This window comes from Schistocerca piceifrons, chromosome X, assembly GCF_021461385.2.
Source record: "Schistocerca piceifrons isolate TAMUIC-IGC-003096 chromosome X, iqSchPice1.1, whole genome shotgun sequence".
Classification (NCBI taxonomy): Eukaryota; Metazoa; Arthropoda; class Insecta; order Orthoptera; family Acrididae; genus Schistocerca; species Schistocerca piceifrons.
In genome coordinates, this window is record NC_060149.1 from 256051758 (window position 1) to 256123846 (window position 72089).

At 37.4% G+C, this 72089-nt stretch overlaps 1 protein-coding gene across 3 annotated transcripts; it reads right to left on the reverse strand.

Moving 5' to 3' along the window:
* Positions 1 to 3925: 3925 nt before the first annotated feature.
* On the reverse strand, positions 3926 to 39970 carry LOC124721777 (BET1 homolog). Of its 3 annotated transcripts, none has more exons than XM_047246891.1 (5): positions 39822 to 39970; positions 23856 to 23921; positions 12762 to 12871; positions 6638 to 6694; positions 3926 to 4320 (listed from the first exon to the last, which is right to left on the reverse strand). In XM_047246891.1, the coding sequence occupies exons 2-5, from the start codon at positions 23872 to 23874 to the stop codon at positions 4165 to 4167; spliced, it is 342 nt and encodes a 113-aa protein (XP_047102847.1). In that variant the 5' UTR covers positions 23875 to 23921; positions 39822 to 39970; the 3' UTR covers positions 3926 to 4164. The 3 variants fall into 3 exon arrangements, with proteins under 3 accessions (XP_047102847.1, XP_047102846.1, XP_047102848.1); XM_047246890.1 differs by lacking the exon at positions 39822 to 39970 and adding an exon at positions 39637 to 39815; XM_047246892.1 differs by lacking the exon at positions 39822 to 39970 and adding an exon at positions 39261 to 39482.
* Between the last annotated feature and the right edge of the window lie 32119 nt (positions 39971 to 72089).

The window sequence follows — 72089 nt, forward strand, 5'->3', positions numbered from 1 at the left end:
CCACAGGTAGATCTGACTCTACACTTACCCAAAGCGACTTCCCGGTGCCACTAGACACACACTCATGCAAATTAAGCCTTAATGCTAATGTACGCGGTTCAGTTGGTTTGTTCATCATGTTGAACGCCTCTCGCAACAGCTCTGCATTGACAACAGTTTCCCCTAGCTGAATTAACATTCCACCAAGTTCCACAGTTCGTTGTCCAAGGTTAATTTTGGCATGATGTTGATGCAAGAAATCTACTCCTAGGATCATGTCGTAGCCCTCGCTTACCCATGGTACTACCTCCATGCATGCATCAAATCACTCTCCCTATGTGAAAGTCAACTGTCACTGACCCCAAAGGTGTGACCTCTTTATCCCCCACTCCACGCAGCCTTATAACATGATGAGTCTAACTTCTTTCGTCCCATTAAACTCTTAGTAGTCACTGACACTTGCACCCCTGTGTCCAACAAAATCTTAAACTTTTTAGTTCATATGGCTCCTACCACTGAACATTCCACCTCTGCATATGTATTTGTAGCATTGAAATTAAACAGGAGCTCCCTTAGGTGGGTCTTGGGCACCCTTGCCATTTAACACTTGTTCACCTCTTACTAACTCCACTTCTCCGTCCTCCATGCTGTTGATTTCCACCCCTTCCTCTATTCCTCGGCGACTGGGTGCATTGCCTCTGCACATGTCCCATACGACCACACCTATAACATTTTATACCCGCTGTAAACACTGCTTGTTTATCACTTACCCCTGTTGCCATGTCTATTTCCTCATGTTGAATTGCCAGCTGAAGGGCCGAATACAAATCTTTCGGAGCCGCTTCACTCACTTTCCACGACATATGTGCCAGTAACCCCATCAAAAATACATCAAGTGCCCTTTGCTCGGCCTCCTGCAACAGAACACCGTTTGCTTCACCGCTCTGACCCAACTCGTAAGTATACTCATTAATTTCTCTCACCCTGTCTGCAAATTTCTTTACTTTCTGCCCCCGCCTCTTCGTCATTGTACTCAACCTCTCCCTGAAGTACTGATCACTATTCTGTTTCTTGTACCTCTGTAAAAGCCCCTCCTTCAACTGCTTAAACTGTCCTGCCTTTCTTAAAGCCTGAGAACACCTTATGTCTTCACTTCACCCATTAATCTAATCTTGGCTACATGTAACAACTGTTCATCAGACCAACCAGTCATCACAGCTGAAGTTTCCAAGTCCTCCACAAATGAAGGCACATCCTCAGGTGTCTTGCCAGAAAACGGAATAACCAAACTCGTGGCAGCTGGATCAATCTCCTGCTGCAGCACTCTAGGCAAAAACGACTGATCCAATGTGGTTACCCACTCACTTCTAGATGTTCATTCACTCCTCAACTGCGTATTGTCCGCTGTCAATTGTGCTACCTTTTTCAACAAAATCCGTGTCCACTTCTGGTTCCGACACACCTTCTGTCCCTAACTCTGCCATTGTGTTGCTTTTGTTCCCATTTAGTCCCAAAACAAAACATTTAAATACAAGAATAACCTGACTTCCTACAGCTCTGTATCATCATACTCAGTATCACCATACATCAATACAAAAGTAATCAAATGCCATGAAAAACAACATCTTACTGCCCCAAACACACTAACTCTTATGCTGGAAAAAAAAAAAAAAAAAAAAAATTGCCTACACACAACATCTAAAATGGCCTGCCAGGAACCATACTCAAAACACAAACAAAAAATGAAAGAAAACATCCAACACTCAAAAAGAAAAATTGGTCAACACTCACCACATTTTGTGAATGTAATGCAGGTGGTGGGCTCGAATGTCGTACTGTACAGATGACACCCGCTACTCTGACACCCAGTGTAGATGGATGTTGGATGTGGATGGAAACTGTCAGGATGCGCCATATTAAAACTTGTCCGAGTTTCCCCAGTGATTTATTATTTCCAGTTACAGTCCCCTCGTTCCTCTCGGTCTCCGTCACTGGGTCCCGCAATGCTGAGGACACCACTTTGCTGTCTGTGAAACTGCTTGGCACGGAATGGCTGCCTCAGCGACCCATGCAACGCCCTGCTGTGCATCGGCCTTGTACGGCCGCGGAGTTGTGATGATGTCAGGATGCGCCAGCAGCCGACTCACCGACGTCCGTCCCCATTGCCTCAGCGCCGCTTGCTGCGTGCTTCTTCGCTGTCGTGGTTAGGATCGCGGCAACAAGTGCCTGCAATCTGACAGCCAAATCTGCAGCCCTCACCTCGAGATGCCTCTGGCATGTGTTAGAAGCCAACAAGACAGCCCGTGGTAGCAAGCTGTGGTGTGGCCCGCCGGTGGCTGGTTGCACCCCCGCGTTGGCCTCAGAGGGTCAAACCAGCAACCTACCGTGACTAGAACACTGGCGCCCTATCTGCTGATGCGTGTAGCCGGTGGTGTGACACGCCCTGCCGTCCAGAAGAGCTGTCACACTTGAATGCCTTGTTAGTGAATCAGCACATATTTATACGTGGCTGTGTGCCTCTGGTTTGCTAATGCTCATAGGTGTTGGGCCAGTGGCCCCCTTCTGCCTGCTTTTGCGCCATGCACACCGCTGCGTTTACTCTTTTCAGCGGATCTATGGCTCTGTGGCCGCCATTCTACTTCACAACTGCTGGTAGCGTAACTTACAGTAAACAGGCCCGCACCTGGCTGTAACTTGTGTGCTCAGAAATATTTCACCGAAGCTAACCTTTCCCCCATCTTAAACAGTGGTGCTGCTACATAAAAAAATCCTTGGGTAATTAGAGTATTGAACTTCAAACCTTTGGATTCGTATTCTAGTGTTTACCCATGAGCCACCGAGATTACAGCAGAAAAATCGGAAGCCACATTCCATCCTGTGTAAACAACCTCCACACAAAAATACTTTCACCATGTGTCAGAACAGCCACTGTTGCCTTCAGGTATGCATTGTCACTCATGTGGTTCTTGACTTACTTGTGCCCTGCCATTGGTGTGTGCCAATGTGTACCATGACTCCATTAGTCCAGGCAACCATTTCCCATACTTTGAGCATCTAAAGGTGCTATTCCTGGACCAATGCTAATCACAGCCCTGTGACAAGTGGTAAGTAGACACACACATGTGGTGTAGTGGCTTCTGCACTCCATATTAAGGTAATGTTTGGGATGGAGGGGCTTCTCACTGCTCCTCATTGTTTAACACTGGACTGTCAACTGATCTGCAATGCCGTGACCCCATTATCCACTGTCACAATGCACGACAGTCAACAGTGACCACTATCATCAACATGACATTGTCCATGGCAGTTGGCTCTAGTGACAACATTTTTCCCTCAAGTGAGGTACTCACAATACTCCCTTGACATCTTGGAAGGAAAAAACCTGAGATGGAATGTCCATTGAACCAGGCACCTAAAATTTGGCATGATTGAATGCACTGATACTGTGTGTCTCACAAGAACCATGCCACTGACCAGTGTTAAGGTTTGATGACATCCTAGTCACACATCTCATTACTTGTTAATAATAAACATTTTTACAGATGTAGCAATCACCTGCTGTATGGAGGTAAGTTTTCCAGTAAAAAAAGAAAAAAAAAGAAAAAGTCTTCTGGCAGCTTACTTGTAGCAGATGTATGGCTCACCAGTCGAGCTCTTTCTAATTCATTTCTTACTATGCTGTTTACATTAATTACACTTTACATATTTTTTAGAGCATATCTAGTTTGAATTCTTTATTATTACTGGGCAGATTGTTCACTACATAAATTCTTTAAACAATCTCCTAACTTTAAAATTTGTGAAAAAGCATATAAAAATAGATTTGGCTCCAAAGGAGAATAACTGAATTAAAGATTCTCAAAATGAAGAATGACTGAATTTTTTGCAGGTTTCTAGTAAAAGATTTCACAAAAATCTCATATAATGAATTACTGAAAGACAGACATTGTTTCCAACATAATTTTTATATTTTGAAACATATACAGTATACACATTCATAATACAATACGAATTCACACAGTATGGTATTAGTACAGTTTACACACACTCCGTGCATACCATAGCCAACAACCACCTTCCACATGAGAACAAAAACATGTATATCACAGTTTAAACCAAAATACTAGCCATATTTTTGTTTCCTTTAGTAATATTTGTACAGCTTTCCATTTTAAAACACAATCCTCATCTCATCTTTAGAACTAACCAAAGCGTAAAAAAGACTGAAAATGAAAAAATGAACAGATACAATATGTAATGGTTATGGCTTCCTTTTCCGAGACGAACGACGCGATTCATTGTGTTCTTCAAGAAGCCACCTGTTCTGTCAAAATCATCTGCCTAAAACAAAGAAAGGAAAAATATGAAAAACGCTGCAGTCATTGAATTCACATAGTTGCTTTAGTGATGACGTATACTCTTCCCCAAGTACTGTGTGTTATTAAGCCTCTGCTTTTTCAAAAATGAGACGTGATAGCAAATACATTTTCTGATATGGCATTACCAGTGAAACAAAAACTTTTTTTTTAAATTTTGCTTACTAAATGGAACATTTAATGTTACATTTTCATAAAAGCAAATTACCTTTTAAGTATCTAATATTGAAATGACTGCTGCACTTTGGCTAATAAATATTCACTCTTATTATCTCTGTTCTGTACTGTATTGTGAAAGTTCCAAGAGCAATATTAAGTAATTATTCATAAGTGTAACTTTTGATTATGATTTAGTGTAGACACCACATTTGGTATTTTCATAAATAGCTTTGTATTTTTGGTGTTTATTCAGAAGCCATATCACTTACTTGTTATAAGCTCAGTGTTAGTTGCAGCTGAAGACATGCCATAGTTGCTCTGAGAAATAAATGGCCCAAAGTACTTTAGAGAATAATTTTAATGTCATAAGAGTGTTTGTCAAAACCTTTCATCCATCCCTGTCAAAGATACACAATGTGTTGCCTAATGGATGCCCATCTATTTTTTTAGCCGTGTAATTCTGCATTAAATATTTTTCTTCAAATTCAGAGGTGCCACAAAAAGATAACATTATACTGGAGCAACCTCAGTAGTGCCATCCATGTCCTGCATGTCTTAAAGTGAATGAGATTCCATACTGCTCTGGGACCAACATGTTCCACTCTGCCATAATCATCCCCCGCTTTCCATCAATAGACATCAGATGTCAATATGAAATTCAGGGAATGGGAATGACTAACAGGGGTACGAGGCACCCTCTGCGATGCACTAATCTGTGGCTTGTGGAGTACATATGCAAATGAAGATGTTGAAGCTATCTGTATTTTTTAGAAACTGCGATGCATCTAATAACTCTACCGTGCCTACCAAATTAACAGCCAAATGACAAACAAAGTTTATACAGGCAAACAGTTGATGGTGCTATCCCATAACATTGTATGTTAAGAGCTGGATAAGCTCTAACAAAAGAGCTATGACATTTTCTCTGGTGCAAGAAATAGAATAGAAAAGGTGTACACAACCTAGTTACAGATGCCGGTCCAACCAATATGTAATATACCATGAATTTGGAAATATTTTGTTAATGTACATTTTGAGGTGAAAGTAAATTCATAGCCTGAACTTTCTACTAGTTACTGAAATCTGTAGCACCACAAAAGATTTCAACCTGTTAGGAAACTGTCCTTTAGTGCATATCAGCAATGGTTTAGAAGCAAAAGCTCTCAATGTAACACTTAAAACTTACCAAAGTGTTTCAATAATATTTGAGTCAATACATTAACCTCCTCATCTAACATACTATAGCTGGTCTTAATGTCTTCCAAATGTAATGTAATGTTCTAGTAATAATGTGATGTCATCTTTAAGGACTGTACACAAGCCTGGGAATAGGGCCTGTGTCATATGATGAATCTGCTTATCTGAAAAGCACACAACAGTCACTTGAAGTAACATCATGTTTGAATAAGAATGTGGTCAGTATGCTGGTTTCAGTCAAATCATTAAAAAATAGGGCTTTTGGACTGTGTGTGAGTAAATCCACAACACTTATGAAAAAGATGACACCTTACAATGTTCTACTTTTCTTCCAGTAACTGGATGTAACTTATGTACTCACTGCACCAGGATGGTTCCATAATCAAAGCCACACTCAATTTCACTCTCCATCCTTAGTCCAGCAAATCTTGATACTCTGTTATGAACTCAACAGCAAAGGGATGTTAAATTCTTATTCTTTCTTGGCATTTAACTTTTTCTTATAAAACAAGAAGCTTCCACTTGTACAAGAATTCTGTTGCCACCTACAACTGGGACTTTTATAGGCTCCTGAAACAATCATTTTAATGTTTGGCAGAGCCCCCAATTGAGAACTGTTTCTTATTACTCTTCCTCTTATAGCATATTGATGTTAGATAAATTTTTTTCCTCTTATAGCATATTGGTTTTAGATTTATTTTTTTTCACAATACATTAAACGAACAGGTGGTATCCACTAAAGATGCTCCAAATACATATTTCAAATTGTGAAAGATGATCAACAATGTCATGGTAGTGCACTGATTGTGAAAACTGGTTTGTGCGGTAAAAATAGAGTAGATGCAAGTATTATTTTAATGTCAGAATACCCCAGATATTAAAGACATCAGAAAAGTTTAAAAAATTAAAAATAATGTCACACATACCATGTGGTTTAGAAGTTTCTCCTGATATTTCACTTCATTTCCAATTTCAAGTGTAACCTAAAGAAATAGACACACAAAATCTACATAAGTATATAATGGATAAGTACATCAGTTTATAACTTCTTGTAAATACAGAATTATCTGACAGTTAAGTAAAGGAATCCCGACATTTAGCATATTTTATATTGAAATTATGACAAATTTTGCACTTACATGAACAGAATTTTCCATCTGTGCTTGACAAAATATGACATCAATAGGAAATAATTCCCTTATGTTCTGCAACATATTATTTACTTGGTCATGAACTGGCCTTCGGTTTCTTACATCATCAGGTGACAACTGCATGTCACAGGCACAGACAAAAAATATTTTGCAGAACATCAGGAAAGTGATTCCTATTTAATATTACACACATTCTGTTGAAAATCTATTACAGACTACCATCTTTTTCACCTTCTGTAATACCAACTGATGATGACATTTTGCATATGAAATATAAGACATATTTTACAAATGAAATGTGAAAGTTCTTGGGCTGACACAAGTATGGTGGTAATATGACACAAATATGGTGGTAATATCAATGCTACCCTGTTTTGTGATGATTTTGTTGTATGTTGTAAATTAATGTAAGTCAACATGATCAGCAAATTAGTTCTGTTTGCATGGTTTTCTAAAGTAGTCTACAGGTGTTGTGTGATTTCCATTCAAAAAGATGAATTAGAATATTGTTCATGAAGGTGTATTCCATCTTTGCAACTAAATGAAAGACAAATTTTTTTCCCCAAATGTGTCTGATGATAGAATACTGTGTTACCACAAATTTATTTGTTTTGGTTGTCTTACAAGAAACAGAAAATCATCCAAAATTGGTGAAGTTTTGTAAGGAGTCTGCTCATTCATTTTCATTTAAGAAATGAGTAGCTGCATTCAAACATGTTGCACAGATCTTGAAGATGATTCCCATGAAGGATATTCAAAAAGTATACATCACAGATGATCGAAATATTGATAACAGTGTAGGTGAAACTATTATTTTAAAAGTTTTTCACTACTGTTGTATGAATATTTACAGTTGCTACTGCTGGTTGATGCTGTTGAGTTTTTCAGATTACTAAGGCACAATATGAATTACTTTCTCAATTAAACATTTACATTTGACTGCTATTTAAAACTTAACTTAATAAATATGTTAATGCCTCCCATTGAGGTGCTGCAAATTTCTGCTACCAAGAGACTTGCAAATTCGAGAGATACATTTAACTTCTATAAGAATTACTGGTGCCCAAAAATCCAAGCACAACAGCCAGTATGATTTTAATTGATGTACAGTGAGAGGAGGGGATGTGAACACTGTGTCTCTGATTGCATTCATGCGTTCAATTGTACCAATTGTATCACAGTGTCATACCCATTCCAAAATAATTCAAGCTTGTGGTAGAGGTGCATGAAGGAAGGCATATTTAAGGTGAACATCTAAAATTCCATTAAATGCCATTTCTTGATACAGAAACTTGGCAAAACTAAACCACATTTTGCTTTTTTTTTTTTTTAATTTTTAGATACTACGCACAAAATATTTTCCTCAAACATAACTCGTATAATCTATCAAACAGAACACTATGGTGCCCCGATTTATGCATCCCAGTCATACTGAAATTTGCTCATAATTTTTTGCCACTAGAGGACAACCTTCAGACTTCTACTTCCTCTTTACTAGATGTGAAATGAAATATTGCTGAGCTTTTCCCAAATTCTGCTATGTTCCAACTTATGCAATAGTTTAACATGATCCACACAATCAAATACTTTCATTAAATCAAAAGTGATATCTAACTGCACTCAACATTTCATTCAGTCCTTCAGGTCTCTTGTACACAAAAGAATTAATTACATTTTCTATTCACACTCCTCTCCTGGAAACAAACTGTGAGCTTGGCAATAAACAGTGTGTACAGAGATATGTTACTAGTTTTTTTCTAAACGACCTACCGTATTTACTCGAATCTAAGGCGCACCTGAAAAATGATACTCGAAATCAAGGAAAAAAAATTCCCGAATCTAAGCCGCACCTGAAATTTGAGACTCGAAATTCAAGGGGAGAAAAAAGTTTTAGGCCGCACCTCCAAATCGAAACAAAGTTGGACCATTGTAATATGAGACACAATTTAGGTCGAATGAATGACGATACAGCTACAGTAGTTTGGTTCGAGTCGTAAGCTTAGCAGTTAAGCTTTACCAGGTAGCCATTGCTATGCATCAGGCGCTCTGTCCATATTTATACGGGTACCCTTCCTTTTTCACGTGCTTCGTCTGGTTTGAATCGATTGCTTATTTTTCTTTGATCTGATAAGTGTCGTTCTCCTTGTTGTAGGTGTTTACGTCACTCTAGGCTGAAAATGCATTATTGTACTGTGTCATGCATTGTTTGTCGCATTCTGATAATGTGTGTTTACGACCTGTCGCCGCTTGTGGCATGGCCTGCTTTTGTGCGTGCTACCGCCGCTTACAATAAAAAAGAGGAATTGTCACATTAGCGAAAAAATTGAAATTAGAGTCATCTTAGATTTAAAAATCTAGTCAATTGTCGTTCTTCATTTCTGACTGTGTCACTATTAGGCATAAGAATAATACGAATATACACATGACATGATATGTAATTCTTCCGCGTTTGCTGTTGTCTCACACTAGTTTCGTAGTTTATTAGGCAGACAGGATTTAAATGAGATAGCAGTAAACACAAAAGAACACATGGCAAAATGTTTATATTCGTATTATTCTTATGGCGAAGAGAATACTGCATGTGATTCACAATTCATAAAAGTTCCTATTAGCAACCATCTCTTCTCACAGGTAGGAAAAAATTCAGAACGTAGAGTTGGCCATATTGACAAACATTCCAAACAGTCTTGCCAGTCAGATTTTCGTAGTACATTGAAATACTGCTACATTCGAAGATGAACAATACGGAATTTGTATTTACTTCGTTGGATAATGTATGAAAATACAGTGGTCGAAACTCGGGGCGGAGAAAAAAAGCTCGTCTTACACCTTTTTTAAAAATTTATTTACTGACGCAGAGGTTTTGGCGCCAGTATTTATCTTTGTGCCTGCAAAGCATGCCTGTGTAGCGCTACATATATTCGAAGGCTGAAGTTGTGGTGGCACCTACAAACATTTTTCAGAACTTCCGCTTGCTTTGCACTCGATTCTAAGCCACAGGCAGTTTTTTGGATTACAAAAACCGGAAAAAAAGTGCGGCTTAGATTCGAGTAAATATGGTACTCAAATGGTTCAAATGGCTCTGAGCACTATGGGACTCAACTGCTGAGGTCATTAGTCCCCTAGAACTTAGAACTAGTTAAACCTAACTAACCTAAGGACATCACAAACATCCATGCCCGAGGCAGGATTCGAACCTGCGACCGTAGCGGTCTTGCGATTCCAAACTGCAGCGCCTTGAACCGCACGGCCACTTCAGCCGGCTAAATATGGTACTCAAAAACTTTTAAAAACAATGATAGTAAGGAAATCAACCTACAATTCCCTACATTCTCTCTTTTTCCCATTTTGTAAAGTGGCCACACCTAAAAGATGCATTGCACAGGTACGTAAGTATGTGTTTCATCTCATCTGTGTTTGTTACATGTAGCTGTCAGTCAAAGTAGATGTCTTGAAGTTAAGGTTCTGTGTATGTTCCTGGCCAATAAAACTTGGATATAACAGTTGACAGAAAGTGATTAATAAATATTTCACACCCAACTTCTGCTTTGATATGCTTCTCACAACTGAGGATACAGTTTCAAGTTTGTTGGAGTGGTCATTTTCCACATAACCTATATAACCATTTGTTTATAAAAATTGTACATTTTTCATGCTGCAGTATTTTCCCAGTAGTGTTTTGCCTGTTATGTGATGAAGACCTTCGCATAAAAGGTGAAATCTGTCTGACAAAGTAAATATCAACACTGCAGGAAAAAGTACTTTGTTTATAAACTAGTACTGATATTGTAATGGAAAGCACTGGAGGAATGTAAATAATTTAAGAAAAATAAAGCTAACAGCTCAGTGAAGTCAGTCAATCCCCCCCCCCCACTCTCTCTCTCTCTCTCTCTCTCTCTCTCTCTCTCTCTCTCTCTCTCTCTCCCCCCCCCCCTCCCATGAAGAAAAGCATTTGTTTGAAAGCTAGCAAAGTTCTCAGTCTTGTTTCTGTATCTGACAACAACTCAGCACGTCTACTATTCAGCAACCTTTGTTCCTTAAATTATTTAAACTGAATTGATATAGTTTCAGTTTTGTTGTGAAAGATCAATAGTTGGCATAATGTGTGGTTCTAGTCTGTTGAATTAAATTCTCGAGTACTTCTCAGTGTTGTATGTGGTGAAATTTAGTAACTGGGCTACATTTAATTTCTTCCAAATGCTATTTTAATAGCATTAGCCATTGAAATGGCTCCTTATCACAAGTACACTTTGGTTATATTGTAATTGATGAGAAACTATCAAAGAAAGTGATTCAAGTTGTGAGCAATGTGAACTTTTTGGCAAGAATAGCTTTCAAGACTGTCTTTGAAAGTTTGCATTAAAGTAGACCCACGCCACTAAATCCCTTGTTGATCACCTTTGGATATAATTCTACTGTACTGCCTCCCAGTATTACTATTTGTCCATCATGATCTGATAGACTATCACTCACCCCCAGCCTCCCCCTCAACCAAAAGAAGAACCTATGGTGGTAGTTAGGACAGTAACAAGTTGATAATTAATGGAAATTTTGAGAGATGGATGAGGGTTCATAGCAACTGCCTTCAGAACAAGAGGGTTGAGGGTGATAGGAGGAAACTATAGGGTCCTGGAAAGAGTACGACCTGTGATAACTGAAACCGTAGGATATGTAGCTTTGGGAGTTATCCTTTGACACACACACACACACACACACACACACACACACACACACACACACACACACAACACACACACACACACACACAAACCCCCCCCCCCCCCCTGCCTCGGCTCCTACATTCCTACATGGTGGACTAACAGTACACTGTGTATGTTTCCTGTATGCATTACTCTAGCTCGCTTTCTTTCATGTGTGCCTATCAACAACTCAATGCTTCTGCTTTTTGGTGAGTGGTCTCCTTTAATCCAAAAGTATTTGCACTGAACAAGAACTTTCGTACAACATCAATACATATAATTATTTTACTGCTTTTTTTGAGAATGTACTGCAATGACAATGTCAGTTTCAGTGTCAATGTGACCTCATGAGGACTGCCTTCCTCTTCCTCTTCCTCCTCCTCCTCCTCCTCCTCCTCAAGTACTTTTTGCGAAGATGATACACTGTAGCAACAAAGACTAGTAACCCAATAAAGATAGGCTATAAACAGTAATCACCAACCACAAGTCAGTGCATGGTGATATGGAAGAAAATTTTACTACATATAAAGGCAAATCACCTCTGGCACGTTTTCATGTTACAAGAACTGATGTCTATTTGTAGGTGGCATTCTAAGAGTGGTTGGGCTTTCAACTCATATTAATCAAATACCAGATACATTTGGCTGTAACAACATGGGTTTTATTTGGAATAATATCGGAATTTTGCTTTCAGTTGCCCATCTGGGACTGGCACATGATAGAAATTATATAACAAAACTTCAACACCAATTCCAAATGAAAATTGTATTCCATCAGATAAGATTCTGGACATGAACAATGAACACCAAGAACAAGTATTTAATGTTATAATTGATGAAATGATCCAGAAAAGTCAGCATGGCAGCTTATAGCCCAATTGATATAATAATTTAATTTGGAGTTTTTTTAAATTTTTTTTTATTAAGATTCTTCCAATAAATTCACCACTGTCATTATAACTGATAACTAGACACAAAATACATGCATTCTGCTTTTAATTGGGAAAAGAATGTTTCCTGGGCCCTTTTAAACATGCTTTACAGGAGTCCAGTAAAATAGCTATCAACCTCACATACATTTCAATATTCACTATATGGTGATAATGTTTCCAAATATATTACATGCTTTAAAAAATATTTAAAAAATGAGGATTTCTGTGCTCTTATAGAAAATAAAACCATTATTCAAAGTATACGTACAGCTTTCAAATCATGAATCTTGTCTCTTAACAGTGCAGTCATCTTTTCATTTTCTTCTTCCAGAATATCTCCATGGTCTACGTTTGTAGGAACTGGTTCGTAAAACTGTCCTGTTAAAACAACATTTACAGTACTATGAATTTTGTGAAGTACAGGCAAATATCTTAAGTAAAATGTTTACTAAATTAAATACAAATTTCTGGATGAAAACAAATTTGTTGAAAATGAAGAACAGACTGCTTCAGAGTTTCACATCAGTAAGTGTGTTGCAGTATCTAATTAGTAATTACAGATAAAATATATGGCAGGCAGAAAACTGAAATTCCTTTTTTTCTACACAGATAGATTTTTAATTAAAATATAGTACATATAAACTGACAGGAAAAAGAAATCACAACACCAAAGAGTAATTAAAGTACAGGTATGAAATTTTAGGAGTACATTTGTCAAGGTATCATATTTAAGTGATTAACATTACAAGATCACAGGTTAATGTAAGTGAGAGATAAGCCATAAATGTGAAATGCTGGCACATTAATAACCAGTGTAATGGCCAGAATGTTGAATGCAAGCATGCATGTATTGTGTTGTACAAGTGCCGAATGTCAGTTTGTGGGATGGAGTTCCACGCCTGTTGCACTTGGTCAGTAAATACAGGGATGGTTAATGATGTTTGTGGATGATGCTGAAGTTGTTGTCTGCTGATGTCCCGTATGTGCTCGACTGGAGACAGATCTGGCGATCGAGCAGGCCAAGGCAACATGTCAACACCCTGTAGCACATGTTGTGTTACAACAACGGTATGTAGGTGAGTGTTATCCTCTTGGAAAACCATTCCTAGAATGCTATTCATGAATGGCAGCACAACAGTTTGAATCACCAGATTGACATAGATTTGTAGTCAGCATGTGTGGGATATCCGCTAGAGTGCTGCTGCTGTCATACAAAATCGCACCCCAGACCATAGCTCCATGTATAGGTCCAATGTGTATAGCACATAGACAGGTTGGTTGCAGGCAAACAACTGGCCTCCTCTTAACCGACACAGGGCCATCACTGGCACCAAGGCAGAACCAGCTCTCTTCAGAAAACACAAAGAAACCTCCAACAACCTGCCCTCCAATGAGCTCTCGCTTGACACTACAGAAGCTGCAAATGGTAGTGGTTTGGGGTCACTGGAATGCAGGTTACAGGGGGCCTGGCTCGGAGCTGTCCTTTAAGTAACCAGTTTGTAACAGTTCGAGGTATCACTGTGGTGCCAACTGCTGCTCAAATTGCTGCTGCAGATGCAGTACAATGTGCCAGAGCCATATGTCAAACACGATGGTGTTTTCTCTCAGTAGTGCCATGTGGCTATCCAGAGCTTGGTCTTCTTGCAACCGTACATTCTCGCAGCCACTGCTGCCAGCAATCAATATTCCTGCCAAGTCTTTCTGCAATATTGCAGAAGGAACATTCAGCTTCTCATAGCCCATTCACACTCAGTGAGGTACTGATAATGGTGTCTTTGTCACATTAAAGACATTTTTGACTAGCGTGAACGACCATGCCCAACCTCAAAAGAAGCTACCACTTACGACCATTACAGTGTGTATTTAAAGCAAACCTGATTTGCATCCTCATAGTGGTGCTACTAGTGCCACTCTTATGTGACTGGTGCAAAATTTGAACAGACATCCTCTTTCAAATGTAGAAACATGCCTACCAACTTTCATCTATTTCAGACAACTCCTTCTTGATATTGTGATTTTTTTTTCTTTTTTCAGTGTGTACTGTAAAAGTCAGTTGTTTTATCAATGAATTTAATGCACTATGTTATGACAGTAATCAGTACATGGTCTGCACAGAGCCATGTGTGTTTATTTCTCAATATAGTCATCTTTTAGATCAATTCACTCTGTCCAATATTTTTGCAATGAATAGTTTCTATAATGTCTGTGTAGTACTTCTTTAGATGCAAAACAAGGTCTGAGTCAGAGGGTACCAAGTCTGGTACCCAACAAGTTTTACTTCAACAAGTTTTACTTCAAACTAACCCCAGCTTTGCCATTACTGAAGTACCTAAGTGGACTGTTGCATTTTCCTGGTGAAAGATTTTTTTTTCCTTTCTATTGCAATCATAGTCTCTTTCCTCATACGTTTCCATTAAGACCTTTCTGAAAAATGATTTCAAGCTCATCTTTTTTGGCACAAAGCCACCAGTTTTCATTCACTGCTTTGACAGTTGTTCACTTTTGCACACAGTAATCAAGTCGTGTCTCATACACAATAACAAATTAGGGCACAAAATTAATAACATTCTTTTTACAACAGTTTAAACATTTCTGACATTTTTTTCTCATTTTCTTTTGACTAGCATTCAAGATTTCTTACATTTAATTCATACAAAATAGACCATACTTTCCCTTCTGGTATGAATACAATGTCAGCTCCTTCATAAACATTTAACTGCTGATTACACAATGTCATAGTGTGCTATTTTTTTATATTTACATCAGTGACTGCAGAGTGGCAAGTCCTTAATGTGGATCATCTTCAAGGGAAGTAAGGACATATTTGAATACAGCTGTTCACTCTTTTAGTGTTGAAAATGAAGCAGTAGGCTCTTCATAAATGAAACTCCATTGGTGATAAACAGTCCAAAACAAAGATTTTAGTACAATATTTTACTTAATACATTTGAACAATAAAGCTCAATAAACAATACTATTCTGTAGATGACACTTGCCTAACAGTATTATGCAACATGCACCAACACAAAAATAACATTTTTTTTCCCTACTTGCTCAATGATCTCTGGAACAAAGGATGAACTTACTACCACTCTCAAGCCAATTCCAATCAACTGAAGAGCTTGGTCCAGACATATTGACCCACAATACCACAGAAACACAAAATACACTTATCTGAAGCTGACAAGGGAACCTCCCCATCGCACCCCCCTCAGATTTAGTTATAAGTTGGCACAGTGGATAGGCCTTGAAAAACTGAACACAGATCTGGCACAGTGGATAGGCCTTGAAAAACTGAACACAGATCTGTGTTCAGTTTTTCAAGGCCTATCCACTGTGCCAACTTATAACTAAATTTAAGGGGGGTGCGATGGGGAGGTTCCCTTGTGAGAGTAACTTCTCAAAACAGACACTTTCTGGCACAACCATTGTATTAGTCACCTACTGCCATCATTTGATTGTGTCAGCATCAGTCATGTGTGGTACATACTTAAATGGTTTTAGAAAAGTCCTCCTTGCCAATGTCATTGTTTTATGTAGTAATTTATTATGACTAATTTATTAAAAACTTTTGTATTATATTCTCACCAATGCAGAAATTGTTACTCCATAATATTTAAAATATTTTGGGTGTAAGGATGATATCCAAATGGTATACCTGCTGTCAAGTGATATTTTTCCAGACCTGGTTATAGAAACGACACAGTAATGGCACACGCCTCCCTAACTCTGAATAAAGCTGAAACTATTCAGTAGTGGAGAAAGAATACTGGCTATTATTTAGGTCATCAATAACCTATAACACCATATTTTTTAGTTGTCATTATAGAGCACCATTTACTTTATTTGTCATTTAAAGCATAATCCTGACCACCTTGAAAGAGGGGCTTGAAATCTCCAGGGGCATGGCATTATTGTGGTGCACATGAGTGGATGAAATCATAACTGGATGACTACACCTTTCTGAGAAATCTAGAAAAAGATTATCAAGAAATTCTGCAGCACTGAATGGGAAACTGAACAACAGAATGCAGATTCAAAGCTGCCACCATGCCTCAAATAGTACTTTATATGGTATAATAAGAAAAAAAAGGTGGGGTGCTTTGTTAAGAAGTATGTTAGAGACAACTGCTTGACATCTGTAAACCCAAAAACTTAAAGTTGAACAGTATCTCAATAACACCAACAGCTGGTCATCTAGGGCCTCTTAAGATTTACGGCACAATCAATAAATGATTTTACTGGCCACATCTATTCAGAGGTGTTCACCGTGTATAAAATGGTTGACAATGTCAGACATGGAATGCCTTAGGAAGGAATAACATGCAACAGACGAAACTGAATATTTGTTAGCAATTGTAAGTGGGCGTACTTTATAATTAATAAATAAATAACGCGTTGGGGAATTTCTTCCGTTTAGTTGGCCGACTGGGAGTGTCATACCAATATCGAAAGGCACAATGCATTTGATAGAACTATAAATGTGCTCTTTGGATGATTCCCAATTATGTCATGAGAAATTATTATTAGTTACTGAAGTAGATATACTACCAACAACACTCTGCTCAGAAATAGTCATAAGAAGCCCAACTGATTGTGGCAGCTGACATACTGAAGTGCAAGTTCTCAATTTATTTGCTACTGCAGCAAGGTAAAATTTTTCAGTACAAGCCTTTATCAGAAATTATTCATGCTGTCGAATGTCATACCCAGTGACTATCTATTACTCCCAAACAAATTTTGTAACCAAATGTTGCAACATAAGCCATTGGGCATGCTGAACATGCACATTACTGATAAGTAGAATAAGTAGGATACAGTACTGTCATTCATGAGATTTCCCAAAACAAAAGCCAAACAAGATACCTTAACAATTTACATCCCTTCTCTTACTGCATGGCTGTAAGGTACAGCTGATGTACACACTTGTTCCATTTGTTCTTTAACATCTGACTTAATGATACATGATAAAAGATAAGGTTGATAACTGACATCAATATCATGCAAGATATTCTACACTTACATACAATACTGATAATCTCAGGAGGTCTTGAGTCTAGGTATTAAGGTCTTCACATCAAAGAAGGTTCTGAAATAATATTTTGGATTGGGGTTTGGTGACGACTGGGTGTGAACATTTTGACAGCCTGTAGAACTGAGCAAAGAGCAGAACACTGTCAACAATTTTTATGCTAGCCTTTACAATGACCCTAAACTTAGGATGTTCGTGGATTCTAACACCACCTAAGTTACTACTGACAAGAGGATAAGTTCCAGCCTATTGATACCACTGGATGGTAAGAATAATTACCTGAAAACAAGACCACTGATATGTCACCAAAAAAATCAGAAGACACAAATATCAGAAGAAAGTCCATAACTTGCTCACACACTATGTTGGCAAAACAAGAGGGCACCATTATTTTTCTACACAGGAAGTAATGCCATAGTTTTGAGGCTACGACTATAACATGTGAACTATGCCTCCAGCTAATGGACCTAACTTGTCAACTTCATGCCTGTTGCCATACTATTTAATTTTATGTTAGATGCTCAGACTCTGTGAGGTCACTGTTGTGAATTTCAGTCAATACAAGAATAAATACAACCTCTGTGAGGAGCAAGAATGTGTAGTTAGCATCTCTGGGCTAAGCAAAGAGTTTTATGGTTGCTCGATTTTGAGCATGTGCCAGCCTTTAAAGAGGAGTTTACAGATACAGTTGGTGGTTAACAGTTGGTCAGAGGAAGTACAAATTTTCTGGCTGCATGTCAGAAGGAAATTGAACAATAACTTGCACGTACGGAATTTCACCCAGGATTGGAGCATTCATGATGTTACTATAGCACAGTAATAGTTTTTGAGAAAGAATATATTAAACTAAACCCATCAATCCATTGTGCTTGATGAACTCCCACCAAGCACTTACTATTAATTATGAAACATTCCATATCTGGCAAGGAGAGGAGTAACTATTGACGAAGTGAGCAAGTAAGAAGGGATCGTCACAAATTCTAGAAAGAACAAGATTTAGTGTGTTGCGCATCTCTGTACTCATATAATTTTTCAACAGATTGCTTCAGATATGCTCTCCACCAGCTCCAAGCAGTTGTGAATCTCAATCAATCAACTTTGCTTTCTGTATTTTACTGATGCCATGGTTTTGCATATATTCAGAACACAGCATCCCAACATTTCGCCAGAAGATGATGGGTATGAAACTCATCGAAACATTGCGACAATATGATGCCACCACTCAGCTGATAACCTGAGAAGAATTCATCAATCAATTTCTTGGTTCAATGTTTGATTGCCATACAGATTCACAAATGAATGAACTTGATACTGGTACCCCTCTCCCTCCCCCAGTATTAAGAAACAATTAAAATTACTTAAAACAAACATAGCATCAGTCACTGATGGAATACCAGTTAGATTTTACATTGAATTAGCCCTTTCCTCGATCATATTTATGGACAATCGCTTGTGCAGCAAATAGTCCCGTGTCACTGGAAAACAGCACAGGTCACATTATTTTCAAAAAAGGTAACAGATAAACCAATATTGCTAATGACAATTTCTTGCAGGATCCTAGAGCATATTCTAAGCTAAAGAATTATGATGTTCCCAGAGGAAAATTAGCTTCTCTCAAAGAATCAGCAGGTATTAAAAAATAACTGCTCATCTGAAACACAGCAGTCTTTATTCATAAATGACACCTTGCAATCAATAGATGCAAGTGAATAACCCATGTTCCTAGATTTCAGTAAGGCATTTGACACTACTACATTGTCAACTACTAACTGAGATACGATCATATGAAATATCTTCACAAATATATGATTGGCTTGAGGAATATTTGACTAACAGAAAACAGAATAGTCTTTTACATTATGACACAGTAAAATACTCAGAAAAAAATTTATATCAAGAAACCGGTGTTATACTGGATGGCGAATGTTCCACAGAAATGAACGTAACATTAGGTATGCCATGAGGAAGCATGATAGGACCTCCATAATATTTTCCAAGAACATAAACAATTAACCAGAGAGGATTAGCAGTACTGTAAGATTGTTCACTGATGATACAGATGTGTATATGAAAAGTTGGACAGTCTTAATGAATTACAGAAAGATTTAAACAAAATTTCCACTTTGTGTAATGAATGATAGCTCTCCTTAAATGTGAATAAATGTAGATGATTATAAGATTGGTGGTGTTTGTCTTCAGAAAGTCAAATTGTATGAATATTTAGGGGTAATACCAGAAAGGAATATGAAAATGGGATGATCACCTACAATCAGTATTAGGCAATGTGAAAGACTTAAATCTGTTGGAAGGATTCTGAGAAAGTGCAGTGCATCTGTACAATAAATTGCAAGCAAGATGCTAGTGCAACCAACTCTAGAATGTTGTTCCAGTGTTTGGAGCCGTTATCAAGTAGACACAAGAGCAGACACTGAATGAATTTAGACACATGCTGCTAGTATCATAACAGGTTGGTATAGGCCACACAAAAATGTAAAAGATATGCCTGGAGAACTTAAATAGGAGCAAAGTGATGGCTACTAGGAAATAGAATGCTGATACTGTCTTCTCTCCAATGAAAGAAGTACAGAACACAAGAGTAATATAATCAGAACTCTGTAAACTGTACTGTGGGAGGACTATGACTGTATCTTGCACACACATGCCATAATCAATTGGTCACATAACCAAATAAACTGAGATATGGCTTAGAAAAGTTTGATCTTATCTTTTTTAATGCCATGTGCTGCTTTTCAGAAGCAGGTGAGAATTTTTAAGTGCCAACAAAATTAATGATAACAATGTAACCAAATATTATGGTTTATCAGGAGAAGGCAGTTCATCACAGGAAGAACTGCAAACTTGCTCAATGCAAAAAAGTGTATGAGGAAACTTAATCATCAGGAAGGCGTTACGTGTGCTTCGACAACTGGTAAGCGTGTTCCAGCTAACGACAACTGGTAAGCGTGTTCCAGCTAAGTTGTGTTTGAGTGAAACCTTGTATTGCCCTAAGAGATGCAAGGATAAGATAGCTCAAGAAAGAAAAGAGCAGACATCTGCTGCCTATTTTAAGGCAGATTATGTAATGAAAGATATATCTATTAAAGACCAAACAAATGTCAGAGACAAAAAGAAACTGAAGTACACGCAATCTATTTCATATGCCAAGAACTAAAGTAAAAACTGAAAATGGAGCTGGCAACATTGTGAAAACATAGTACTTTCATGACACAGGATACATTCGCAATGGAACTAAAACCCTAAGATAAAAAAAAAGTAGTTAACCGAGTAACCTCTGCTATGCGTTTAGAGTTCCTAGTCAAAGGTATGACTTGACTACCATTAAAACTGTGTACTTTGCATTAGGTAACACAGTAATCTCATAATGGCATTCCTTTCTGGGGGTCAATGCACAAGCAAATATTTGTTATGCAAAAATTAATTGTCAAGATCATGACACGAGTACCACCACAAACACCTATCAAGCCAATCTTTAAAGAACTGGGAATATTACCTGTCCCATGCATATACATCTTAGAAACTGTTTCATTTATAAATAAGAATCTCACATCTCTCTAAAACAACTCATGATGCGAATGATAATCACACCTGTGATTGTGGTAACATTCATCTGAGAAATCATTCTGATGCCTAACTTATGGAGACTAAACTATGTCTTCTAAAACTTTAATTTTGTCCAAAATGTATTAACCATTAATGTGAAATAATGTTCAATAATAATAATTTCCATGTTGGCTTTGTATTGTAAAAAGAAGAACACTGCTTAGAAACTAATGTAATGAAAATGTATGTATATTCTGTCCTTTGAAGTGCATATATATTTAGGAAGCTACATCGCAAAAAGGTTTATGCTCATTCAGCTATGTACTGTTGTGTCTTTTATCTCACACCATGGACATGATTTCATGGATAAATAAATACATACATACCAAGGCATTTTTGGGGTATTTATTTATTCTAATCTTCTACTGATTTTCTTCTATTAGAAAATATCTTGACAAACAGGGTTAGCATATCTCCTATTGAGGCAAATCCTAAACAAGAAGTCATTTCCTAAAGAAACTTCCTGCATAAAAGTCACAATAATGCCATGGAGACCCTGTAGTACCATATTAGTGAAACTAAATGTAAGGTTACGGAATCTATACGAATTCCAGCAAACTTTTAATCAATCTAATCTATATTCTTAAAACCTAATGAACAATACTAGTTATAAAAGTGATAAACTGAAAAGTCAACACAATTCCTTGGTACAATGTTCTAGAAGAAACAAGAGAGAATGGAGCATCACATTCACTTGCAGCAAGCAGATGTGAAGAAGGCAAACCCAGGAACCATTAAGGAAGCACAATTAAGTATCATATTCAATAAGTACTGCTGTTCAATTTGCAGGAAAATTAACTGTCAAAATGTTAATAACTGGAGTGAGTAGCGTATCATAAGCGATTTTTCTGTATGTATAATCTTGTTATTAGCGATGATTATTCAAGTGTGAAGTACATGAATGTCCAAGTGAAAATGTGTCATCTAGGAATGGCTGAAAAATTGCATCATGTTTTCAGAAACAAATAAACCCAAGATTTTATCACCAAATAAGACTTGTTGCTGCTATTACAAAAATTCCTAATTTGTTCAGTGATTCCTGTACAATGCAAAACATGTTATATTTTCGTTTGGCTCAACAAATAAAGGTAATTAAAGATAACTTTTTAAAAATTCCTTGCCATAGTTTTTCTACCTGGACCAGTTTTTGAATGACGAAAAAAAGAAAAATCTCATCATCAATACACATTATACACTGATAATCTGTGACATAGTCACAAAAGAATAACATACTCTCTTGTTAACAAAATTACTACACAGGACATTCTCATCCTCAGTTTCAAGAGCCTATATCAAAAATTAAAAAAAGAAAAATGCAGATGAGCAAAAGGTAAACTGTTCTGACATTTACCAGCTATCACTGCAGTAAATTGAAACAGCAAACTTTTCATTAAATATAATTTAAAACAAGTGAATTTGTAAAAGTTAGGCCATGAAAATTATTGACTCATTGATCCACCCAATGTGTTTCATAAATTTTGTCATGAAGGAGAGTCTTCAGGAGTGTGGAAGGAATCAGTTATACATGAACAGCCAGAAGCTGAAGAGTGGTATTTACAGTTCTGAGCCCAAATATTCCGATAAATTGCAGCAAGAGTGGCTAATGAGGTATTCTCTTACTTTGTGAATTTTAAAATGTATTCTAAGAAATTTGGGGCTCTCAGACGGTCATCGTCAACTTTATACTGCACGAGATTTCGACTGGGCATCTGCCAGTCATCTGCAATTTAGCCATCAGTCTTCGGTGGTTCAGCTGAGGATGACTGGCAGGTGGCCAGTTGAAACATATGGAGTGTAGCTGATGACGACTGGCTGCAAGCTTGAAATTTCTTCAGGCATTCTTCTACTTTGTTTTTGAATATCTGGGATTTTCAATTTTCTTCCTAATTTCTTCCAGTAAGTTGTTGTTAATTTTTGTACCAGAATGTAACACTACATTCAGAAACCTAGACAGAGACACAATGTCCATGTGGAAATTGTTTTTATTTCTAGTATTGTGGCAGTGAACTGTACAGTTCTGCCTTAATTTGTCCTTGTTACTAATCCCAATGTATTGACTTCTGTACAAGAATCCCCAGGAACCTGTAAAGTTTCAACAATATGTTCCATTGTATTTACACAACATCCTTATATGCATGTTTCTGTGGAATACATAATCTGTTGACTTAACTGTATTGTCCTAGAAGATTATGCCACAGAAATGTATTGGGTGAAAGTGTGTAACATATGCTAGCAATCCCATCTGCATATAAACATGGAGAGATTACTAAGTGCAAAGCACCACAATTTTCATAAGAAATTTATCACTGAACATATCACCAATGCTTATCTATGACAACCATAGTAATGGTTCTCAATTAAGTGTCCCCCCCTTTTTTTTATAAACGATGTTGTGGCTAACATAGCACAAATGGGCAATCCAAGATGTCCTTCATACAAGTCAGTCATTTTGAAAGTACAGTATTATTACAAATTTCTTTATTAAATGGTGCTGTTATACTTATATTTTATTAAATGGTTTGTAATTCTTTTGTAGCCACAATACAAGAAAGATATGTTCATTATATTGTATGCTGACTTTTCAGTAATGCTGAACCCTGAAACTAAATATTTCATTTCCATGAAAATGTAGGTTAGGCACCAACAACTCAAAGCATACAAAAAAATGCTTTCGACTTTAGTATTGTGATTTGAAACAAAATACTGTACCAGCATGTGCCCTCCTCATGTTTGGTGTTTTTTTGCCAGAAAATGTTGGCGCCAGTTTGTCCAAATCTGCAAATTGAAATTTATTAATTAATTATTAAACACGTAATCTGTGAATAACTGCATAAATAAATAAATAGATTTCTTTGCAAAACATTAGTCTTCTGTATGCAACTTGCTTTATAAATGATATTGGACAGTCTCTAAAATATGACAAAGGAGGAGGAAGAGGATGAGGAATGAAAACAAATTACAGTGTGACATGTCATCAAGGTCGTTAGAGACAAGACACGTGTTCTTTTGGAATGACAAAGTGAAAAGAATAGGCTGTTGTATTTTCAAAGGATTCTAATATAATCTATATGACTACACAGAGATTTGAACCCCACTTTCCATGAATATGAGACCAGAGTCTTAACCATTGTACTAAATCACTCGGTTAGGGGTGAGAGGAAGATAGACAGAAAAACAAGAAAGAAAGAAAAGACGGAAAGGGAGAAAAGTACGAATAAGCCAGGTAGTGATGCTCTAGCTCTAAAGATTTAGAACTGTTGCTTACAGAATCACAATTTGGCAATAGGAAGTTGGTGGAATACTTTAACGATAAAAGCTCTTGATTCCTAAATATTTCAAGAGAGTTGCCTGAAGGTTCTATGCTTGTTCCTTTATTGTTTACACTTTATGTGTTTGACCTGCACAGTATCATACCATGCATGTCTGTTCCTTACACAAATGATACCACATTCATTACTCCTGGAAGCAACAGAGGATCTAAAAGAACAGAGCAAAGCCAACCTTATAGTTTTCAGTATCTGATTTAACTTTAGAACACTAATACTATGTAATATGCATGTATAGTGGTACACTACAAGTTATAGTTCCATAATAACCATCATCTGCAATATATGTCTGTGTCACATTAAGTGCTTCAAGCATGCAGTAAGGAAATGAAATCCAGTAGGAGCAGACATGACTAATAGTTGAAATGTCAAAAGGCCTTACAGCATTCTGAATATTGCATCAATAAATTTGTATATCCTATATGCCCATCAACACTTCAAAAAGGCTTGAAGCAAAAGGCAAATTCACTACATCAAATTTACGTACAGAGTTTATAGAAAATCTGTCTATGTAAAGAATATGTGCCATTAGTGTCAACGGTTGTTAGAAGTTATGTGCGATGCTTGGGAGTTTTAGCACTTGTGTGTACTATATAAATCTGTGAAACAACATTTCAGTTTAAATGTTTACTCTATGAAGGTGGCATACAATATTTGTAAGCACTGAGCATCAGTGGGCTAAATATTACTGTGTTTTCAGTGTAATGGAGAGGGTCCTAAGCAATGATGAAGAAGACAGAATGTGTTAGATTGTCAATGCAGTCATGAGGATCCTGACTTTTTTCCCCAGATGAGGAAGAAAATGATGAAGATGAAAATCCATTATATAGAGTCCAAGAGACTGAAAGAGGGAAAAACATAACAAAGAGAGATTTGTCTGCACCTACAAATAAAAAAAGAAAGAGAAGTAGCTCGAGAAGTAACTTTCTTATATCTTATAATGAAGAACAAGCTGTGGCTACTACTCTTTTAGTAACTGAGAATAACAAATTCACTGGGAAAGCAAGTTACTACTGGAAAACACAACCAATTAGGCAAGGTGGGAAAATACCAATTAAAAATATATTACCAAAGATCTGGAGCCACAAAAAACACTGATCCTCATCCACTGAGGTGCTCCCACCTCCTTTTGACTGAAGATATCAAAAATGAGATTGTTCTAAGAACAAATAGAATGACATCGGTAAAACTACAAAATAATGAATGCTACACTAAGGGATACCTGTAACTAAGAATTTCAAGCATTGATTGTTATCTTGAGTCCCTCAGCTGTTATGAAAGATAGTCAGCTATATGCTAGATTAGTATTTAATAACACCTTCTGTGGTGATTATTATTGTGCCACTATGTCTGGAGACAGGTTTATGTTCCTAATATACTGCACTAGATTTGATGGCAGAGAAACCAGGGAAGAACAGAGGAAAGGAAGTAAACTGTCATCAATGAAACATATGCAGGAAGCATTTGTAACTAACTGTATTACAAACTATAAGCCAAGTTCTTACTGCAGCACTGATGAACAGCTCATTGGCTTTTGTGGAAGATATCCTTTTATGGTTTACATGAACAATAAGCCAAACAAACACGGCCTGAAACTTGTCATGATTTGTGGTAATGCTAATAACTACATGATAAAGGCTATTCCATATCTTGTGAAAGGAACAACTCCAGATGGGATGGCAGCTGTTGACCATTTTGTAGAACAATTGGTAGGTAAAATGAAGGGCTCGTGCAGAAATATTACCGTGGACAACTGGTTCGTGAGTGTGCCTCTTGTGAGGGAACTACAAGCTGATTATGGTTTAACTGTTGTAGGAACAATAAAGAAAATAAAAAAGGACTTCCAACAGAGTTTGTGGACTTGAAATACCACAGCAGGGGAGACTAAACATTTTTCTTATTTTCAGCAGATATGACAGCTGTCTCCTACAAATCTAGCTCAAACAGACTTTTAACTCTAGTTTCAGGCATGCTGATGATGCCTCTATTTAGATCATATAAAAGAGACAGAAGTAGTACTCACATACAACCAGACAAGGCAGCCAGTGTTACTGTAACTAACTGTGGTCAGAAAACATGAATGGAGCCAATGTGTTTGTCTTACAGCATTCTGAATATTGCATCAATAAATTTGTATATCATATATGCCCATCAACACTTCAAAAAGGCTTGAAGCAAAACTCTGTTGACAAGACTGAATTTCCTGTTAGAACTGCATCAACAATTTACACGTCCCTGGCTCATCCAATGAGACTCTGTGTCAAATCTGAGCAAGGACCTAAAGAATGCAATAAAAAGGGATATTACAAATGAATGTGCAAGAACAGCAAGGACCTCTTCCGCAACATGCCTGAGGAAGTACTGTTCTTACTGCCACTACTCCAAGAAACATGTGACAATAGTTTGCTATGCACCCTGTAACAAGCCAATAAGCAGCAAACACCAGAAAAAGGTGTGTATTGATTGTCCACAATGCTCCCATGTCTAATTTCATACATACAAACTGTGATTTCCATTTTATATCTAAATAACAATCTGCATACAATATGTCATAAATATAACAGGCTAAAGATCGCAAAATAGCCACATATCTGAATAAAACTGAAAATGTAGACTTTAGTTTATGTAAGTCTAACACCGACTGTACGTTCATTAAACTGCTTACTGTACGCTTGGATTCCAAATTAACATGGAACCACCACCAGACTTTATATGTATTAAACTATCAAGAGTCATATATTTATTACAAAGATTTAGAGCATGTCTGAGTGAAAACATTATGCTTAGCTCCTATTAGCATTTTTTCATATTGACATAACATATTGCATAATGATTTGGGGCAGCTCCTCCAGGGCAAAAGAGGGCAGTCAGATGCATAGGTCATGTTTTCAAAAACAATGTCTACTGTACATCACTTTCCAACAAAGTGAGTATCATGACAGTCTCATCATTATTTATACTCAACTGCCTACTCTACACAAAAGAAAACAGAGGGCTGCAACAGGTGTCAGTAACTTCATTATCATAATACGTGTCACAAAGAAATTATTGACCAGACAAAGCAAGACTCCTAATAAGTACACATACCAGGGAGTTAAACTGTTCAGTGCACTGCCATCAGAATCAGACACTAGCTCGTTAAAAACCTTCCCAACTGTTATGAAATAGGATTAAGTGTGTGTGTGTGTGTGTGTGTGTGTGTGTGTGTGTGTGTGTGTGTTTTTTATTCAAGCTCAAAAAATGATTACTCTGAAACTTTGTAAATTTCCTTTTTCTCTGTGTGCCTATCAATAACTCAACACTTCTGCTTCTCAGTGAGTGGTCTCCTTTAATTCAAAAGTATTTACATTCTACCAGAAACTTTCCTATAGCATGTGTATTATTTACTTTGTTCAAACTAAGCCACAATCATTAGTATGTAAAATACTCCAAAATCGAAAAAAAAATTAGAAATAAATGAAGCAATAAGGTGTTTAGTGGCAAAACTGTTGAGCTGGACAGAGTGCGTGGATGATGAAAGAAGTAGCGAGGACCAAAGTTTTAAGTTAATATATGTGTACATAGCAACAAGTGGTTGAGTGTCAGGTTACAAAACCAAAGATCCTAATCAAAGTCAACCACAAGACTTTCTTCTGACAATTGTTGCTCCTTGCACCACTGGCAATACTTTGTTCAAGTGAAAACTGTTACGCTGCACTGTAATTCAGATTCTATATTAAACTGTGGGTCCCCCTTTGACTGGCTGTGAAAGTCAGTTCTCTGGTTGGAGGAAGACAATGGCATACTAGATACTATGTTCTTTATAGATAACTAAAACTGCAATATAAATTCAGAAATGTTGAAGTATATAAATGAAGTCGCTGAAATGTGCATATTATGTTCATACACAAAAAAAGCAAAATACTGTGGTGAACCTCGAATCTCATCGCATTTCTTTCTCTTTATTTTTCTTCTGGACATTTCAAATCCAAAACTGCTTGCATCAACAGTTATCACTATTTTGCAAAATACACATATCAGAAAGACATAAAAAACAGCATGGCTGAAGTTCAGAAAATAGTAAAATATTTCAAACTATACAGCACAGACCATCCAAATGAAGATATCAGTTAAAAAAAAAAACTACTTTCAAGCTGCTTTATTTGGTAATCACAAGTTGGTGGCACAAAAACACAAGTGAAACCCTTAACCTAAAGTACAAATCTACAAGTAAAATATAAGGCAACAGCTTATTAAATTTCAAATCAGACAAAATGCCTCTACTTCCATCTCTAGTAAGGATCACATTGTTTATTACTGCTATTTGTTGATACACCCAACTCACAAAGAAATACTGACATGCAAGAAGACAAGAATTAATGCATGCCACATCTTTGAACACAAAGGTGATACTCATGGCTGTGACATTTCTGCAGTGCTGATGGGAACAGGTAATTTCAAGGCATCTTGTTTTGGAAAGCCAGAGGCTCCACTGAATGAAATAATGAACTGAAAAAAATTAACTGACATAGCTAGTTTGAATGAGGATGATTTTATCATGTTAATAGGAGGATCAAACGACATCTTTAGCAACAAGATGTACAAGGTTACTACAGAAATGAGGAAATGTTCAAGTAATTTAATTTACATAAATGTACTTGTGAATATCCCACATCATGATGATTTACCACCCTGATGATGTGTGAACCACGAAATTAGTGCTGCAACAAGAATATCATTGAAGTATGCACTCACCTTAAGAATCTCGTTACTGTAGACATAAGCAGCTTGGAGAGAAGTTTTCTTACCGTCCGTGGACTTCATTCAAATGTGCCATGAAAGGCATTGCTAGCCAAAAAAATATGTACTCACATTTTGAGGAAGAGTGAATAAAAAATGATAAATGGCAAACAAATGAAGATTACAAAGTGTTTTAGATGAGTTGCAAACAATAATGTCATGGGCCAAATGCATGCTACCATGTGGTTTAAACTGTATAAACAAGGAGAAAATAATCAAGTCATCTGTCAAATGCAAATTATGAAACGGTTTAAACCAAAGAGGACACAGAAGAATGAAGCAAAACTTGTACAAGCTCCAGAAGTTCTCTTACCTATTAATTGTCACCAGCAAATAGATGCCAGACACAAGAAAGACACCAAATTTCTTTTAGGGTATGTGCTGTATTAGAAGTACTCTTAGATCAAGAAGTATAAAGTTTCTAAATGCCCAGATTTTGTTGTGTAACACCATAACATTCAGTCATTCACAACTAAAATTACCAGGTTGGAGGCATTACTCCAGTATAAACTAAATGTAGACATAATTTGAATTACTGAACATTGGATATGAAATGATGAAATAAAATTAACTTCACAAAATGATGAAGTAAAACTAATCTTAATCTCAGGATAAGCATTAGTAAGTCATTCTAGGCAAGAGTTCTCCAAATATGGTGGCTCTGCTATCTTTGTGAAAGAGCAAATATAAATTTCTGTGACGTCAATAAAAATTATATTGACCAAATTAAAAAAGACTTCAAAATTTCCATTACCAAGCTGCCAGAACTTAATTTCATAATTATTAACATATATGGAGCACCTAGTGGAAATCTTACAGTCTACGTGAGTAAACTAGAGGTTCTGCTGAACAGGATCAGTGCATTAAATACGAAGATAGTCCTTTATGGCAATACTGATTTTTTCAAAGACAGTGGTTCCAGAGATGCTTTGATAGATGTGACCTATACATTCAATATGATCCCCACAATACACTGTCCAACAAGATTCACACAATGTACAGGCTCCATCATTGACAAATATTCATCTCATACACAAGTTACAAATTCACAAACAGAGTACTGAGCATGGGTTATAGTGATCATGAGGTGCAGCTGCTGTGTATAGAAATGACAACAGGTTAGTAACATTTACACAAAAAGGAGTTGAAAAAAGAACTTTTTCTGAACATTAGAATTCTTAATTTCTTAGAAGCTAAGGAAAATTGGGAAAGCATCTAAATTCAGAATAATGTGGATAGAATTTACATGAGTTTTCAAAACATCTTTCTTTACTACTCCGAAGCACCAAAGACACTGGTATAGTCACGCGTATTCAAATACAGAAATGTGTAAACCTACAGAATATGGCACTGTGGTCAGCAATGCCTATCTAAGACAAGTGTCTGGCACAGTTGGTAGATCTGCAACAGCTGCAACAATGGCAGGTTATAAGATTTAAGTGAGTTTCAACATGGTTTTATAGTGGGTACACAAGCTATGGGACATGTCTCCAAGGCAGCAATAAAGTGAGGATTTCCCGTATGACCATTTCACGAGTGTACCGTGAATATCACAAATCCAGTAAAACATCAAATCTCCAACATCGATCCGGCCAGAAAAAGATCCTGCAAGAACGGGAGCGGTGGCGAATGAAAACAACCATTCGACACGACAGAATTGCAACCCTTTAGCAAACTGCTGCAGATTTCAATGCTGGGCCACCAACAAGTGTCAGTGTGTGAGCCAGTCAATGAAATATCATCAATAATGGCTTTCAGAGCCGAAGGCCCACTCGTGTACCCTTGATGACTGCACAACACAAAGTGTTACACTTCGCCTGGACCCGTCAACATTGAAACTGGACTGTTGATGACTGGAAACATGTTGCCTGGTCAAATGAGTCTTGTTTCAAATTGCTACTGCTTCCCAATATATTTATTCCTTAATGAAATTTGTCATTAAAAATATATCACTTTTTCAAACCATTCATGGAATCAATACTAGAAATAAGAATAATCTTCACAAGGATTTAAAGTCACTTAGTCTTGTACAAAAAGGTGTGCATTATTCAGGAACACACATTTTCAATAACTTGTCAGCAGCCATAAAAAGCTTAACAACCAATGAAATTCAGTTTAAGAGAAGCCTAAAGGATTCATTGGTGGCCAACTCCTTCCACTCCATTGATGAATTTCTCAGTAGAACCAACTGATTTGTGTGTATGTATATATGTAAGTACAATGCAGCGTCTTCACAATTTCAGTGCAGTAATGTGTTCATTGTAAATAAGTGTGTGTGTTTCAGTGCAGTAACGTGTTCACTGTAAATAAGTATTATAGTAGTTGTATTACACATTTATTACCTTATAGATAAATAAAAAAACTTTTTATTTTAAATTCAGTGCACTAGTATTTGTAAAATGACTCTTTCATATAGTGTTCATTAAAAAATGATGATCATTCCACTTGGGACCTGTGGACTGGTACATTAGCTTATTTGTTTTAGTTGTAAATATTTGTCATGTATTGTTGTTTTTCTGACATGTTCTACATCCTGGAGGACCTCCTCACTACGGATCAATTTGAATGAAAGTAAATCTAATCTAGTCTAATTTGTATCAAGTGGAAGGACATGTACAGGTATAAAGATAACGTAATGAATCCATGGAACATTCATGCCAGCAGGGGACTGTTCAACCTGGTGGAGGCTCTGTAATGGTCTGGGGTGTGTGCAGTTGGTGCGGTATGGGACCCCTGATACATCTAGATACAAGTCTGACAGGTGACACGTATGTAAGCATCCTGACTGATCACCAGCATCCATTCATGTCCATTGTGCATTCTGACGGACTTGGTATATCTGGGATGCCTAGAATGTGCTGTTCAGAAGAGATCTCCACTCCCTCGTACTCTTATGGATTGATGGATAGTTCTGCAGGATTCATGGAGTCAGTTCCCTCCAGCACTACTTCAGATATTAGTCGAGTCTATGCCACATCGTGGTGCAGCACTTCTGCATGCTCACGGGGACCCTACATGATATTCGGCAGGTGTACTAGTTTCTTTGCTTCTTCAATGTATTTTAATGCAGCATTTCCAAAAGAAGTACAAACTGTAAAATCTAACAATAATAAGCAATGGGTGACTAAAGGCATTAAAATTTCCAATGATAAACACAGATTTCTGTGGTACTGTTGTAAGAAATTTAGAGGTACCCAAGAGTTTGCAGATTATTCTAAAGCCTACAAAAGATGGCAGAGTAGACTGAGAGGCAAAATTTATGTGGAATGACAGTTTGGTAATAAATTCATCTAATAAAATATGATCCATGTGGAGAGTTATAAAGAAAGAGAATTGTAGTTCAGTACCAGAAAAAGAGAATGTATCAGTATCACCAGAAGGCTCAAAAGCCACAGACCCAAAATTAGCCATGACAAAATTCAATGAATACTTCACTTCACTAGCTGAAGACCTCATTCAAGTAAATTGTAAAGGATCAGTCCAAAGTTTCTCTAGCAAATCAGTGATCTCGGATGCCTCAATGTTTATCAAACAAATCCTGATGAAATTGTAAGGAAAATTAAGTCATTACACAATAAAATGTCAACTGCCCTTGATGAAGTACCAGATTTCATATTAAAAGCATGTGCTCACAACATAGCAAAACTGTAGGCAAAAATTTTCGACCTCTTTCTCTCTAGAAATTGGTGTCTTTCCAGATACTCTCAAAATAGCAAAAGTTTCACCATCTCTAAAAAAAGGTTCTTCTGATGGAATATCAAACTACCAAATTGTGTCACAGTTAAGTTCCTTCTCAAAAATTCTACAAAAACTCTTTTATCAAACGATTTTATGAAAAACCATTTTATAACAGGTTTTTAAGTTTCATAAATAAATATTCTCCTCTTAATATACAACAACATGGTTTTAGAAAGCCTAAATCCACACAGACAGTGATTTTTGAATTCTTAGACTGTGCTTTGAAATCCCTTGATCAACATAAATTAGCTGCAGGTATTTTCCTAGACCTGTCAAAAGCCTTCAACTCCTGGACCAGAGCAGTCTCCTTGAAAATATACAAAGATGTGGAGTAAGAGGTGTAACATGTGGCTGGTTGTGTTTATACCTAAAAAAACTGTAGGCAGAAGGTATCAGTTCAATATGAATTCAAGGCTAAGTATAAAACAAGACAACTCTTTCTTTTCTAGCAAATTACCAACAAAATGCAGCATACAGCAAAGCTCAATCTTAGGTCCACTACTCCTCCTGATTTATGTTGACAATTTTGTTGAATGTACGAGATCTCAAAAAAACTATCTTATTTGCAGATAACACCAGTGTATTGCCTACTGGATCCAGCCCAGAAACCTTGCAGTCAACAGCAGGAAGTTCTATGGAAAGACATTCAGAGTGGTTCACCAAAAATAAAAACTCATTGTAAATCCTGAAAAAACTGTGTGTGTCAACTTTTATTGATTTCTTCCATCTAACCAAATATCTATTCAAGGACAATCAGAAAATGATACCCAAATATAAGTGTCACAAAACGTTTTGGTCTGTGGATTCAGCAAGATTTAAAGTGGGACACAAATATAAATAACTTGTCTATGGAACTCTCATCAGTGTGTTATGGTTTAAGAATATTAAAGTCAATAACAAGCAAAACAATAGTACTGCAGGTATACTATGCACAGTTCCACTCACTGATTTGATATGGGATCATTTTCTGGGGACACTCAACTCACAGTGTAGATGTTTTTAGTATGAAAAAGAGTTCTAAGAATAATTTGTGGTCTTAAAAAAGATAGAGTCCTGTAAATCTCATTTTACTGAGATTGGTGTTCTGAATGTCCCATGTTTATTCATTTACGAAACTATCTTCTTGAAAACAGGCAAATAACTACAGAACAAAAATATACACCACTATTGAACCAGAAGGAAATCAAATATACATAAAAAATATCACAGAATGACAGCCCGTCAGAGGAGCATAACTGAATTGGTATAATACTACATAATAAGATACGAGAAGAAATAAAAATTGGTACATACCCAATATTTAAAATTAAACTAAAGGCATTTCTAATAAAGCCTTGATCTATTCTCTAAAATAATTTCTGAATACATAGCAAAAAAGTTATTTAAAAATTAAATTTTAAGAATAGGTATCTAACTTTTATTTGGTTACTATTTTCTAATACTATGTATTATTGCAGCTTTTCCTTTACCCGTTCAATAACAATTTTACAGTTTGTGCTGTATGATAAAACTGGACCAATTAAAAAAAAAACAATCAATCAATCAATCAGCATCGAGGATTGTTGGTGCTTATATGCAACAAAAAGTGGTGGGGGATAGTCTTTTGCGTCCAGTGCAGCCAATACCAAACTTTCAACTCAAATAATACTGTGCATGGTGACACAGTCATAGCCATTATTGAACACTGTGCTTTATATAATTATGCAGTATTCAGACTCTTTATGCTGAAATGGGTGATGGAGTTTCTGGTGCCATCTACTTCTCAGAAAAGAAAGCTCACTATCCACAATGAAGAAAGCTGCTTGTTACAATACAAAAAGCAAAGGTATAGTACCTGCACTGCACAAGAAAGGTGCACCTTGCTCCTTCCACACTTTGTCAACAGCAGTCTGTGATGTATGAGGCTTGTACCGTAACCCCCCCCCCCTTCCCCCACTGCACAATTCCTATAGTGGCACTCTCCTCTATTAGCACATTAGCACACAATCAAAACTTAACTGACTGAATGTATACAGGATGTCCCAGGAGGAATGGTCAATAGTCAGGTACATAAGGGGAATGAACATTCAAAGCAAAAAGCTCTGGTAACCATAGGTTCTAAAGTGCATATCTTAAAAGCTATGAGCACTTGTTCATCTTTGCTACCGTGAAAAGCACCTCTTCTACTGAACCCATGCTCACAGTTCTTACGGTATGCATTTTAGAGCCCATGTTTACTAGACAATTTTTTCTTTTTTTTGGTCCATACTACCTTCTAACAAAACGTGGAAAGCAAAGAGCTTGCAGTAGAAGAGATTTTTTCACAATATCAACGCTGAAGTGCTCCTAGATCTTAAGATACACATTTCAGAGCCTATGTTCACTGGCTTTTCTGCTTTGGATGGTAGTTGCTGTCACATTGCTGAATATTGACCATTCCTCTGGGACACCCTATATACACTGAGGTGACAAGTCATGGGCTACCTCCTAACATCATGTTTGACTTCCTTTCACCCAGTATAGTGCAGCAACTTGGCACGGAAAGGACTCAACAAGTCATTCATAAGTCTCCTGCAGAGATATTGAGCCATGCTGCCTCTATAGCAATTTAGAATTGCAAAAGTGTTGCTGGTGCACGGTTTTGTGCACAAACTTCTCTCTTGATTGTGACCCATAAACATTTGATGGGATTCACATCAGGCAATATGGATGGCTAAATCATTTGCTTGAATTGTCGAGAATGTTCTTGAAACCAATTGCAAACAACTGTGGTTCGGTGACACGGCATATTGTCATCGATAAAAATTCCATCATTGTTCGGGAACATGCAGACCATGAATGGCTCTAAATGGTGTCCAAGTAGCTGAACATAACCATTACCAGTCAATGATCATTTCAGCTGGACCAGAAAACCCAATCCATTCCATGTACACACAGCCCACCCCATATGGAGCCACCACAAGCTTACACAGTGCTTTGTTGACAACTTAGCTCCATGGCATCTGCACCACAATCAAATCCTCCCATCAGCTCTTACCCACTGAAATTGGGACTCGTCTGACAAAGCCACGGTTTTTCAATCGTCTAGGGTCCAACCTGTATAGCCACGAGCCCAGGAGAGGCACTGCAAGCTATGTCACGCTCTTACCAAAGGTACTTGAGTCGGTTGTCTGCTGCCATTAATACCAAATTTCGCCACACCATTCTAATGATTAAATTTGTTGTACATGACATACTGACTTCTGTGGGTATTTCATGCAGTGTTGCTTGTCTATTAGCACTGAGGACTCCATGCATACTCCCCTGCTCTCAGTCGTTATGTGAAGGCCAGCAGCCACTGCACTGTCCTTGATGAAAAGTAATGCCTGAAACTTGGTATTCTTGCAACACTCTTGACATTGTGGATGTTGCAATATTGGATTTCCTAATGATTTCCAAAATGTCCCATGCACTTAGCTCTGTGTTCAAAGTCAGTTAATTTCTGTCATGCAGCCATAATCATGTTGGAAAACTTTTCACGTGAACCACACTAGTATAAATGACAGCTCCCCAAATGCACTGCCCTTTAATTCCTCGTATACACAATACTACCACCATCTGTATACACTATGTGAACAAATGTATCCGGACACCTGGCTGAAAATGACTTACAAGTTCATGGCGATCTCCATAGGTAATGCTGGAATTCTTACGGTGTTGGACCACCCTTAGCCTTGACGACAGCTTTCACTCTAGCAGGCATACGTTCAGTCAGGTGCTGGAAGGTTTCTTGGGGAATGGCAGCCCATTCTTCACGGAATGCTGCACTGAGGAGAGGTATCGATGTCAGTCGGTGAGGCTTGGTATGAAGTTGGTGTTCCAAAACATTCCAAAGGTGTTCTATAGGATTCAGGTCAGGACTCTGTGCAGGCCATTCCATTACAAGAATGTTATTGTCGTGTAACCCCTGCGCCACAGGCCGTACATTATGAACAGGTGCTTGATCATGGTGAAAGATGCAATAACCATCCCCGAATTGCTCTTCGACAGTGTGAAGCAAGAAGGTGCGTAAAACTTCAGTGTAGGCCTGTGCTGTGATAGTGTCACGCAAAACAACAAGAGGTGCAAGCCCCCTCCAAGAAAAACACAGCCACACCATAACACCACCACCTCCGAATTTTACTCTTGGCACTACACAAGCTGGCAGATGACGTTCACTCGGCATTCACCATACCCATACCCTGCTATCAGATTGCCACACTGTGTACCATGATTTGTTACTTCACACGAAGTTTTTCCACTGTTCAGTTGTTCAATGTTTACATTCCTTACACCAAGCAAGGAGTCATTTGGCATTAAACAGCATGATGTGTGGCTTATGATCAGTTGTTTGAGCATGAAATCCAAGTTTTCTCACCTCCCGCCTAACTGTCATAGTACCTTCGGTGGATCCTGAAGCAGTTTGGAATTCCTGTGTGATGGTATGGATAGATGTCTGCCTATAAAACACCACGACCCTCTTCAACTGTTGGTGGTCTGTCTATCAACAGATGAGGTCGGCCTGTATGCTTTTGCGCTGTAAGTGTCCCTTCACATCTCCACTTTACTATCATTTCGGAAACAGTGGACCTAGGGATGTTTAGGAGAGTGGAAATCTCCCGTACAGACGTATGACCCAAGTGACACCCAATCACCTGGCCACGTTCGAAGTCGGTGAGTTCTGCGAAAGGCTCCATTCCTGCTCTCTCATGATGTCTAACGATTACTGAGGTCACTGATATGGAGTACCTGGCAGTAGGTGGCAGCACAATCCACCTAATATGAAAAACATATTTATGAGGGTGCCCAGATACTTTTAATCACATAGTGTATATGCAAATCGCTATTCCATGACTTTTGTCACCTCAGTATACCTCAATGTATAATTATGTTCCTAGTGGCCTGATAACTTAATATAACTGCTCATTTCCATTCACCATGAGTTATGGAATCATTTTCTGTGGAAATTAGATGCACAGGGAAAATATTTTCAAAATACAGAAGAACAATATAAGAATTATATCTGCTATGAACTCTGAAACATTATGCAAAGGTCTCTTCATAAAACTCGGTATTTTGACAACTACTTCATAATACACATATTTGTTGATCTCCTTTGTCATTGACAATGTGTCTTTAACTAAATTGGACCCCTTGGGCCATAAACAAGCACTACAAAGACACCAAGGAGCTAACACTAGTACAAAAAGGAGTTGAACGCAATGGTACCCATGGATTCAACAATTGCTCAAAGAAAATTAATGCCATGTAGATAAAGCAGTGGGCTTGAAGGCTGAATTAAATTATTACACTACTTTCTGTTGGTCAACTTCCCCTACTCTGGTGAAGAGCATCTTCACAGAATCTTTTAAACCTGATGTTTTAGGTTAGTGTGTATTTACAGTTAACACTGTAATACACTGAGTACAGTCACTTTGCAATAATACACTTTAATTAAAATAAATACACATATCTGACTTCTTTACACATCTGAGAGACCACCCTCCAGGACATCCATGGAACTAAAAAGTTCAAAATGACAAGAAGATACATCATTGCACTTGTGTTCGATACCTGAATGTGTGTCCCAATCTCCCTCTTACGGGTCTCTGTGAATCACCTATTAGCATTAACAATGTCATTTCTTAATCCATTTTTTCACAGTCTTTCACAAATTACATATAACTTATGTTTGTGGGTTGTTATTTGCAAATATTCATTTCCCGTAGTTGGTGTGTACAATATCGTCATTTAAAGTGTCCAAAGTCAAAATGACTACGAAAATAGGATGTTAAGCATTAGTTGATAGTAAAATCAGACATACACCAAGTTCAAATTTAATTTCTGTATACAGTAACCATGTCTGTACCAAGTCCACACAAATCTAGATAGCAACATTGAAAATTAGATTGAATGGAATTACATGGAGTCACAAACTACATTAAACCAGTTGTAACCATTTTCAGTATTGTGTACGTATAGATATTACTGTTGGCTTAAAAAAGCAACTTCCTTGCGAGAGAGATCATTTGTGTAACAATTCAAAGAATTACTCCTAAACAGTATTATAACTGAAGGGATCATATGGCGTAAGAGAAATATCAGCACAAAGAAAACCATGGATAGGAAGCAGGCTTGACCTTAATTAATCCACAGTGGCATTCACTTCACCTGACGAATTATACAGACAATCACAATTTAAAGTGGAATCCTATTCATAGAGAAAAACTGAGAACCCGATCCAAACAATACAGACTCTTGGTAGGAAACTCACTCTTATTGAAGATAAAAATGTCAACACTTGTTCGCGTATCAAGCACCACACTTTTCTCGCTTTTTATTTCACTCTATACAGAACTTCACATTCGTTGCAGATTTTAATGTGCCAGCGTTTAAGCGACAGGCTTTAGACTTCGATTGCGTCAGCCTGTTCCGGTGAACAGTAATCGTATAGTATGTGACTCTACAAGTTTTCACTTGAAATTGAAAGCAGGTTATATACTATTTAAAGCAGAACGGTTCGGATTAAAGTTTCACTATTGGTTCAAACACGTAACTCGCGCTCAAAGAAAAATTCCAAACAAAAACTTTATAGTCGCTGCAAATATTTGAAAAGTTTCATGTTTTAGTACGCATAACGCGCTACTAACCTGGTCACCAATACGTTTGTAAACACTTCGCAAATATTAATTGAATGCTTACAGATGAAAACACTACACCTTTAACATTTATCACAAACACTGTTTCAAAACACCCCCAGTGACGCTGTCATAGACACGTCCACACAAAGTAACCTCTTTGAAAAGACATACAATGTGGGAAAACAGCTGATCACCTGTTCCAACTCGTGGCTAACCCCTACTGTCTCCAAGATCCCGAACTTCCACGGAAAGAACCGATTATCTACAACATCGACGCTGTCAGCAGCTGTGTCTAAAGTAGCAACTTTCGGAACCTTACTTTTTTTCTAGATTGTTTTTTGTTTTGTTTTATGTATTTTATGCCTCTTACAACTCACTGAAATATGATACTCTGGCCATTGCGTACTTTAAAGGGGCAGTTATTCGAAAAATAACGAAAGAGTTGATTAACAAGAGAGTTGTACAGGAATTCTTTTCTTATCAGACGCAAGGCTGTAGTAGTATACACGGGTACTGTCTTCTAGGCCCGACCCCACGCAAAGGTCTGTCTGCGCACATGACGTCTGCGCAGACAAATCGATACGAGGAATTATTGTCTTTTCTTACCAAGGCTATAGTAGCATACATGCATATTGATTTAAAGGCTTGTCCACACGCAACCGTCTATCTACGCACAAAACATCTACGCAGATAGAATGATGTGTGTGGACAAGAGATTTGTGCAGATATGAAATGTGCGCAACCGTGGAAGTTGGGAGTTAAAGACGTTTGAGCAAAATTGCTCATGTCTGTGGGCACCAACCACGCCTGCGCAGACAACTTGTAACGTGTGGGGAGGAGAAACGTGTTTGAATTAGCAGTTCGTTCAGTCTAGTGTTTCTCACCTGTGTGTCCACGATTAACTTCGAAATGGCAAATACACGTCAGACCGGTATAGAGTTCAATGCTGAATTTATTAAAAATTATAAGAGTAACACATGCTTGTGGAAAATTAAAAGGCAGGGATACAGCGATGGAGCTAAGAAGGCACCTGCTTATAATTCTTTGCAAGAGAAATTACAGGCAGTTGACACTACAGTAAATAGGGAAGCCAGAAAAAAATTCCTTGAGGACTATTTGCCGCAAAGAGCTAAGCAATGTAATGAAATCCATTCGATCTGACGACGGGGACGAAGAAATACGTAAGTCAAATTTGTGGTATTGCGACCTCCTCTGCTTTCAGGTAGGGCATTGAAAATTCCGAATCAGAAACAAACAAAACTATAGCCCATCGACCAAGCCCACACAGAGGAAATAGGAGTAATCCGCTGAATTATATACCCATACCACTAACGACGGTTAGCAGTTGGGTTTTCGAACATAGACTGCCTCCAAAATTATTAATCACTTCGAAGAAAACGATTTATTGACAAATAGTCAACATGGATTCAGAACATATCGTTTCTGCTAAACACGACTAGTACCTTATTCTCACGAAGAACATATATATCTACATGGCTACTCTGCAAACCACACTGGTGGTGGATTCATCAAACCACCTTTGCAATAATTCTCTGTTATTACACTCTCGAACAGCGCGAAAGAGGGAACACCTATATCTTTTCACGCGAGATCTGATTTCCTTATTCTGTTATGATGATCGTTTCTCTCTATGTAGGTCGCCGTCAACAAAATATTTTATTTTCGCATTCGAAGGAGAAAGTTAGTGATCGAAATTTCGTGAGAAGGTCCCACGAGAAACGTCTTTGTTTTAATGATGTCCACACCAAATCCAGTAACATGACCAACATGCTCTCTCCCATATTTCTTGATGATACAAAACGTGCTTCCTTTCTTTGAATTTTTTCCGTGTAGTCCGTTAAGGATCCCACACTGTTCAGAAGTACCCCAAAGGTGAACGGACAAGTGTAATGTAAACAGTATCTTCTGTAGATCTTTTGCACCTTCTTAGTGTTACGGCAACAAAACTTAGTCTTTAGTTCACCTTCCCCACAATATTTTCTGTGTGTGCTTTCCATTTAAGTTGTTTCGAATTTACGACCTTTAGATTTGATTGATTTATCGTGGAACCGAAGTTTAACGGATTACTGTCGGCACTGACGTGGATGATCTCACACTTTCCATTGTTTAGAGCAAATTGCCAATTTTCATTCTACACAGAAATCGTTTTGAAATTTGTTTTGATCTTCTGATGATTTTACTAAACGATAATCGACAGCACCATCTGCAAAGAACCGAAAACGGTAGCTCAGATTGCCTCCCAAATCATTTATATAAGTAGATAGGGAGCAGCAGAAGGTCTATAAACTACCTTGGGAAACGTCAGAAATCAGTTCTATTTTACTCAGTGACTTTCCATCAGTTACTACGAACGTTGACCTCTCTGTCAGGAAATCACACTTGTCAAGTTCCCCATGTCTTACCAAAATATTTTTTATTCCACAGTCAACGAAAGAGAAGTAGGGCAAAATAAATAATAACGAATACAATATCATCAAATGTCAGTATCCAACTAGAAGTGATTTTCAGCAATACAGAAGTTTTCAAAGGAAATTAACATTAAAGTCGTGTACCAAACATTCAATATCTAGTTAACAAAAACCGAGGAGTGGAAGTGCTTCTGAATTAACCACAAACAGATTTCTTATGCCTTAGCAAGCATTGACTAAATGAAGCAGAACTTTACAATCTAATAATAGGAGACTATGATATCATTAATTATTTGTGTAGACCAAAATATAAAGGTGGAGGTGGTGCTATATACAAGAAGGAAAGTGGTAGTTTACAAGATACTCACCACTGTAAATGTATAAACCTCCCAGCTTGCATGGAAAAAGATTCTGAAATTACTGGCATAATTAGTGAAGAACTAGGAATATTCTGTGTATACAGGCTTCCAAGTAGCAACATTGCAGAAAAAACTAGCAAAATTATTACTGAAGTTTACAAGAAGTATGTTGTAATACGTAGAGACTACAACATAGATATGGCTAAAGAATGAAACAAAAACAAGAATTAAAAGAAACGCTATTACAGTGTAATATAAAGATAGTAGAAAATATACATATAAGAGTGACTCATCAAAGTCAGACCATTGTTAATAACATTATCACTAACATTGAAAATAAAAAGTGTGAAGTAAAAGTTCTACAAACAGCAATCTCTGATAATCATGAGTTAATGTTTTGTATCTACAAAAATGGGTGCTCAAAAACAGCAACAAAGCAAGACAAAAGAAGTGTGAGGGCTACAAATATACAAAACATGAACATTTTTAAAATAACAATGAGGAAAGGAGATTGGCCGAAACAATGAAAGCACAGAGGACAAATGAGAAGTATGATGCATTTTGTAACATATTAATGCATCATCTCATACAGTCTTCTCCAAAAATGAGCTGTCAGGAAACGAGAAGTCACAGTAGGGAATGGAATGCCAAATAATTAATTGAACTCACGACTAGAGCGAAGGAACTCAGCAAACGGGGACCATGGAGACGTAGAAACAGTATAAGAAGAAGTACAGGCAATCAATAAGAGAAGCAAAACCCAGTTCAATAAACAGAGCCATAGCAAATTCAAAGGACAGATGTAAAAGAGCTTGGGATATAATCAACATTGAAAAATATAGTAAAAATAGTGTGAAGGATAGAAATCTGATTAAGAGAGCGAAAAACGAGAACAATTTGGTAAGAGATGGAACAAAAATCGCTAATATACTCAACAACAATTTTATAGGTGCTATGAAAAATTTAAAAGTGGAAAGAAATCGCGAGGGGTCAAAGCATTCTAGAACGAGTAACAAAAACAGAATTCATAAAAGTAATTCAGAAATAAAAATCTAAGAAGTCTGTAGGAGATGATGAACTATCAAATTATCTAATAAAGTCTGTGAATGAAGAAATAACAGAACCTGTTTTATAATATAACAAACACCTCATTCAGAGAAGGAGTATTTCCAGAAAAAATAAAAATAAGCGAAGTATTATCAATATATAAGAAAAGTGACAAAGATGAACCAAATAACTACAGACCAGTATATTTAATCTCTCATTTCGCAAAAATACTATAAATGCTCCTGTGTAGTAGGGTGACCACATTCCTTGAGAAACCTATGATTCTTATTCCAGCACAACATGATTTACAAAAAGGGACAGAATCTATAATAGGTGCATAGGTGCATTAGATAATAACAACTCTGTGTCTCTTATGTTTCTGGATTTGTCTATACCTTTTGATACCATCACCCCCACAGTACTAATTGAAAAACATGCCATTCATTACTTAACTACGTTGTTTACCCAGAGAGGAGCTAGGGAACGGGATACTGAGTGAGGGCAGGGGTACAAAAGAAAAAAAATTGCTTCTCGGCTTTTGACAATGTCAAAGTGTAATTTATTAACAAAACAGTTAAATATTTTACTTCTGCAGGTTCGTGATGTATGCTGTTCTATACACTATGATACACAGTCATATCACCAACAAAGGGACATGCATTGCAATGGATAAAATCATTTGATCTTGACAGAAAACAGTAAGTGACAACACAATCTGGATGCATATCTGAAATCAGGTGTATTCAATACAGTGTGCCTCAAGGATAGATACTTGGTTCCTTCTGTTCAACCTACTTGTAAACAATATTAAAGTGAGTGACAAGGATAAAAAATACTATATGCTGATGATATAAGTGCATGTAGAAGAAAATCTGGAAACATTGGAGAGAAGTGAATTTACGTCAACACATAACACAGTGCAGTGGTTCATACTGAATGACTTAATTATAAACCTAAAAACGATGATGTTCATGGCATTCACAAATAGATGAAAGGAAGATCACACACTTATATTCATAGCTGAAAGAGATGCAAAGAAGTTACCTCTATAACATTTTTGGGGATTACAGTTGACAATAAGCTCCAATGGAGGGAACATACAGACAATGTCTGTTGCAAACTAAGCACCTTAAAATTTATTATAAAAAACCTTACTCATCGTGCCAATAAACGTCTCGTATGTACAGCGCTAAATGCTCTATTTGAACCATACTTAAAATATGGATTTACTGTTTGGGGAAACTCTAACAGCAATAACACAACAAGAATTTTTGTGTTTCAGAAAAGGACATTAGGATCATTTTGAATTAAAAAAAACAGAATCACATAGAACTGCTTCCAGTAATCTAAAAATACTGATGTTTCCACCGATTTACTTGTACAAAACAATAAGTTCATCAATCATAGGCAATTCATCATCAGAAAAAATGCAGATGTTCATTGATATGACACAAGAAATAAAGGTCAGCTGAGAAGTATACCCCACAGACTGAGAGCTGCTGAAAAAGCTCCTTCATACTCAGATGTACAACTGATGAAGCATCTTACCAAGAGTCTACAAGATAGTATGAGCAAAGAACATTCCAGAAACTTCCAAAGGATCACTTAATGGAAAAAGAATTTTACACCATAGTGGATTGTATATGTAAAAAACTGAGGAATGCTGTTATTAACGTACATATGTACTGTAATCAGTTGGAAATACTGTAGTATCATGAAGTTAAATAACTAATAGTATGTTGTTTTACACTACACACTCTGTACATAATGTAATCAAATGGGACCAAATAAAAATCAGTCGATCAAATCAATTATGAATGCAGAAAAAATTACAGTATTCAAGATGCAGGAAGCATCACTCGAACCTGCTACAGAGTGTGAAGCACAAATTCATGTTCCTCAAAACTAGCAATGGAAAATATTTATCTTGTATTTCAGTGAGTGAAGTATAGTACCTACAGTAGAATTAGATCTGAATTACAAAACACAAAGAAATTCTACCAACAAAAATACAAGTAAAACAAGTTTATGCCATTTAACTGCTTTCATTGTTGCGAATTAATTTTGATGTTATTTAACTGTTGCTGGTTTTTATGTAATTGTTGCTATTTTTTCTTATTTCGTTTTTTTTTGTTCAATTTTGTTCACGTTTCTTGTTATTGTTTAGTTTGTTTTGGTTAACATGAGTGCTCCACACAAAATGTTCGATAAGTGTGAGGAATAGAGTTCCGAGTTTAAAATGCAAAATATTCTCTATTCCGACATGAAGGAAGTTCATGAAATTCAGGACACACATCTGTTAAAAAAAAGTGAAAGGCAATGAACTTTGTCCACATTACGGAATTGCATTTATGAGATGCAGCCCATTTAAATGGCGTCAAGTAACGGTGCATGGATTCAAGTTGGCCGAAAATGGTCAGATGTGTCGCTTTAGATGCTCTCAATGGTCTCTATCATTTAATGACTTTTGTTTGGCCACCAAGAGAGAGAATTTGTTAGCATCAGAGGTTTGTATTTTGTATTTAATGTGTGAGTCGCGTTTTAGTGAACTTTTTTGGTCCTAAGTACATAACTTACGAATGCTGTCTTAACATTTTTTCAGACTTACAAGAGTGAAAAATTTCTTACGAACAAGAGATGGATGTTCGTTATGTTATGAACTGTTCAGAGTGGAAGTGGCCAGAAAAACTTGTCCAGTTTTAATCACTGCCATCGCTCGTTCAGTTTCAATGCTAAAGAAAGAGGTTCCAAACGAACTCCTCGCCAGGCTAAGAAGGCCCAAGTGATATCCACCATCTGAGAGTCACTCTCTGCCTTTCAGCAGCAGGCAGATGCAGCATATACATCTACATCTACATAATTACTCTGCAATTCACATGCAAGTGCTTGGCAGAGGGTTCATCGAACCACAATCATACTATCTCTCTACCATTCCACTCCCGAACAGCGCGCTGGAAAAACGAACACCTAAACCTTTCTGTTCGAGTTCTGATTTCTCTTATTTTATTTTGATGATCATTCCTACCTATGTAGGTTGGGCTCAAGAAAATATTTTCGTATTCCGAAGAGAAAGTAGGTGACTGAAATTTCGAAAATAGATCTCGCCGCGACGAGAAACGTCTTTGCTTTAATGACTTCCATCCCAACTCGCGTATCATATCTGCCACACTCTCTCCCCTATTACGTGATAATACAAAACGAGCTGCCCTGGGGTGCATGTCGTTAGCACACTGCTCTTTTGGCCATTTTGCACACTTTCCAGACGGGGTGGACGCTATTGGATACTGGTCCATCAACTAGCTCATCAATTGGCATCACAAGGCTGAATTAGACACAGGAGTCAGGTGTGTCAAAAGTGTGAGTATGAAAAAAATAGGCAGTACCTGTCCATCTAACACAAGTGACTACAACAGACAACAAATCCTTCTTACAGTTTTATGCTAAACATGTGGAACACACTCAGGATGTTGCAAAAACTAACAATAAAAAGTAGTGAACAACTTTTAACAATGGGGGCATGGTGAGCCCGAGCCAGTGTATTTTACGGTTTGTTGTCGTTTTTATTCGAACACACATGATTACTCTGCAATTCACATTTAAGTGCTTGGCAGAGGGATCATCGAACCACAATCATACTATCTCTCTACCATTCCACTCCCGAACAGCGCGCGGGAAAAACAAACACATAAACCTTTCTGTTCGAGCTCTGATTTCTTTTATTTTATGTTCATGATCATTCCTACAATATTTTGACATTCCAAAGAGAAAGTTGGTGACTGAAATTTCGAAAATAGATTGTTTTTTGTTTTGTTTTATGTATTTTATGCCTCTTACAACTCACTGAAATATGATACTCTGGCCATTGCTTACTTTATAGGGGCAGTTATTCGAGAAATAACGAAAGAGTTGATTGAAAAGAGAATTGTACAGGAATTCTTTTCTTATCAGACGCAAGGCTGTAGTAGTATACACGCGTACTGTCTTCTAGGCCTGCCCCATACAAAGGTCTGTCTGCGCACATGACGTCTGCGCAGACAAATCGATACGACTTATCTTTGAAAACAGATTAAGGTATGGCAAACCTACGTTTCTAGCATTTGTAGACTTAGAGAAAGCTTTTGACAATGTTGACTGGAATACTCTCTTTCAAATTCTAAAGGTGGCAGGAGTAAAATACAGGGAGCGAAAGAGTATTTACAATTTGTACCGGATGACAGTTATAAGAGTCGAGGGACATGAAAGGGAAGCAGTGGTTGGGAAGGGAGTGAGACATGGTTGTAGCCTACCCCCAATGTTATTCAATCTGTATATTGAGCAAGCAGTAAAGGAATCAAAAGAAAAGTTCGGAGTAGGTATTAAAATCCATGGAGAAGAAATAAAAACTTTGAGGTTCGCCGATGACATTGTAATTCTGTCAGAGACAGCAAAGGACTTGGAAGAGCAGCTGAATGGAATGGACAGTGTCTTGAAAGGAGGGTATAAGATGAACATCAACAAAAGCAAAACGAGGATAATGGAATGCAGTCGAATTAAGTCAGGTGATGCTGAGGGAATTAGATTAGGAAATGAGACACTTAAAGTAGTAAAGGAGTTTTGCTATTTGGGGAGCAAAATAACTGATGTTGGTCGAAGTAGAGAGGATATAAAATGTAGACTAGCAATGGCAAGGAAAGCGTTTCTGAAGAAGAAAAATTTGTTCACATTGGGTATAGATTTAAATGTCAGGAAGTCGTTTCTGAAAGTATTTGTATGGAGTGTAGCCATGTATGGAAGTGAAACGTGGATGATAACTAGTTTGGACAAGAAGAGAATAGAAGCTTTTGAAATGTGGTGCTACAGAATAATGCTGAAGATTAGATGGGTAGATCACATAACTAATGAGGAGGTATTGAATAGAATTGGGGGGAAGAGGAGCTTGTGGCACAACTTGACTGGAAGAAGGGATCGGTTGCTAGGACATGTTCTGAGACATCGAGGGATCACCAATTTAGTATTGGAGGGCAGTGTGGAGTGTAAAAATTGTAGAGGGAGACCAAGAGATGAATACACTAAGCAGATTCAGAAGGATGTAGGTGACAATAGGTAGTGGGAGATGAAGAGGCTTGCACAGGATAGCATAGCATGGAGAGCTGCATCAAACCAGTCTCAGGACTGAAGACAACAACAACAACACATCTATTCTTTGTGCCTACTTACATTCGATGTAGTTTTTATTTGTCTTCAGGTGAAGCTGGCTTCAAAGTGTTTGAGTAAACGGTTTAAAAAAAGTTAAATTTCTGATCCATGGTGTCTTCATGGTAGACTTTTTCTAATAGTTTTCTGTTGTAGACTTTTCTAAACCTATTGGCAGATTCATTGTTTATTATTCTGATATGTCCAACTTTGGTGTATACATTAACTGGTTTTCTGTTGCTGAATTTTAGGATTGCTATTTGACCATCATGATCAGATAAGCCATTTGCTACAGACTGTATTTTTATATTGTAACATACTGTGGGGTCCAGGAAAATATTGTCAATCACAGTCTTCCTGCAGTCATCTACCCTTATTGGGAATAAGCTCAATGGGTGTAAAAATTGTGCATAGCTACTGTTGGTTGGTGGAAAGTCAATGTTAAAATTCCGACATAAAATAATTTTGCTGTTGCTCTTGTAAAATTTTATAAGGACAGTTTCTAACAGAGCAAAAAAATTTGGACATTTCCTACGTGTGTCCTACAGATAGTAATAATTGTGATGACCTGCTTTTCTAGTTCTAGTTTGACTACACAGCAGTCAAAATCTTATTCAATTCAGTAATGACTTATATCTACTGTGTGAGACCTAAGAGTGTTATAAATGAAAATTGCCACACCTCCATTTCTTAAGTTGGTTCTGCAATACTTAGATCTAATTTTGTAAGTTTCTAAGTGTTTCTGTTCAATTTCTGTAGCTTCTATAACATGCTCTATTAAGCAAAGTCCATCAGCAGCTATTTCGTCTAAACTTCTTCTACCTTGAACTGAAAGGAACAGCTAGATCGTTTTCTTTTATCCTAAAAAAAACATCTAGAATGAATGTTAGAAAGTATTTGGATTGGGTGGATGCTGTCTTGCTAGTTTCTAATGCTATTGGTGGTATTATCTGTATTACATTTTTTCCCTGCTCTATTTAAATACAATTCATGTGTAACTGCCCTCACAAAATGTTTCCTCCGTAACCTACTGAAATGTGGGAAGAGTCAAACTACCTTAACAATTGTGTGTGTTGTTTTCTGAGCAATGTTAGCGATATGTCCCTCAACTCAGCGGTTGTAACCTAAAATATTTCCAGCACAACCTGTTATCAATACACGGTCTTGTTTATCAAGATCCTTCCCAAAAGATTTTATAACAATTGTAACATGACTGAGTCCAGCATTGGGCTTAATTATATCAGTAACTTGATAGCTTTTAGCTATGTATTGCTGTAATAATTCTGAAATACCTCTACCATAACTGCTGCCAAGTTTTAGGACTTTTTGGTTTTATTGACTGTTTTTTTGCCTTGCACTCTGTTGACAGATTTATCAGGCTGCATTGGATCATCCTGAATATTCTGTGTACTTTCATGATGGTCCCTCTGACTACTAAGTTTCTAATGGTCATTATTACTTTTGGAGCAATTCACAACAGTCTTGCTCATTTTAACACTGTATATATGAGCCACTGCCCCATACGTTTCTGGTCTAATGGAAGGTGTAGCTAGTGGTTTAGCATGAAACAGTTAAGTTGGAGATTTGTACTTACGATTGTCACATTTCCATTTCAGAGCAAAGATCTCTTTATTCTTCACAGGGGGATCCACTTCCCTGCGGCGAAAATGAAGACTTCTCTTGCACTGTCTACACCTAATTCCAAATTTTACAGTTTTCCAGCATTTGTATCAAAATGCAGTTCCCAAAGCAGTACTTTGAATCGGTGTACTGTCCACTTTCTGCTTTATATGTTACTCATAGCGTCTAGTTTCACTTCACTGTCTTCTTGTTGCTCAAGTATCACTTCATATTTATGATTTAGATATATGACCCCATTAATTAATGCAGTAACGATCTCGTTGATGCCATCTTTGTTAGTTTTTGGCCTAAGATGTCGTCAAATTTCGCAAATACACAGATTTTATGTTTGGAGTCAGCCCTCACACAACTACTGTGTTAAGTTACCTTGCATTCGAAACACCTAATAATCTTCGTCGCAATTTTTTACACGAGCAAGAGTTGTCTCGTGTTTTGGGCGAGTGATCGTAGTGAGACGTCCTGGGTGTGGTCTCGAAGCCATTGATGACTCCTTTTCTTTTCATCTTGAATTTTTTAGTCACTTTTCGTGTGGTACATCATGAAGCACACTTATTGTCACAGTAAATGATAGACTTTTTACAACTACATCACACTGTCTCGGCAATATTCGTTATATTTGTAGAATACCTTAACTCGTGATTTTCAAGCGGCATCATTCTAAAACATAAACATTTTATACCCAGTTTTTATAGTTAAAAGACCGAAAAGTACATTACTTCCGTTGCTACTGAAATTCTGTCACTGATTATGTGCACATCCTTGATATTACTTACACCACATGGTCAATTTTTCCTTACAATATTTTTCATTTTCACACTGGGTGCAAACTAAACACTTATCTAGGTAGCCATCTTACTTTCCTGAGGTCTTTCTGAGAGGTCTCAACACGGCTAGTAGGTGTTCCGTTGTCGTAACTGCGTAGAGTTCAAATCACTACTTACAGTTTCCATTAAAACTTCCAATTAATGGTTATACTGTCATTATACGGCAGACTAACACTCAACTCCTCTACCAGGGCATATTATACCAAATGTGTCACCTGTTGTGTAGCTTGTTTCACCAGATTAGTCTTGTAAAGGACTGTACTCTTTACCACAAATTACAAAGATCATGACTTATCTTTTGTTGTATAACTCTCCTTTGCCACAGAAAACAAATATCATCTAATGAAGAGAGTTTTTGACGAACAATAACAAATACTGCTTTTTGAGTACGTGTAAAATTGATGCCGGCTGAAGTCGCCGTGCGGTTAAAGGCGCTGCAGTTTGGAACCGCAGGACCGATACGGTCGCAGGTTCGAATCCTGCCTCGGGCATGGATGTTTGTGAAGTCCTTAGGTTAGTTAGGTTTAACTAGTTCTAAGTTCTAGGGGACTAATGACCTCAGCAGTTGAGTCCCATAGTAATCAGAGCCATTTGAACCATTTTGTAAAACTGATGACTGCTAAATTGTTCTAGTGAAAATCATTCATTCTTCAGAAAAGGCTACCACAATTTCCAGATAATGTTGTTTCATAAATTATAGTTTTTCAGTAGCGTATACTATGAAAATCTTAGGTAAATTTGTATCATTGTTTTTTTGGAGATGTTATGAAAGCGTGGCAAACACATGGTCTCCGTGTGTTGCTCAGTATATGAATTAGCAGTTAGAGTTGACTCCAAACACTGAGTGTCATAAATTTTCTTCTCGACTATTAAGGTGCGTCCACATTAGCGCGCTGCCCGGCCCGCGCGCCTCTCGTGCGCATTGAGATCGTCATATTTGAAATGGGCGCGCGCGCTGCGCATGCGCGACGCACCGCGGTTTTTCCAACGAACACTTCGAACGTTAGCAGTTCAGATTTGGATGGGAGCGCGAAAGGTTTGTCGTTTTTAGCGCGCATGTGAGTATTGTTTTGCAAGATATTAATGAGGAAAGAGGGATTTTTAAGTTGAACTAAAATATTACATTTTAATTAATACCTTTAGATTATTGTCAGGCTTCAATAAAGGGATGTTGTGATTGATTTTCCAGCGATTAAATATGGAGTGGTCGGAAGTGACTTTAATTAAACAAATTGATGAATACAGAAAACAATCCATTCTTTGGGATCCTCAGCATAGGGATCATTACAGGAAACACATGAAAGCAGATGCTTAGCGAGAAATATCTGCGGAGATGGATGTATTTGCAGACCAGAGCAGAAAAAATTAAATATTTGCTGTCTTAATACTGACGGGAAAAGGGCAAACTGAAAAACAGCATGTGAACAGGCAAATGTAAGTTGTGAATCTAATAAGATATTATGTACCTAAATCTCTTAAGTGAGATAATTAAATTAGATGACAAGTTTAGCGATGTGGCCAATCACAACTGTCATTTGTTATTACTTGAAGAATTTTGTATTCGGAAAAAATATATTAAGAAAATGAGTGGTATTATAGAATAATAAGCTTCATTTTCATTTTAAGTGATTTACTTAGATACATCATATCAACTTTTATAATAACAATGATAACTGCTGTAAAGTTTTTTTAGACAGGGTTTTATTGCATTCTATATTCTATTGTTTCAGAACGAGACGACATTTACATAAGCAAGTGGTTTGCTTATGAAGCTTTCAAGTTTCTGGAGGACAGGGACGTACCAAGAAAGGACTTACGATGGTAAGAAAATGTTGATGTACTCAAGCATATTTGTATTGCCATTCTAAGAATCCTCCTTTCATACAATAATCTGCTATTTCATTCCTAATTTTTTGAAAATAACTTAGGTATCGTCAGGGGACATGTCTCAGTGGTAACAAAGACGTTATATTATCTTCTCCCTGGACACTCCATGACCCTTCAATTGAAGCTCCATTCTCTTTGTGGTCAATGCCAGCAGGAGTGTACAAATTTGGCGAATGGGTCCTTAGACAACTGTGTAACAAAATGACTGCCATCACTATCACCTCAGCTTTTTCAAGTGACAGAAGTATTGGTTTTCTTAGAACCTGAAAGACTGAGCTTGATATACCGAAGGCGTTCTCGACTGTCCGTCGGGCCGTTCTCGAGCGATAATTAAAAATTCTGTGAGGGATTCCTTTGGCAAAGTCTCCAGAGTATGGCTTCATGAGCTTTTCACTAAGAGAAAATACACTATTACCTGCAAAGAAATAAGGTATTTTCATATAATGGCCTGGCAGCAGCTCCACTACCGGAAGTCCCAATGCGCTCCTAGTCATCATATTGTGTAGCTTGCTCCCCTGAAAAATTCATCCATCCGAAATTCTTCCTTGGCATGCCACGTCAGCAAACATAAAGTTACAATTCCCGTCCAGTAATGCAGAAAGCACAGTACTGAAGCTGGATTTATAATTGAAGTACTCTGTACCCTAGTTCATTGAAGCTAATGAAACAACGTTTCCCGTCCAGAGCACCAACACAGTGAGGTAGGTTTCAACGTCTACAAATATATTGCTTACTTCCTTCCAAGTTGCAGGTGTCGAAGGGAGCTGAAACATAAATCATACTTAAACTTACTTTAAGCATGGGGTAGGTGGTTGAGTTTACATATTATATTTGTAATTGTTTTGGCGACTGGAAAACTACTGCGTTATTGGTCTGAGGCGAACGACATGACTTAATGTTTTTTAACAGGCTCCTATTTTTATGTTAGTAACGTAATACCAGTAATACATAATTAATATTGGTTACTATTGGTTATTTCTTGTAATTTACAGGAGATGGATGAGATTATTAGAATTAAAGATGACATCGAGTCAGGACTCAACATTTCTAAAGACCGCCAACAAGACCCAACAGGGAACAGGGTCAACATCCACTGCCAGACCTACTAAGCGTAAGCGAACTGATGCAATGATGAGTAGTGCGTTTGACATTTCACAAACTGCTGCAGAGAAATTGGAGAAAGAGCTGTGAAATAAGTCCGACGAAATCGATGCCTTTTTTACGTACTTCGCATCAAAAGTGAAGAAATATTCGCCTGAAACGCAGAAATCGGTACAGCATGCCGTGTTTGATGTACTTGTGAAAGCCGATAAAGGGTTTTTTGACTGGGCTGCTCCAAATGCTCGGCATTCCAACAACTGGCAAATCCCTCCAGAAAGTATATATCACCCTATACATTCTCAACGCTTTGCACACTTTGCAACCAGTACCTGCTCCCACACAATCGCCATCTGATTCCTTGACACCTATCTCTTCTCAACCATCTCCTGCTGCATCAATAACTTCAAAACAGTTTTCGGATTTTGTGTAACATAACTTTAGTTTAATGGATTTGATGCGTTTCAATTTGTACTTATAAAAATATTTAAAAATAAAACAACTTTCAAAATTAAAGGAGTTAAACAGCAGTGTTAATATGTTACTTTGATATATCCTTGTAACTCATGGATGAGTGCTGCACAGACTTGGGATATTATTAGTGCAATAGATTGTTTAGAAATCCTGGAACAGAAATAGTAGATCAGTCAATTTTTTATATCCACGCCCACCATTGCTTATTTGGTCAGAATCTTACGACAAATACACAGCGAATTATAAACAAGAAGTAAGCAAATTATGTGCAACAAATATTAATGCTCACCTGTCTTGAGCGGAAATTTCTTTTTTTATAAAGTTCAGTGTGCCACGAACGTCGACGTTTCGTTTTGTTTTTCGACAGACTTGCCATTAAAAATGCAGCACAACTCATCGCCATAATCCCGAGATTTTCCTGACGCTTAGACATGTTTACAGCTTGGCTGCAAACTGAATACTTATATGTTTCTGGGTTTTCTGTAGATCGCTGGAGGTTCGTTGTAACACATAATTCCAACGAACGAAAGGAGAGCGGCGCACGTGCGGCTCGCGCACAGATCGGGGTTCGTGGTGCGCAAGTGTGGACGCGGCTTTACTGAAGCGAATTCAGTATCGTTTGTGCAGAAGAGTGGGAAAACTGCATCATTCAGAATTCGACTATTAAAATTTATGTTCTGTACTTTGTTTCATAAAACTGATTCACTGGTCGCTAATGATTAAAACAGTGTGTTAGGTTGCATCTTCAAATTCACTAGGTTGATACGTAATTGGCGTTGTAAGAACAAAAAAAACATATATTATTCTAAAGTAACTTGTTCCACTAATCATCTATTTAACTTCAGTATTGCTTACGACCTGCCACAGTAAGACATTTTTCTACCTCGAAACTGTAATCCTCATCTCACAGCAGTTAAGTACTGATTAAACTTCCTTTGCAACATTGTAAATGTATTAGTGAAAGTCCATCTCACATGGTATAAAAATCTTCATTGAATGTAACGCAAAACTAATCAGTGTTCCAGGCAGCACTACAGCATGTCCCTCACTTCAAAAGCCATCTAAATCGTTACTGAGTTAATCTCATCTTGGTACTGAATAGCAGCACCCTTACACTCTCTTTACTGGGACTTTATTATTACGAAACAACTGAAGTAGCTGCTCATTAGACTATTGTCCACTGCATAAGCAATTGCTTCTCGTAATCACTCTGAAGTTTTACATTATCACTTTGTCACTGCTCTCATTACTTTGCTAGTAATATACAAAACTTGCAACACAGGTTTAGAAAGCAAATACTGCACCCCGCCACGCAGCAAAACGACAAAAGGAGAACAGTAAACTAATTTCAGCTGGAAACTAAATCCAACAAGCTAGCATGACTCCCTTATTCCAAAATGCAGAACTAAAGTGACTAACTGAAACAGAGAATTAATATTCATAATAATATCAACAGACACATTTCATCTCCAAACGAAATCGCTTGTGCACAGAACAAAATACACACAAAAAACATTTGCAGATTATATTTTAATCGCTTGACCTCAGAGCATAACGGTGCTAATTTATTAGACCATATCGAGGATGTACTGGCAGTGGATTGTCCTTTCTCTTCCTACCTTCCTTCACAACAGTGCCTCTATTCAGCCTCTTCTCTTCTGCTTGCATTAAGAATTGTAAGATTGCGTTAATCTGCTTATTCTTCCCTGTCGCTACTTCTGGCATCGATGTGCATGAACTCATTATGCTGTGGCGCATCGGTGGTGAAACTGGTCTATCAATATGCTTTCCAGCAGCATTACTGATAAAGACTGTGGCACCAACATGTCTGGAATCAACTCCTCCTTCGTCTTCCATGTCATCAAACGCACCATTCGGTTCCTCAGGATCTGAAGCTGCTTTGTCCATACTATCACCGCTTCTACCTGACTGTCCCATATGAAAATCGGTCCATTTGTCACCAGACTCATGTACTTTTCTGTTTTGTTCCTGTCCCATATTACCGAAACTTCTGTTTTTACTCTCTTCCCATTTTAATCATGCTTCACTTCTTGTTATTATTCACGTGATCCTCTAAAATAGCTTGCTATTGATGGCATCAGTTGTCTACTATACTTGCAAAAACCTATACTAAACTGACGCATATATATCTTAAAAATAACCCACAAAAGTGAACAACGCTGATATCGACGCCATACATAACAACAACATTTATTGCTAAACTACAGACCAACACACACACACAAACATTTTGCTGAGGAAGAAACACATGGTTTATTAAATTTGTGCCAGCAACTATAACTACAAGGATCTAAATGGTGACAATCTTGTAACAGAAACTAACTGTTAATTAAATTGTAATTTCCTGGCTGCAAATCAATTCTACATAATAACACCTGATCTCCCAGGCTTTGATTTTTTCATGGTATTAGTTAAACATTATTGGCCTCTTCGCATCACAAAACATTTCAAATATTTCTGAACCCTGGTAGGAAATGACAATTTATACAAAGTATCTTATTTTGTGGGAAGGTATGTGAGATAATTATACTGAACTTCTGAAGCAGAATATTCTATGGTACAGGAACCCCATTCAGTTATACTACTGTGAAATTAAACACAATAGGATATTTAAATGCAAATGACTAATTTGGGGCCCCTAGCAGTGAAACTGAGGTTGACACAGTGTATAATATTCGAAAATAACTACTATTATCTCTCACATAAATGAATCAAATTAATAAGTGACCAAAGAATGGTATCTTTTGAAATAACAGATGACATTCAAAATAATGACAGACTTATTAAAAAAGCAAGGCTGATACTGAACATGAATAGGCAGAAACGATCTTGATTATATACAAGCTCCTGTTTAATGAAATAAAACATGTTCCGATGCACGACTGCCAAATCTGGGGAGAGTTGGACTCTAAATTTAACTAAGGATAATGGGATCTGACTCATTATTTCGTCTGACAGTGGCTGTTAATTGCCAAGCTGCAAGCTACCACAATATGCACATATTGGATACCGACTGTTGATGTTTGAAAAAGCATTCTGTGGACTGTGAAACTTCACCTTACAGGTTCCTAATGCGATAGATTTGCGAAATGCTCACCATAAAACAGTGGGCATCTGCATTTTGGCAACCAGTGTGCCTCTATGCCAACTCGACCTATGGACCTCCAACTCCTCCTCACATCTCTTGATCAATGACCATGTCTCCAGTTCAAACATAAATATATAATCATAACTGCCTCGTTAAAAGCACCTGAATGAATAAAAACACCAGGACCAAGCCTGAATCGATCTATTCGTGGCCAGAGCCCAAATACTCGCTCTAATTTCTCAGTCTCTCTACTACCATTTCCAAAAACACTTGTCATGGAATACCCTCAAAAAGCTAAAACAACCACTCGCTCTGCAGCAGTGCTTCTATACAACGGCTACACAATTCTCCACTCTCATTTTAGCCTACCTCAAGAAGACATTCCAGTTCCATTCCTCCAATCCTCTCACTTTCCATGACATAGAACAGGTGCATGGCGGTGCGTCTTCTGGCGTCACTGTCAGCACCCAAAACCCAGATGATGTTTCTTCACTCGCTCAGAAAGTAGCTTGGTTTAGGATATGGATCTTTCAGGAAGGTCCACAAGAAAACATCAGGTGGATACCTGCAGAATCTGAAGAATGCACTCTCCTTGACAGTCAACAACAGCTTGTCCTTTGCTATTCAGCTAAAGAAGTTATAAAAAAAGTGTTCCAAAAGCCTCTGGGACAAATTATCTTGGCCTACTGGAAGCACTTCTCTGCCTTTGGATACGGGCCTCCTGCTCATTAGGCCCTGTCCACAAGTATGCGTACTTCTGGGTGAAAACAGTGACTGAGGTTCCCAAGTGCAGTCACTATACCTACGTCCACGTTCCTTGCTTGACACTAAAGCGGCCTTTTTCGCCATCTACACTCTGCAAGCTATCCTTCGCCCAGCTGCGGTCATAACTGCCAATAAAACACAAACTCAGACTTGTCACCTCAAAATTACTTTGTGCAATTGACTACCAGCGAACTCAGTACATAACCACTGTCAAAATTTAATAAATATCATATCGATCACAGTGTCATCCTAACTCGAGAGAAATACCCTAATTGCATGTGTGCACGTGAACTAAGTAAATAAACTGAAAACTGGAAAGTCCAAAGGACTACCCACCGTCCAGTGTCATTATAAAGCACTAAAATGTGTAATAACAGCTCAGCAATTATGACAGTAAATAATTGCGAACATGTTCACATAAGCATGTTGTTCTCTTTCCACATTCAATTGACAACTAAAGTGACATGAAATTTGTCATTTCATGAGCATACAACATTAAATTTATTTGAGGACATAAAAGACGCTAAAGTATAGTAATACCAAACATTGGAAAAGGTGATCGAACAACAGCCAGTAGACAATACGAAATTAAACAGGTAGATTACAAATTCTTTCCTTAAACTCTACAATATACAGCAAGATTCATTTTTGGAGCAATCCCTTGGCTGTAGCTATACCAGTTCTTCATGATACACCTATTAAGAATGCTAGTCCAGCAATAACACAGCAGAGTTTGTATGAAGTTTGGAAAGTGCCGGAGAGATACTACCAAAATTTTAGGCTTGAGGGGTGGTCATGAGTGGTGCTTGAACAACTCAGATAGTAATAACATTGCTGCACTAAGTGAGATTCCAGGATCGAGTTTCAGTTTCATACAAAGTTTTCACTTTGTGGCAGTATTGATAAAATAGACAATGCTCCCAAAAATGGTTTGGGATAACAACAAACATAGGGTGATATTCCAGCAAAACTATGTGTAACACTTTATTCAGCTTTGAGCATCTTTATATGCAGTTAGTGTCCTCAAAAGTGAAAGAAAAAACATATAGGAAAGCAAAATAAAAAAAATTTATGATTATATCACTAAGTACTAGATAATAGTAAAGTCAGATACACTGCATAACAAAGTAAATGACACAAACGCTAAACAATTCCATAATGGAGGTAGTACAAGATAAATGCACTACATAGCTAGGTGTATGAAAAAGTACAAGACAGCAATAAAATAGTGATACCGCATGACCTACATGATCATGATATAAAGTATGTTGCTTATTTATAGTTCATTCTCATTATTCACACACTCAAGGAACTCTTGAGCAGAATCGAATCCTTTACTTTTCAACCATTTCGCAATAGATGTTATCAATTTATTTCCTGGCACTATTTAGGCACTTTGAGGTAATTTCTTGAAGTGCAAATGACCAATATATTTGCATCATTTGTCAGTCTGTACCAATCAAGCATATAGCACATTATCTGTGTCCACTTCTTGTCTTATTCTAATAGAGTATTAAAATCAATTTAGAACATGTATACAACGAATTAATAAGCCAAAATATCAGTATTTGAAAGGATATTCAAGAAGGTATAGTCGTTTCAAAACTCAAAATTCCAACTGAGTAAACAATCGAAAATATTAGACCTATTATAGTATTAAGCACTGACTACAAAATATTCTTCTGTGACTTGGTAAATCGTCTCAAAATAATTATGAACACAATAACTGGCCAACACCTAACTTATGCAGGCAAAAACTGGACACTTATGAATGGTAAGTGGGCAGATCGAGTGCACTTGGGAGCTTTTTTGAGAGCCTAGTTTTTGAGAGCAGAGAAATGACAAGTTTTAAGTGTAATATATTTTATGTCTTATTTCAGCTTATATGTCTTATTTTATAAATTTTTTGCTTTATTTAGGTATTTTTTAATATTTTTAATAATTCCGTTGGGAAGACAATCTTCCTCTGGAAATACGATATAAAAAAGCATAAATACCATTAGGAACCAATATATTTCTCTCTACAAATAAAGTAAGGTAAAAATTTTAATGGAATTCAGTACCAGCTGCATTGACATTAAAAATTCCAAATCAAGAAATTCATTATCGTTATTTTTAAATTTCTTCATTCTCTTGCATCTCAGCTCAATATTTCCATCTTCACAAAACTAATTAATTTATAATATCTGTTTGGCAAAAATTTTAAAGTTGTTATTGAGCTCCACACAAATTTTCTCCCCATATCTGCTATTGAAATATTAATATCCAATCATGTTATATAAAACGTTTACATGAAGCTTACTAATTTTTTTAAAAATAAATTAGAATTGCTAGCATTTCTGAGTTTTTTGAATAAGGGCTCCAATTACATATGGAAAATTTTTATAAGATTACAGAAATTATATGTTATAAATTGACAACAGTGACAGCAAAAACAGTATGATACAAGATATCGAGTTGTTTAAGTTATATATATTGTTTTTTGAAAAAAGAAAATTATTTCAGTGAAAAAGTGAAAATATTTATGACTATAAATTGTTTAAAAATAATTATGCTCCAAACTCTGATGAAAAAAAACAGAAAAAGCAAAATATTCTTATTCTCACAAAGAACAGAAGAAGAGCTTAAAAGAAGTAATAAAAAACTTAAGAATAAGCGAATTAGGCATATATACCGAATGTGAATATTTCTATAATGATTATAACTTTGTTCATAAAATATTAAATATGGAAGAAATGGAGCTTTACTTATATCTCATCAAACCTGATATCTTAAAAAAAAATATTTTAAAGATTTCTTTTTTTCTGGTTTTCACATTTTTAATGATTTTTATGTAATGGATTGCAAGAAAACTAGAGAGGAAACAGATTAGGAAACATAGAAGACAATAAAAACTTTTATTGTTTTAATACAGGGTGGTCCATTGATCGTGACCGGGCCAAATATCTCACAAAATAATCGTCAAACGAAAAAACTACAAAGAACGAAACTTGTCTAGCTTGAGGGGGAAACCAGATGGCGCTATGGTTGGCTTGCTAGACGACCCTGCCATAGGTCAAACGGATATCAACTGGGCTTTTTTAAACAGGAACCCCCATTTTTTATTACATATTCGTGTAGTCAAAAAAATTGGTTCAAATGGCTCTGAGCACTATGGGACTCAACTGCTGAGGTCATTAGTCCCCTAGAACTTAGAACTAGTTAAATCTAACTAACCTAAGGACATCACAAACATCCATGCCCGAGGCAGGATTCGAACCTGCGATCGTAGCGGTCTTGCGGTTCCAGACTGCAGCGCCTTTAACCGCACGGCCGCTTCGGCCGGCATTCGTGTAGTCCCCCTATGAACCATGGACCTTGCCGTTGGTGGGGAGGCTTGTGTGCCTCAGCGATACAGATAGCTGTACCGTAGATGCAACCACAATGGACGGCATTCTGTTGAGAGGCCAGACAAATGCGTGGTTCCTGAAGACAGACAGCAGCCTTTTCAGTAGTTGCAGGGCCAACAGTCTGGATGATTGACTGACCTAGCCTTGTAACAATAACCAAAACGGCCTTGCTGTGCTGGTACTGTGGATGGCTGAAAGCAAGGGGAAACTACAGCCGTAATTTTTCCCGAGAGCATGCAGCTTTACTGTATGGTTAAATGGTGATGGCGTCCTCTTGTGTAAAATATTCCCGAGGTAAAATAGTCCCCCATTCGGATCTCCAGGCGGGGACTACTCAAGAGAACGTCGTTATCAGGAGAAAGAAAACTGGCGTTATACGGATTGGAGCATGGAATGTCAGATCCCTTAATCGGGCAGGTAGGTTAGAAAATTTAAAAAGGGAAATGGATAGGTTGAAGTTAGATATAGTGGGAATTAGTGAAGTTCGGTGGCAGGAGGAACAAGACTTTTGGTCAGGTGAATACAGGATTATAAATACAAAATCGAATAGGGGTAATGCAGGAGTAGGTTTAATAATGAATAAAAAAATGGGAGTGCGGGTAAGCTACTACAAACAGCATAGTGAACGCATTATTGTGGCCAAGATAGACACGAAGCCCACGCCTACTACAGTAGTGCAAGTTTATATGCCAACTAGCACTGCAGATGACGAAGAAATTGAAGAAATGTATGAGGAGACAAAAGAAATTATTCAGGTAGTGAAGGGAGACGAAAATTTAATAGTCATGGGTGACTGGAATTCGGTAGTAGGGAAAGGGAGACAAGGAAACCTAGTAGGTGAATATGGATTGGGGCTAAGAAATGAAAGAGGAAGCCACCTGGTAGAATTTTGCACAGAACACAACTTAATCATAGCTAATACTTGTTTCAAGATTCATGAAAGAAGGCTGTATATATGGAAGAAGCCTGGAGATACTGACAGGTTTCAGATAGATTATATAATGGTAAGACAGAGATTGAGCAAGCAGTGAAGGAAACAAAAGAAAAATTCGGAGTAGGTATTAAAATCCATGGAGAAAAATAAAAACTTTGAGGTTTGCCAATGACATTGTAATTCTGTCACAGACAGCAAAGGACTTGGAAGAAGAGTTGAACGGAATGGATAGTGTCTTGAAAGGAGGATATAAGATGAACATCAAGAAAAGCAAAACGAGGATAATGGAATGTAGTCGAATTAAGTCGGGTGATGCTGAGGTAAATGAGACACTTAAAGTAGTAAAGGAGTTTTGCTATTTGGAGAGCAAAAGAACTGATGATGGTCGAAGTAGAGAGGATATAAAATGTAGACTGGCAATGGCAAGGAAAGCGTTTCTGAAAATGAGAAATTTGTTAACATCGAGTATATATTTAAGTGTCAGGAAGTCGTTTCTGAAAGTATTTATATGGAGTGTAGCCATGTATGGAAGTGAAACATCGATGATAAATAGTTTGGACAAGAAGAGAATAGAAGCTTTCAAAATGTGGTGCTACAGAAGAATGCTGAAGATTAGATGGTTGGATCACATAACTAATTAGGAGGAGAAGAGGAGTTTGTGGCACAACTTGACAAGAAGAAGGGATCGGTTGGTAGGACAAGTTCTGAGGCATCAAGGGATCACAAATTTAGCATTGGAGGGCAGCGTGGAGGGTAAAAATCGTAGAGGGAGACCAAGAGATGAATACACTAAGCAGATTCAGAAGGATGTAGGTTGCAGTAAGTACTGGGAGAGGAAGAAGCTTGCACAGGATAGAGTAGCATGGAGAGCTGCATCAAACCAGTCTCAGGACTGAAGACCACAACAACAACAACAACAACAACAACAACAACAACAACAACATTCTTGTAGTATGTAAAGAAGTATGAATGTTTTAGTTGGACCACTTTTTTCGCTTTGTGATAGATGGCGCTGTAATGTAGTGAATGGTGCCATAAAAATATTTGTGGATGTGTTATTTTCTACATAATAATATTTGAAATTGTACTTCATCTGAACCATATTCTCATTACAAATAACATTATAGATCAAGGAAGCATGGCAGAATGCGTTGTACATAATGTGAAGGACAATCAATCAATTTAAAATCAGAGATAGTAAAACAGTCTATATTAAACTGAATGGAAATCCAAATCTGCAATATCCTTTTATTGTTTATTCACTGTACGAAGACCAGTTTCACATTCTGGAGGTATGTCTTTAGGCTATATCTGCATATAGAACAAATCTACATAAGTAAAAGCGCTAACAGTCGACATAACATAGAAAAAAAGTAGACAGTATAGCGACATACTCACAAAACTGATACTTCATGTGTCACGACTTCCAATGAGCACGTGCATGTAAAAACATCTTATTCCTTGGTAAAATCATGAATGGAATGGCAGATGAGTATCTTAAAAAAGCTGTGATTATAATTTCCATGAATATTCTGTTCAAGAAGACTTGCATCACTAAACGTGTCTTTCCTATGTACATAAGAAGTATTGTTAATTTTAGAGCTTCTTTGCCCTCGAAAGCAAGCAGCCGCATTATGATGTTCTGTTTATTGGAGGAAGTTGGTAATTTGTTTGAGAAGAAAGCCAGAGTTAACAAAACCTTATACATGGCTCACTTGGATTTAGCTGGTCACGTATGTCTGCTAGTCTTTCATTCATTAAACAAACATATAAACGAGTGTATCAATAACTTGAGGCAATATTTGCACCAGGACCATGCTAAGAAACTAAATTACCTATTATCAGACCTGTCAGATATTGTCTTCCACCTCCTCATATCCCTGCTCTTCAGTTTGCTCTGAGGACATTTTAATTTAACTGATGTGTCTTTTGACAGTGAGGAGATGTATCTTCTAGAAATAGGTTTTGGATTTCTCTGCTGCTCATTCTATTTCTGCATTGAATAATGTTTCTTTTACCATGGCTCAGTGTAATGAAGCAGGTATCGACATCAGTAAAGTCATCAAGGGCCAAGGTAACCAAACTGAGATGGAGTACCAAATCGTCACTGGCTGGTGGAAACTTAGTGCTTCAGAATATTAATAATAAACTTTATGAGTCTTGTTCTGTTATTCTGAGCTCTGATAAGGACAAGGCTGCTGTTAGCAAGGAAAGCCAATATGTCACTAAAGTCAATAATATCTTCTATGGGAACAACATCAAGCCACATAAGTAGTAGCTCACTTAAACAGGGAATTTTTTTCAGATAGACTGAAATATGCTATTGTTAAACTATTGCATAAAAAAGAGGATATGTCTGATGCTAACAACTACTGCCAAATCTCACTTCTGACAGCTTTATTCAAAATTCTTGAAAAAGTAATGTATTCAAGAGTAGCATCACATATTTGTAAAAATGAAATATTAACAAAATATCAATTTGGTTTTCAAAAAGGCTTCTCAAGGGAAAATGCAATATATGCTTTTGCTGACCAAATATTAAATGCTCTGAGTAACTGAATACCACCCATTGGGATACGTCCTGGTCTTCCAAAAGCTTTTGACTGTGTGAATCATGAAATTCTTGTAATAAGCTTACATATTTTCGTATGAGTGGCACAGTGCACAAATTCATATTTAATTGAAAGAATGCTGAATGTTGAAATTAACAGTACAGATAGTCTGCAAAAATCAGCAGAGGCCTCTAACTGGGAAGGTATCAACAATTGTATCCCACAGTGTTCTGTCTTGGGTCCCTTACTGTTCTTAATATATATTAATGACTTGAGACTCTATATTCATGAAGATGCAAAGTTAGTTCTTTTTGCTGATGACACAGATATAGTAATACACCCGACAAGCAAGAATCTGCTGAGGAAATTGTAAAAATGTCTTTCAGAAAATTATTAAGTGCTTGTCTGCAAATGGACTCTCACTAAATTTGGAGAAAACACAGTAATACAATTCTGTACTGTAAATGGCGAAACACCATTGATAAATAAAGGGTTTGAACAGAAGCCTGTTGCTAAGACAGAATATTCAAAATTTCTAGGATGTGTGCTTTGATGAGAAATTGCAATAGAAGAAACACATTGATGATTTGCTGAAACAGGTTCATCTACTTGTACTACTAGGGTTATTGCAAATTTTGGTGATAAAGATATCAGTAAATTAGGCTACTATACTTGTTTTCATTCACTGGTTTCATAAGGAATAATATTTTTGGGTAATTCATCATTAAGAAAGAATGTCCTCATTTCACAAAAGCATGTAAGGCAGAATAATAGCTACAGCCCACCCAAGATCACCTTACAGACATTTATTTATTGAACTCAGGATATTCATGTTACCTTCAAAATACATATATTCACTTACGAAATTTATTATCAATAACCTACCCTAGTTCAAAAATAATAGCGAAGTTCATAGCTGCAACACTAGAATAAAAGATGATCTTCATTATTCTGGATTAAATCCGAATTCAGTACAGAAAGGGGTGAATTATGTTCCCTCAAAAATCTTTGATCATCTGCCAAATAGCATTAAAAGAGTGACAGATAGCCGATCAACATTTAAAAACAAATTAAAAAAATATTTGAATGACATCTCCTTCTACTCAATAGATTAATTTTTAGGTATGAAGTATTAACTACGTGGAGAAAAATTGTCACGAAATTTTAACCCTGATAGCTGATGCCACTAGAAAACAAAATTAATAATGTTTTGTAGGTCGACAACGCACCATGGAACGCAACTATGGAAACTTGACTGCACCCACATCGATTGGTCATGGGATAGCCCTGTTGTTGGATGCTCTAGACAACGCATAACCACAAATCCTTTGCCTGCCAGAGATCGCAATGTATCCAAGGTGGCCACACACTCGTGGTTGCGTGCCAGCTGTCAACCAATGAACGGTAACTAGGGAATCCCACATCCAATTGGAATCCGTGGCGCCAAGTTTCCATAGTTTAAAAATGGTGCATTGTCGTTCTACGCAACATTAGTAATTTTGGTTAAATCCCAGGGTTAAAATTTTGTTACACAATTTTCCTCCACCCTGTATATATATAAAGTATAGTCTAAAGGAAATATGTTAAAATGACACATTCCACATCACTACGAAATGTCATATTCATGATCTATGGAACAAGTATTAATGCAATGTAATGTAGATACGATCCCACAGTGAAATATGTCACAAAACTAAGGAAACATCTTAAGTTCGCATCTGTTTTTTCATGTCCCTATCAAAGAAAATGTCGTTGACATCTATGAAACTGGAGGCACCGCGTCTCAGGACTGCAATGAAGGTCCATAAGGGTAATTTCCTGACACATCCCATAGTGAACGCTAGGCATGGTGTAGGCTGCCGCTCAGAGAAATTAATTGTGTAGTATTTAAACAAATATTATGCTTGCCCTTCTGATTTATCTTTACATAATATTACCCATTTGATTTCTGTGCTTTCCAGTTTGAAGATTCCACCTGAAATGAGGTTAGCTATGTTGTACATTAAAAGTATGTATAGTAATATCCCAACAGAGCATGTAGTTATGACTGTATGAGAATTTAAGTAGCAGCAGTAATCATCTCCCATCTGAGATTAATGAAGTTATCAAGTTGTTGGAACTGGTGCTGAAATACAATTATTTTAGCTTTGGAGATACTACATAAGTTCAGTAATGTTGATTGGCCATAAGGTCACCCCTGTCATACTGTTTAGCTAACATCTTCATGACCAGGTTTGAACACGATCATGTCATTCAACACACCTCGTTTGGTATACAAACTGGATTAGGTTTACTTACATGGATGACATCTTCTACTTTACAGTATCTTTACTGCAGATTGTGATTCTTTTGTCTGGTATTTAAATGCACAGCACACTGATATTCAGTTTACTCAAGGTCCAGCTTGTCGTTACATTTGAGGGAAATGGGACATTTGGTAACAAGTGTTGAAAACTACCTTGACATTTTATGCAGTGAGAATAAAGGGAGAATGTTAGATATTTTAGAAGAAATACTATCCCTTACCTGGGTCTGGCCATAACTTTAAAAGACAGCATTTTTTTATATTTATAGGAAGCACACTATGGCTGACTTTGTCACCCATTCTTCTTCCAACTATCCCATGAGTTACGAAAAAGCAGATCTCAGCATGTTCTTACATCGCATTCACAATGTTCCACTCTCCTCTGAAGCTTTTAAAATTGAACATGATACTATTGTCCACACTGCTACTTCCAATGGATGTAACAGCGGTTCTGTTCAAAGCATTAACAATGAGATTTTCAAAAGGAAGTCTGGTTCGTCTCCACATGAGTAAGGGATTTTCTCCACACTAGTTCTCTTACACCTTGACCTGCCCATGGTCAGATATCACCATTTGCCTTATTATGGAAGTTGTCAGAATGCATATGCAGACACATAAGAAAGAAGGGTATTATATCTGCATGTTTTATTCCTTGTAGAGTCTGCACCAGATATAGACATAGACAGTGATGTGACATCAACTTGTATAAGAATGCTGGGGTGTATTCCATATAGTGTAATGATTGTGAGGGCACATGTACAGGTCAAACAGGTAGGGTTTTTAGCATGCAGTGGAACATCTCAATGTGAATAACTCGAGGTCCACCTTGTGGTTACATCTGATTGAATCAGGACATTTGGTAATGAGTGTTGAAAAATACTTTGACATTTTATCCATTGAGGACAAATGGAAAATGTTAGATGTTTTAGAATAGATACACATTTTTAGGGCTATCAAGGAGTCCCCTTTATAGATATTGAACAGCCAGATGTGCATAAGACATTGGAATCTGTTACTGAATCTGGACTACTTATAGTCTCCTCCTGCATAAGTAATTGTTACTGTCAGCTAGACCCAGTTTTGCTACATTTCTTCTCTATCCCCAACCACCTCCCATCCACCCTCCCCACCCTCACCCTGTCCATGAGGGTTTTTGGTAGGTTTAGAGAGATTATACTTAGGACGTCTTTGTCAGCTATGGTCTGCATTCACTAACATCCATCATAAGGTCTCTATTTCTCCATGTTAATTTGGATTGTTTAAAAATGATAGTGGTCGAGTTTTACATTAACTTGGTCTAGCATTACTTTCCACCATTTTAGATATTATGTTTTTTTTATTTTTACACTTCTTATATTTTTATACTGGTATATCTTTTTGGATTTTTGTTGGTTTAATACACTCTGCTATCAAGAACTAGGACTTAAGTCGGGTTCTGTTACCTTGTTGTGGGTGTAACCAGTTAGTCCAGTTTCCACAGTTGTAATTCTATGTGTACCTTTGTTCTCATAAGTGTAATTATTAACATTTTCTGTCTCTCATACTGGATTGTTATTTAACACTGAGATCCATTTTGTTACGGCAATTTCCAAGTTCCAGACTGTGTGTCGTTTAACTTAGTTTCTACCGCTAGATGTCGCGATTTTCAACCCTTGAAGGGCTGACACATGCTTGGCTTCCCAGTATTCGGTGTGTTGCTAGTGCGGCAGCATCTAATTCTATTTGGCACTTGCCAATATATCTTAGTATGCTGACGACTCCAAATGATTATGTGCGTTTTAATTTTTTGTTTACCCCATAGGATTTCCCTCTTTTATGCACTATCAACACTGCGAGCTGTAATTTAATTTCCATTACGTTCATCCTGCAGTGTTTTATGCTTATAGGTTTCATCCTAATATAGGATTGTCATGTGCTGTCCTAGCTCGCCTTTTGACAGTGTTTTGGAAATGTTTTACTGCTCATGCATAGTTCAGATGGATGTCCATCTGCCATTTCGTCCAAGGTTTTACCGAGGGGTGACATGTTTTTATGTGCACTTGCACATTGGACGTGGTGCCACATAAAGTGTTAGTTTTGTGAGTACATCGCTTCACTGTCCACTTTGTTCAGTAGGTTATGTTGACTATTAGCGCTTTTACTTATGTAGTTTTATTCTATATGCATTTATGACTTTAAGACATACCTCCAAGGTATGAATCCGGTCGTCATACAGTGAAAAAAAATTAACAGCTATAACGGATTTGGAATTTCACTCAGTTTAATATAGACTACTTTACCATCTGTGATTTTAAAATGCTTCGGTTCAAGGCGCTGCAGTCCGGAACTGCGTGACTGCAACGGTCGCAGGTTCGAATCCTGCCTTGGGCATGGAGGTGTGTGATGTCCTTAGGTTAGTTAGGTTTAAGTAGTTCTAAGTTCTAGGGGACTGTTAACCTAAGATGTTGAGTCCCATAGTGCTCTGAGCCATTTGAACCATTTTTTTTAAATTGCTTGATTGTCCTTCACATTATGTACATATTCTGATTAACAAAGTTTATATCTTTATTATCTAATCGATCATCCAACTCTATCTCATAAAATTGTTGTAAACCTGTAACATACTCTGTTTTACTCATATTTTGTCATTGCGTAGTAGACTAGCCTCCACGTGGTGCACCCCGGGCAACTTGATTATATCGCGGCTAAATAGTCTACAAACTTGGCTACCAGACTATCCTTTGGGATCTCCTGGTAATTCAAACATGGAACGAAGTGACCAAACGAACGATTCCTTTGGGAACCATCCGACTAGAAGATTGGGACCATCAGTCCGGATCTGCCAGCTAAATATTGAGGGAATTAGTCGATCCAAATCTGAATATCTTTCAAAGTTTCTATTGGACAATAGCATCGATGTGGTACTCCTTCAGGAAACACATACCGACTCGCAGGAAGACTTACAAAGAAGAGGACGTATTCAAGGCTTCCAACAAATAGTCGCAACATATCATCACCCCTATGGCACCGCCACATATGCCCGATCCGATATTGAACAGGCACACCTGCTGTCCACAAGCACAGAAAACAACATCCATATTGTTGATATAAAAGTAGACAACATAAGACTTATAAATGTCCACAAACCACCAAACCAAATCTAGCCAAGTATTGTACTACCCGTACATGAACACCCAACGATATATGCCGGTGATATTAATAGCCATCATGAAATGTGGCGATACACCCAAAATAATGATCATGGAGAAGCCCTGGTGGAATGGGCCGACGAGAACAATCTACATCTTATATTCGATGCCAAGGAGAGGGGCACATTCCACTTGGCCGCCTGGCGCAGGGACTACAATCCGGACCTCTGCTTTGTAACTACCTATAACGAGGGAAAACCAGTGCCTATACATAGAAGGGTTGCCACAGATTTCCCACACAGCCAGCATAGACCTGTTATTTTAGAAATCGGTGTCACTATACCCCTGATACGGTCCTTCCCTCGGCCTAGATGGAATTTCCAAAAAGCTGACTGGGAGAAGTAATCAGCGGACCTTGATAAATGCATCCGGTTTATACCGTCACTACCTAAAAGCTACGATCGTTTCAGGAAAGCTATAATTACCACAGCTAAAAAACACATCCCTAGGGGGTTTCGAAAAGAATACATCCCAGGATGGGATGCAAAATGCCATCAGCTATATGAGGATTTTACTAGTAGTGGAGACCAAGAAATAGCTGATGACCTCCTCCACAATCTAGATTCCGCAAGAAGACAATGATGGACTGAAGCAACTGAAAGAATGAATTTCACTCAATCAAGTAGGAAGGCATGGAGTTTGTTACGTAAACTCGGAGGTACGACAAGACCAGCCCAGAAAAATCCAACCATAACACCAGAGAAAATTGCAAATAACATTGTCGAAATGTCAAGAGCTCCGAGAGACAAACCACATACCAGGATGATTAAGCGCGAACTCAGAACAGTAAAAAAGAATACTCCAAATATATCAGAGCTTTCCAGACCATTCACTGAGGATGATGTCATTACTGCCCTCAAGGATACGAAACCGGGCAAAGCCCCAGGTTTTGACAACATACATCCAGAATTTCTAACCTACGCTGGAAAGAACGTAGTCAAATGGCTGGCAAATTTCTTTTCGAACATTTTGACTACAAACCATCTCCCTAGAGAATTCAAAAAGGCAAGAATAATAGCTTTGCTGAAACCAGGGAAACCAGCAGACCAACCGCTAAGCTACAGACCAATAGCACTTCTTAGCTGTACATACAAATTCTCGAACGACTTGTCCATAATCGAATTAGCGGCATTATTATGGAGAACTTACCTATAGAACAGGCAGGCTTCAGACCTGGCCGTAGTTGCTGTGACCAAGTTCTGGCATTAACATCCTACATAAAGGCTGGCTTTCAACAGAAATTGAAAACAAGTGCTGTATTTCTAGACTTAACATCTGCATATGATACT

Excerpts from the sequence above, each read along its gene's own strand:
- LOC124721777 (XM_047246891.1), bottom strand. Across the intron at positions 6,695-12,761 it reads AGATTCATGATTTGAAAGCT|GTTACACTTGAAATTGGAAA; the intron begins GTACGTATACTT and ends CTATTTCTTTAG. Across the intron at positions 4,321-6,637 it reads AGAAACTTCTAAACCACATG|GCAGATGATTTTGACAGAAC; the intron begins GTATGTGTGACA and ends TCTTTGTTTTAG.